At 41.1% G+C, this 60,948-nt stretch overlaps 1 protein-coding gene across 2 annotated transcripts; it reads right to left on the reverse strand.

Annotated features, from left to right (window-relative positions):
* Window positions 1-8,512: 8,512 nt before the first annotated feature.
* Window positions 8,513-52,169, reverse strand: LOC135941785 (homeobox protein araucan-like). Of its 2 annotated transcripts, none has more exons than XM_065487514.1 (7): window positions 51,704-52,169; window positions 38,630-38,899; window positions 28,318-28,430; window positions 16,329-16,663; window positions 12,726-13,509; window positions 11,548-11,640; window positions 8,513-9,979 (listed from the first exon to the last, which is right to left on the reverse strand). In XM_065487514.1, the coding sequence occupies exons 1-6, from the start codon at window positions 51,890-51,892 to the stop codon at window positions 11,604-11,606; spliced, it is 1,728 nt and encodes a 575-aa protein (XP_065343586.1). In that variant the 5' UTR covers window positions 51,893-52,169; the 3' UTR covers window positions 8,513-9,979; window positions 11,548-11,603. The 2 variants fall into 2 exon arrangements, with proteins under 2 accessions (XP_065343586.1, XP_065343587.1); XM_065487515.1 differs by lacking the exon at window positions 51,704-52,169 and adding an exon at window positions 41,437-41,794.
* Between the last annotated feature and the right edge of the window lie 8,779 nt (window positions 52,170-60,948).

The following is a 60,948-nucleotide window of genomic DNA, read 5'->3' on the forward strand; positions in this document are numbered from 1 at the left end:
TTGGGTCATCGTCGTCTTTTTTCTCTCGTTTTATTTCTCGCAAGCCGGAATAAAAATAAATACACACACACAGAGCGAGAGGACTTTATTGCCTGGCGCGTAGGCCTTGAGCACCATTCATCAAGCACACAGCGTTCTTTCTCCTCTTTTATTATTGTCAAATTATTATAATGTACATATTTATGCTGCGAGACAGACAATGGACCGCGACGGCGATTTATATTTTCTCCTGCTACCCGACAAGAAATGTCTCCACAACGGTTCTGCCCGCAAACGTCAGCAGCATATTAAAAATGCTTCATTTGTGCAGAAATCTCGTGTATTTTTGGGTGTAAACACGATTATCAACCATTGTGCCAATTCCTGAGTACCTCCGAATTCTTCTTTTGTTACAGATGGCCATCACAGAGCCTATAAGCAGCAGGGGGCTACGTACCCCTCGAAAGCGCGCGGGTGGGGGGTCTGCTCGAAAAATTCCTGCGAGATGAGAGATGATATAGTGACATCGAGATATTTTTACGGCGCCTCTAATTGTAATCAGGACGGTCTAATGATCAAGACAGCTCGATTATTTATTTCCTCCGCGCGTCCATTCATAGGAATTCTTGGGCTGGGGGGCCAGCGAATGTTTGTTTTGATTCTGTTTGCTGCCAAGTCACACTGTGAAGAGGAAAACTCGCACCTCCTGTGATGAATCATTCTTGGTTTTTATATTGAGAGTTTCTACAAAAATATTTGCGGAAAAAACATCACAGGTAGTTTATTAATTGCTTGAATAGTTTACAAATTTTTCTGCACTAAAATATTTTAAGAAATAATATTTTCTACTAGCCTATTGGTTTGCATTGTTAAGGAATTCTCAGGAGTGTCTAAGCAGTTGGGGGATGTAATACCGGAAGCCCATTATCGGAGATGGCAAAAGGTGACTCGCATTTCTCAAATAAGCTCTTTGCCCAAGAGATGTGCTAAGCAAAGGCTTAACAAAAATATTAAACCAAAAACCTTATTTTTAACTATTTTCAACCAAACTTTAATTTAAAAAATTTCGAATTATTTTTTATTTAATTAAATTAAATTTATAGAAACATAAAAATGTAAATTTTAAAACAAATTAACGGAAATATTTTTCTATCATTTTTTTTAATTTTTTAAACATAAAAATAAATATTAAATCTTTAAATACAGCTGTTTTAAATGCTCACCTAATGATTATTGATGTAATTCTTCTCAATCGTGTATGTTATCTCCTTGTTGATCAATAAACTGATTCAATTAATATAATCGTGACCCAGTTTCTGTTCACAAATCTTCTGTCAACCACTTTCTATTTGACTCTTCAAAAATGAATCAAAAACTTTGGGACAGTGAGGATTACAACACTTTGCCCGTTTTACTGCACTCATCATGAAGCCTTAATTGAAAAGTGAAAACACATTTAATTTAGTATATTCTTTGCTATTTTTAAAACGTAAATCTTAGTCCTAAATAATTGAGAAAGGCCTAGCTTTTATAAAATTCTTGCAAAAATATCTCTTGAAGTGAGCAATGAAGCATAACTCACCTGGGAAAGGTGCAGTGAAGAAGTCAGCACTGGCGACGAATTGGCTTCGCAATGACTCATATTATAATTATTGCAGCGAGGAGCACCGCAGGGTGCTTTTCTGCCGTTGCTCTCGCGCATAAAATTCCTAACAGCAGCAGCAGGAAAGATAGAGATGCTGCGAGAGATGTGCGTGCATGATGCATTAAAAGCAGGCCCTTGCCTGGACTGAAATGCGAAATAAATGTCAACCACGATTGCGCCATCATTTGTCAGCAGATCATCTTGAATCAGAGATGGAGTGGAACTGGAGCCAAAGAATGCAAGTTGAGTCACAGCCCCCGCTGAGTCATTTTATTCTATAGAACCACATTTAGCAACATTTTGTTGCTGGAGGTTTTGGTATACCACAGTGTAATACCTCAGATTACCGGTTTGATCAGAACAAGTGGGGATTTGTCCAGTTCAGCACCATGAATTTTGCGTAAAAGCCTTAAAGTAAAAATGAAATCCTTGTTTCAACTTCTTAACATTTAAGCCTGCTCATAGTCAAGATTGCACTTATTCACCTTCAATGAATTTACCACGGGAATGTGCGGTCTATCAAAATAATTCTCCTTGTGTCAAACATGTACCGGGGAGAATCTACTCGGCCGCGGAATAAATCCTGTTCCCACAAAGATGAATAAAAACGCGCATCGGTAGGCGCCGGGACGAAAGGAGTTGCCTTTTTAACTGCGCCGCCGGTAGCTGCTGGTAAATTTTACTTGCATCTCTTCTCACAGATAAGAGAGGGAATAACTGCCGTGGCTCTTTAGCTCGCCGAGAGAGTTGTGGATACTCGCGTTGACCCCACGACCTGCGCATTTTATTATCTGCTCAGCCATCTCCCTGAGCTGCATTTGCGGCCCAAGAGAAGGAGAAACGAGGAATGAGCTGAAAAAAAATACAAAATCTGGCGCCACCATTTTTTTCCACGTTGCATGAGAGTCAGCGTGAAAGTCACAAACTTCGTTATTTTTGTTCTGAAAGCACAATATTTGCTTGACTTACATCTGGAAACAGTCTGCCTCCGACCTGTCGCCACGTGTTGAGCTCTAAGCAAATATGTCGACGATTAACTTGCGTCGTGCATGGCCGTATATCCTTCCTAATTAAGATCACAAACCACAACTGAAACGAGACTCTCGCACTAATTTGCGTCAAACTTGTCAGAATATATGTTCCCTTTTCTCTGTTTCGACTCGACATATTTTGTTGGGTTTCTAAATTCTATGTGGCCTCTGTGAAGCGAGTTAGCAGACACCCTTTTAGAAAATTATTTTCCTTTCTTGGTTCATCACTCAAATCAGTGAATACAGCTCCTACTCGTGCAGAGTCAACTATAGATTTCAATGAAATTTTTAACTTTAAAATCTCGCATTAAATGTTCGCATTGTTAATGCATTCTCATGAGAGTCATTGGAGGCAATGGGGGATTTGAGCATTTCGGAGATCTATACTGTCTGCCAAATGCCAGAGATGGCAAAAGATGGTTAAAAAAGACGACGAACTTTTTTAATTGAATTGGATGCACATTTTTGTGGACAGTGCCTTTTACACTTGACTTGGTTTGGCAATTTAAAAAAAATCAATAACCATGGAAAAAGAGAATTCTCGACCAATCGCCATCTCGTATAAATTAAAAATAATCAACGAAACGAAACCTCCATCGCGGCCATTGACGAGCCGCGTGCAGGGATTAATTCGGGGGAAAAGTGAGTTTTTAATGCTCGGCGAGAGCATGCAGCGCTGGCGCACGGGGTGTCATAAATTAAAGTGGCTATTTTAATAACGAAGCAACGCCAAAATATTCATAAATCAGTGAGAGCTGGTCGGTCGGTCTCGGTGCGTCGCGCGGGTCATTATGCGCACCAGGGGATGACGTATGGCAGCGTCGCGGCTGGCATGGCATGGCATGGCTGGCTGGGATGGCTGGGCGCGCGACAGCCTGCTGCATCTCATTAAAGGTCTGCGGCTGGCTCCATTAGGTCGACCGCACCGCTGACCGCCGATGGCCCCAGATGTCGGTAATGTACTTCGCACGCGGCCCGCACCGAAATCATTAGCACTGCAATAACAATAAAAGATAATAACGCGCGCGGCCTGCGCTTGCGAGACGCAAAGAAAGACGTGAGCCTTTTTAATGACCTTCTTTGAGCAATCACGCCCCCGGATGCGCTCAAACGTGCTAATTTTGCACCAACCTGCAAATTTCTATTCGAGGGAACGCCTTCGCATGAGCCATTGTGTTCTGGAATAATGTCGATTCGTTGTTAAACTAAAATGTTAAAATTTTCTGGCTAAGCTTGAAAGGTTTGAGAAAGTTGCAGCAATCATAACAAATTTTAAGTTGAATTAATCAAAATTGATTAAATTTTACTTTGGTGCATTTTAGAAACACTAGTAAATTAGTCTGTAAATTATTTTTTTGTAATCATTCCAGCTTACGTCAATTTGTCTGCTAGTTTTATCGAGCTAACAAACTACAGGGACCTTGTGTTTCTAACTACCATTTCATCATACTAATTTCTTAATTCTATAACTTTAAAACAATTTACAAGATTCATCTCTTTAAGGCATTTGATAATTAACTTAATTTTTTTCTAAATGATTGACATAGCTGTCTCGCCGATGTTAATAAAATAAAATAAAATAAATATCTGAAATATGCTTTTTAAGGAAGAATATTCTCCTAAAAACATGCGGTTAATGACATATAGTTTAAATAGCACAATTAATTCGTATTGAATGTTTGCTTTAACGTTTTATATTAACTATAAATGAATAAATAGCTAATATTTGTTAACTTATAGCTATATCCAAGTTCTAAAACCATTTCATAACGAAAATTGATACATTATGTGATGTGCAACAACTATAAAAGGTGACAACAATATCCCGGGGTCAGTGTTCGACTTCCTCCTATGAAATATCAATTTCAATTGAAAACTTAAGTGCTCTTTCAGAAAAAAGATCGGTATTTTTTCCTGATCACGCAATTTTCACTTAGCCTATTGTTTAATGGATTATCCTCTTTAATGAACCGTTTAATTAAAATTCTCGTGAAACCTGTGAAGGATTGCAGGACTTAGGTTTTCTTGGTCAAGAGAGTGAATAGGTTCTTTACTAAATTTATATTATTATTAAGGTTTTGAAATAAATCTTTGTCACCAATATTTGGGTTTAGTTATAAATTGTTGCAATTTGTGACGAGAGTTCCTTATTAGGAAATCATTAATTTTTTTTAAATTTTAATTAAAATTTTATTAATTTAATCAATTCATGCAAGCTATTGACACTGCTGGACTACTCGCATTGAAATACGAATAATACTATTTCAAAATAAAATTCGCGGGCCAATCTCTGTCAGGGCTGTACAGCGCTGCAAGCGGCAGAAGGCAATTTCAATGAAGCAGACACAAATAACTGCAAGAGTGGAATATAAATTGAGCAACAAATAGAAGGCTATGGCCTCTTCAAAAATTTCTGTTGGATTTGTATTGCTTCGTTAGGCTGTTTTTTTTAAGAAAAAAAAAAGATTTCAAAATCATTTACTGTAAATCAAATTATTTGGTGTTTTTTGTTATGAGACCCTCAAAGAGACTTTCAATTTTGACACTCGATCATTTACTTTGTAGGCAATAGCCCCTGCGTTTGAGCTTAAAGATTACAATTTAAACTTCCTCTGTTTTATTTGTCCAGTTCAAGGCCACGAGTATCTAATTTTTGCAGGTTAAGCAATGAAAAATCCCTAGTTAAAAAAAATATATATTTCAAAACCCGGGAAAGGAATAGGCTTGATAGAATTGTGTTGTAATAACAACACATAATAAAAAAATCAAACCTTTTCCTTTCCCGGGTTGAAATGTATTTTTGTTAAAACCATTCTGCGATCAACATCACAAAGTCAATAACATTTTCCATTACAAAACTTTCAACAAAGCTTTGATGGCAACACCTGAGTTCAGTATTAGTAAATCGGATACCGAACCGTAATCAACTGTATATAAACTTCAGTGCCGACGCACTCAACTAAACCGCGGGGTCATGGATTCCCATCCCAAAACTTATAAAAACATTTCAACACATATGGCATGAGATAAAACACAGCCTGTCCTATTCAGGGTGCTGGCAAGAAGAATGCACTAATTTTTCAGGAATTTTCAGCTTAATTCAAAATGTCAAAATCTTAAATTTTTCAAATTTTCTCAAAATGTTTTATGATTACAATGAGTTGTGGGTATGAACTAGCGGCTAAAGCCGACTCTCATTTATTTGCGAATGATTAATAAGAAATTAAATTCAACCTTCTAGAGACTGATTTTTTTTTAAAATATTTTGCACTGAAATAAACTTATCACTCATTTTTTCATAATCTGTGCCGAAGTTAATGATGCTGAATAAGATGCCAAATGCGAACAAGTTTTGTAGGTCAACAGTATGATTTAATTTGTGTATTTATAAGATATCAATACAAGTCAAACGGTAAATTGTATGTGAGTGTTGTGAGATTTCCTACTATTAAAAATTTGTGGCGAGAAAAACGACTCTGAAAAGAAGGATATAAATTTGTAATTTAGTTTCAGTGTTGGGCACTTTAAGTGTCAATTTTCAGTCCTTTTCTCTTTTTAATTTCAACCAGATATTTCATATTTCTATGAGTTTTTTTTCAGATATAGGAAAGCAGAATCTTCAAGCACGCAAACTGCAATAGTGAAGATAATCATTCGAAAGAAATATGGGACACGCGAAAGAAATTGTATTACTTGAGCTTTCGCCGCGCACGGAGTGCTGAGATCGTTGGGCAGGCAGATCTCAATCGCCAAATTTGAATAATGAATTGCCGAGCCCAAGGGCGGGCTGATGTTTTGTTTGTGCCGCGCGCGGGTCCAGCTGCAACACGAATATAAATGCAAAGAGGACGAACGCGCGCGCGCCAATTAAATTTCGATTGTTTCGCGTATTATCTTTATTGGTGGCCGCTTATCAATTAGGCTTATCGCTGGAAAACAATTAAAGCTCCGTGTGTGGTCCGTCGATGCGCGCGCGGCTTTGAAGCCAAGGGTCAGCGCAGGGTGACCCGCAATAGCTCTGGGTGCTGTTTACGACCCTCCGCGTGCAATATAACTTGGCTGCTCCGCCGAAGAAGCGTTTGCCCAAGCGCCTTCGCACCGCTTCACCATAAAGTCGATTGCCGCACCACCAAATTCTGAGGTGCACAACGAACCGAGTTTCTGCAAAGCAAATAAACTTAAGTTCTGATTTTTTATTTTATAATTCACAATGTTGCGAATATTTTTCATTCAATCAAGGTGGAAGGCTAGTTATTTTAATGTGCTTTTAATTGTAATTTTTATCTGACAAGGTGAATTATTTTTAATTTCAATGATACAGATAAAATTTGCTTCTCAAATGCATTTTTAATTAATTTGAAGTTAGTATAATATATTTTGAATATTGATAATGTGTAAAATCTCCTTGTAGGCTTCTAATTGCATTCAGATGTTGTTATACCCTTTAAAGAGCGTTTTTGGTACGTAAGCTGCTATTTATTGGACTTTTATTGCCTCCTTCCAGCATCATTATATTCAAATAAAACACGGCTCGGAATTTCGGCCTGTTGTTTCCCGAGTTGTGGCCGAGCGAACTGGGCTGCTCACGCGCGCGCAGGCACATTAGAAAATAAAAAATCGAGCTCCTCAAATGTGGAGAGGATTTATGGGCGGAATAATACAAATGCGGAGGCCGCGCTGCCAATGAATGGCGTGGTGTGAGGCGCGCAATATTTAGATTCTATCTGACGACGGGGCCCAGTAAAGCAGGATTTTTATTTGACCGGCGTTTGTGTGTGAGTGCGAGAGCAGGCGTTAGCCTTCTATTTGTTGCTCAATTTATATTCCACTCGCAGTTATTTGTGTCTGCTTCATTGAAATTGCCTTCTGCCGCTTGCAGCGCTACAGCCCTGACAGGGATTGGCCCGCGAATTTTATTTTGAAATAATATTATTCGTATTTCAATGCGAGTAGTCCAGCAGTGTCAATAACTTGCATGAATTAATTGGGCATTGGAAAATCGGAAACAAGATGGCTTTGTAGATGTAGATGCAGCAGGCTAGTCAAGATTGTCACGTCAAAGAATATGTCAGTTCTTATTAGTAATTCAGTTTGTGTATAAATAACTTAATAAAAAAATGATCTATAAACCATTCGTCAATTTTACTTGAAAATTAAATATAATTTCAAATAATTTTTTTTCGAATAATTTAGGTTTTACATGTTCAGTGAATTTCCTCTTGAAATGTGAATATTTATTTAATCATAAATAATTTAAGACCATCGATATTATTAATATTGTGACGAGTATTTGGACTGAAACAATATTTAATGCAGACTCTTGATCATCGAAACGCAAGAGACATGTTGATTGTGATTAAATTTAACCTGAGCAAAAAATTAAAATTCGAACCAGTTTCACTTAAACGCTTGCTGGTAAAAATCCTATGGCGATTAAAACTTTTTCCGATTTTTTGCGAAGTTTTAGCTCGGGGCAGAACAATGGGCAACGCGAGGAGTTGGAGCGAGAGCGCCAGGGCGAATGAGCGTGCGTTTCGCCTATGGTTATTTGATTTGCATACGAGGGGCATAGAGGCACCACGCACGACAGACACGTTTAAAATATAGCTCTCCACACGGCGCGCGGCCAATATTATAAATTTCAAATGTCAACCGCGTAAAACAAAGCTGGAAATAATAAATGTTTCCCAAAACCTAACGTAATATATTCCGCAGCAGGTACGCGGCGCATAAGTCGTCTTATTTTTGGGTTAATTTATTCTGCCAGAGGGCGGCGCGGGGACTCTTTTTATTTTCCGTCGAGTGAGTATGTGTATATGTGCGCGCAGGCAGAGAAAATAAATAAAACCAGGCTGTGTGTCGCTTTTTGCTCGTTTATGTCTTTTTATTCTCGTACTATATATAGATTTCACTTATTTATTTTGCAGCGATGAATGAAGATAATAATAATAATAATACAGAGCATCTCAGTGTTTTCTGTTCGTGTGTGTAGTGTAGGAGTAGCAATGGATGAATGAATCGAGAGATAAAATTATTACTGCTGATGCACTTACATACTACATTTACATCTTGCCTCGTTAGTTTTAGTCCTTACATAATTTCTCCTCGTCATTCACACATTTTACCCATATATACAATCAGAGTAGGCGTTCGTTTCGTTCTTTTTCGGCGTCAATTCAGATTTTAAAAACACAAATAAATTGCGGAGAATGCACCAGTGAAACATTGAGTTGTACATTAAAAAAGAGCTCCAATTTTTTTCCCCGCACACGCATATTATTTAATCAGTAACTTCACATGTATGTATATTGACAATGGAAAACAATAAATAGTTTTTTTTATCATATAATTAACCTTAATTTGCACTGTCACTTACTTCCTGTTTAAGTATTACACTTTCTCATCTCAGGGCGTAAATTGCGGATTGCGTTTTCGGAAAAAGAAAATCTGTCTCCATCGCAGAAGTTGGATTTTCAGCTGTTGTAGGATTTTCGTCTGTACAGTTTTACCGTTTATCACAGTTAAATAAATGCAAACTCCGATGATCAATCAACAAACACAACACATACACTTGATAAAATAATAAAATTTCAAATAATAACTTTTGCAAGCCGAAAGGAAACGCTTATCGTAGCTTGCCTTGCTGGCGGAGAACAACTCTCGAAAAAGTCGGCAGGACTAAAATTTGAAATCGTGCTCTCAATTCCTGTAAATTAAATGTGTTAAAAAATTAAAAAAATGGGCAGACGAAAAAAAATATTTTTGATATGTTTATCGTTTATAAAAGATTTTATTCAAATAAAATTGTAAATCAAATGAGCTTTACATTGTTTAGGAGTTTTCATCACAAAATTAAGTCTTGAAAAATTACCGAGCACATTTTGACCTGTACCGACGTGAGGTCAGACGATTTTTACACCAGCAGGCGATTGGCCCTTTAAAATCTCTGTGTACAAAACGCAATTTTACAGATGTATGTAATGTTTCAAAACATTTCTTTTACTAAAGTGTCACGGAAAAGGATGACATTAATTACAGCAATTAGTAAGTTTTCCACCGATGAAGTCGAGAGAATTAGCTTTGATGATGGGACGAGGGAGTTATACATAACAATTCATCATTTTTTCAGCTCATATACAACTTAAAAGTTTACAACACGCGCGATCATTCGAGAACGAATCAATAAAATTCACGTTTCAGTCTTGGACTATACACCACCAGAAAACAAGATAAACTCACGTCCATTATGCAAAGATTTGTAGCAAAAATGAGTTCACTGTTCACTCCGTGTAACAAAAACAATCCTCCTCAGCGGCTGCGGCATCTGCAACAAAACGGAGGCAAAAATTAATACCCAAGGCAAACTATTTCGTCATTATCGGCTCTCTCCAAATTCGACACAATTATTTGCTTACTAGCCCGAAAACAAAACACGGGCAATTATAATAAACAACTGTTTTATCACTTAAGTACGGCATAATTTTGTTTGCTCGAGCATCGATTTGATGAGCGGGCTCGCAGGCTATAATTTGAGGCTTGTTGAGCTCTCCGAGAGGGTTCTTTGATTACGCCAGCCAGCCCAGCCAGCGTTTAATAAGTAGCGGACGCAAAGCACACATAAAATACTAATAGCAGGCCTGTGTAATTGTCCAGATAGCCGCGCCGAGTGTACACTCTCGCTCGTAATTTGACGTAAAAGCACCCAAAACGCGGACGCACAAAAATTACGGTTATTAAAGCAAGCTTCGGCAGCAGGTTTTCGCCACGAAATTTGTACATACACACACAATGAGAGCGGCCAACGGGCCGGGATAAACGCACACTTTTATCTCGTTAAAAGCGTTTAGGCCGAAAACTCAATTTTCAATAAATATTTCGAGTGTATCAGGACGAAACGCTCTCGGGTCGATCGGTGAACAACTTTATATCAGCCGAATTAGAATTTCAAATCGCGACACCGGCCGTTAGATAAGTCCTCGCTTTATTTATTTAAATGATTTTTACGTTCGGCCGTGTTTCTTTCACTACGACGGAGATTTGGTCGGTGTGGCAGCAGCAGCAGCAGCTTTCTTTCAGTGTGCACGTCAGAAAAACCGGTTCCCGCCCAATAACAAATGAAGTGCTAGAACTTTGACGTGCCTTTGTTTATAAATACGAATCTGTCATTAAAATTTATTATCAAACACCTCGCCAGTGACAAATCCTCATATTGTCAATTATCATTACACGCCATAATTTTTTCCTCGGCCAGCCAACACCGGCCTCCATGCGCATTTATATTTTCGTCCGTTCTTTCTTTCTCTCTTTCTTCTCGACTGGAAATTTATTTTTTAACAGGTTCTCTGATGGGTATCTGCGGTGATTTGTCACTGTCAGCCCGGTGGATATGTATAAGAAACAGTCTCACGTGGTATGATATAAAATATTATGGAAGTTTCACTCGCACTAGAGGTCTTTTTGCCTGAGCCGAGATAGCAGCGCATGAATGAAAACGCGAAAAACTATACACACACACTCATGCAGATAATAAGCGCCGAGAGGCGACGAGTTTTGTTTTTGCCCTGTTCTCGCGCCGCTAGACGTTTCTATCAGCACTTTGCTTTAATTTATGGCCGCACGCTATCTGCGCGTCCATCTTTGCGAAATGAAAAAAGGAAAAATTAAAAATTCAAGCCAGCCGGAATTCAGGAATCAATTAATAACTGTTATTTCCCTTATCGGCGGCCGCGGCGGGGCCGGAGGGCGCGGGAATCCGAAATGAGGCTGGAACGAGCTCTTTTCGGCTGTCAACACCCAATTTCCATGAAATCGCGCCGCCGGGCAGCTCGGTCTAATATCGGGTAATTTGTATGTGTAATATAATGCATGCGGCTGGAATTTGTTTTTTCTTACCTCTGGCCGGAGACGGAGACGCCGGGCTGATGGGACGAGTCGCTTGCTCGCACCAGCTACACAGGAGACACATAGCCGCTCAGCGGATGCGCACTGTGAACATAATGAGAGCACCGATTACAATTATTGTCATTAAACCTGTCGGCCCAGAATTCGTTAGGCCCCCACCCTGGCAGCACGGTCAGATAAACAAAGTGTTTACCAGCCGCTGAAATCTAAAACCGAAGCGTACACGGTTAAAATATTAAAATTCGTAGAGCGCAGGGCAAATTGGCCGCCGCCCCGGGAGCTGTGCCGCCGCTTATCAGGCCTCGTTAATTTGCTATTGAGCGCCGCTTATCTTTTTTTGCGGGCCAACTCGTGTTTTGCATAAGGGCCCGCGGCGCAAATTACGGCCGCCGAGCCAAAAGTTCCCCCAAAGTTTGCCTGCTCTTGCGGCGTGTGATGTTTTGCTCAAAGTTTGCAAGCAAAACGGGCCGCCGGCTGCGATCATACTCGAGCGGAAAACTTGTCGCGCAGTTGACCAATTAAATTTGCTCCCGATTCATCCGCAGCCTGGTAAACTTTACAATCTTGAAAATAAATTGTTCCGTGTCAGGATGCTAGTTGACAAATTACTTATGCCAACAAAAAAACTTAAAAGCTAGGTTAGAATAATTGTTTTTAAAATATGAAGAAGGTTATTTAGTTTCAGTTAACGCTTGAGTGAAAGGATGATGAGCATAATTTTTGAAGATGAGTTAAAAATGCAGTTTTATGATCAGTTTTTTATGCACTTGAGATGATCTGCATAAGCAAACTTGTTTTACGGTTCGCTTTAAATTGTTTGACTTAAAAATATGCATATATGAGGAGAGCAGAATAGTTTCTACATCCCGATTTTTACCTATTTATAATTTTTTTCTCATAATTTGAATATTTATTTTATGTTTTTTGTGACTTCTATTTCTAAATTTGTAAAATTGCTTTTGATTTGGCTAAATCCTTGGTCCTAAAATCTTTTTCCTCGTTTAAACATTTTCTCTGAATTTTTTCCAAAAAACAAGGACTTCCAAATTAGTTTAGTATTTTTAAAGTTCATTAAACTTCTATAAAAAATAGACTGCGCCAATAAATATTCAAGTTTGACTCAAGTTTAATTGCGGGTTTCGCAGAATATTCTTTAAATGTAAACTGACCTTTTGTAAAAGGGTTTGAAGGCCGTGGACCCCTCGGTGGCGGCGCCCTGCACGTTGGCGGGAGCGGCACCGTTCATTATCATGTGGTGCTGCGAGTGGTAGCCCATCGCGTCCTTCGTCCTGTCCTTAGCGTGGGACGAGGTCATGTGGCCAATGTAGGACCCATAGCTCGTCTGGATGAACTGCTGGGCCGACGGGGGCTGCTGCGGCTGCTGCTGCTGGGGGTGAGGGTGGGTGCCGGGGGGCTGAGGGGGTGGCTGCTGCTGCATGTGGTGGTGCTGGTGTTGCGACGGGTGCTGGGGCTGGCCCCCGAAGCCACTGCTGTTGCCGCCGCCCGGGGGCAGCTTCATGTTGGGCGGCGTCTGCGGCGGCGTGTCTGTCTGCACCTCGGGAAACCCCGATGCGCCGACCGAGCACGCCGAGTGGCCCCCGGCCGCCGCCCCCGAGTAGCCCCCCGAGAGGAGGTTGTAGCGCGAGTAGGGTGCCGTCGCCGCCGACGGACTGATCGAGGCAGGCAGCGCGAAGCTGTTGTTGCTCGGTGGCAACCATGGCTGTGACGACAGCTGCATCGTCGGAGGTGGCGTCTTGCACGCGGCCGTGTCCGCCAACGACCAAATTTTGGGCTTGGTCGCCGGGATCGGAACGCCGCAGTCGCTCTTCACCTCGTCCTTTAGCATCAGCGGCTTCTGCGGGTCGTCCTCGTCCTCGTCGCCCAGCATCATCGACCCCATCTCTGGCTTAATGTGCAGGTGATGCAGGTGGTGCTGCGCCATCATAAGGGCACCTGAAACACACACACCCATGCGATTCCTGTTAGCACACAAGGATTTCTGGCAAAAATTGGCGACTACTTAGAAAATATGTAAAACTATAATCGTTCTCCTATATTATGGATTAATTTATGGAGATGAGATGATAATAAGTAACATCTAGATTTATTATTATAGAGATATTTAAAAATAAATTTCCACTTGATAGCTTCCCCGATGAGTATAGCAAGCAGTTTTTATTACCTCATGAGCTTTATGACAAAATTCCTGCACTGAAGTTATACGAAAAAAAACAGCTCGAAAATTCACACCAAAAAAGGTTGCTGCATTTAAATTCAGCTGAAAAATTGACATTTTCGTATATACTTTCTGCCTTCATTGGCATCCTCCAACAACTGGTAAAATAAATTAATTACGCCTGAAAATTGTGAGGCACGACAATTTTTGTATGGCAAAATGCATATTATTCTTGTTATTTATTATTTTTACTAGCTCAATTAAAGTTAACCTAACACATTGGCGCCTCTGCTTAAATTAGGGAGCCTTTTCCTTATGCTGCTCATGGTCCACGCTAATAATTTATTATTGAAAATTACCTATAACTCCTAATCGTCTAAATTTCACAGCACTAGCAAGGACTAAGAACAGTCAAACATGTAAATTATAATTACTATTCCAGATTCTAAACTCTGATGCCAAATAATGAACTTTTTCTCGAACTTTAAATAAATAATGACCGCGAGAAATGCAAATAATAGCTTAAATGAAATATATAAATCAACTAAAGAAATGTTTATAGCTATGAGCTAGCCCTGCCCTTCAGTTGGAATCGTTAAAAGCTGCGGATGTATCATTCCACTACACAGTAACAATTTAAAAACATATATTATTTAAGTGAATAAAGCAGAAATATTGGTCAATCGGAATGCAACGACAAAAATAAATCCCGAGTATGTTTCTTCTGCGCGCAGAAGTGTTTTTTTCGGTAAAGCATCGCACGACATTGTTTTTGGCAGAGGATGGAGTTTAATCGCAGTTTAGCATATGCTGCTGAGCGTGCAACCGCAACGTGTAACGGATATCAGTGACCACTAGAAAGAGAGGCCCGTTCACAGACCGCTCATTAACCTTGAGACACCCTCTCTGAACTGCATCGGTTTACACACGCGGCGTGGCGATTTGCCGAAAGAACTCTGCGTGCTCCTTACTGTCGGCGTTCGCAAAGCTGGACAATAAAATCCGAGTTATTGCCTCAGATCGCTCCTACGTGAATTTCAGCGCCGGCCGCGCGCTTCGTTTGTGTCTGATTTGTGTCTGTTTTGTTTAAATTGAAAACACCCACTTTTGACTTTGACCTTGCAAGATTGGCGCGGTGGTGGCGGCGTTTGCTTGATTGAACCCCTGCGAGCATTTCCTGCGCGCCACTTCCAGGCGATAGAGTTACAACCCCGACGGAGCAATCGCACAAACAACACATATAGGAAACCAAGAGGCTAACCTTGAACAACCCTCTGCCAAAATTCGGAACAGGAAACTCCCTACAAATGTAGCGGACGCTCGAATTCGGAGAGTGGCCGTGAACCCGGTCGAGAGCGCGAGAGAGCGCAGACACAGTAGCTCATCTCGCCACCTCATCTCGGATTCTGCTGAAAAATGTAGCGCGCATGCTACCGCGCGCTCGGCACCGCATTAATGCGCCCAGTAATTGTCATTATCAGCAAACGCAGCAGCAGCAGCAGCACAAGAAGAGCGCACGGTTTTCACCGCGTTTATCAGATCACCGCGCCAGGGTTCTAATTTAGATATTCCTTTTACAACCAACGTGTGTGGTTACAGGCCCAAGGGCCCGGCCTGGAATAAATCATTCGCCGAGAGAAAGAGCGCGCCACGCAAATCTTGATGCAGATGCTCACTATGCTAATAAAAATTGGCATTAATTCGCTGTTCGAATACTTCGAGCGCGCAGATGATTTTTAATCTACACGTAAAAGAAGCCAAGTTTTTTCCTCCACTTGCGTCGCGTGTAGGGGAAATGCACACGAATCCGTTTCAAAGATACTATCCGGGTTCGATTTTCTGTCAAAAAGGCAAAGAGCAAAGCGAGAACGTCACTCTGGCGCTTAATCTGCGAGTGTTTCCGAGTTAAACTCTTGTTCCGCCGCGCGGCGTCTCTGAAATTTAATTTCACGCAGATCACCGGGATTTGTTTTCCGCAAAGTTTTACAGCCCTAAGGGTTGCCGCTGTGTAATCTAGCCGGTGCGGACGACTCTGAATAGAATTCCGAATTAAGTGGCACTTGAATGAGAGGGAGCGAGAGAAAGAGCGAGCCGGCGTTAGAGTGTGGTAAATGGAAATTAGAGAGGGCGATGAATATTGAAGAGAAAGCTTCCCGCTGGCTGCTGCGCCGTTGAGGGTTGCGAGCGCCAGCAGAAAAAGCTGCACGACTGCTCGGCGTGCCATGCAGCCGACTGAAATTTATTTCTCAGAAAAGGGTAAAGCTCCACAGAGGGTTGGAAAACACCCTCTTCAAACATTTACAGTATATATTCCTCGACTGCAAATGGTCCTGAAAGTGCCCAGGTTTACCAGAAAGTAGATTTTACGACGCGGAAAATGTAACTATTTGTTTACGATTCTTTTGTGACAGTTTTCAGTTTTAATTTTTGCGCAATATCAGGTTGTCGCCCGTCTCGAAAGAGATAAGCGCAGAACAATAAATAAACAAAAGAAAATACTGAACGGCTGCAGAAAATTTTCTTGGCCACGGCAGAGACGTATCCCGAACAATATTTTTAAAATAAATAATGCAAGAAAACGAAAATATTCTCCAACCTTTTTCTTCCATTTTATGGTCCATGCCTCGCATCGGCTGTCTGTTGTCCTTGATGTCCTCGTCGCCGTCGGACGCGAGAGCGTCGTCATCGTCGTCCGTCTTGTTCTTTGGCTCCCAAGTCATCTTGTTCTCCTTCTTAAGTCGCCGCCGCGCGTTCGCGAACCACGTGGATACCTGCGTCAGGGTCATCTTCGTGATGATGGCTAGCATGATTTTCTCGCCCTTGGTCGGGTACGGGTTCTTCTTGTGCTCATTAAGCCATGACTTGAGGGTGGCCGTGCTCTCGCGGGTCGCATTTTTGCGCCGCGCCGCCAAGTCATATCCGCCAGGATACCTGCAATCAATGACAAAGTTTTGTTCGTAATTGTTGTCATGCTCCAGTCTGTTTACTTTGAGTTAATAATAATAATAATAATAATAATTTGCTTGGTGACCAAACCCAAGGCAGAGAGGCGTTGGAAACAAAGAGAGAGCAAGGTAATTCGATTTGGCATTCGTCTTTTATCCTCGCCAGACGCTTTTTCGCGCGTAAGTGCAATAAAAAGCGGCCGGCGGATCTTTTCATTTACGCCGGCGAGAGGGATGATGTCAAAGGGTGTGTCTGTCTGTCTAATAATAAAGTGCGTTTGTCTTCTTTCGGATTTTATTAGCGCCGAGCGGCTGAAGCTTTATTTGTCCCGCCTCTCTCTTGTAACTTGTGAATGCAGACGTGGCAAGATCCAGCATAAAATAAACGACGAGCGTGTGTGTGTGTGTGTGTGTAGAGAGAGAGAGAGAGAGAGAGAGAGAGAGAGAGAGAGAGAGAGAGAGAGAGAGAGAGAGAGAGAGAGGCCTAGCTACAGTCGGACGCTCACTACTTCGCTTTTTCACTTTATTTGTACACGACAACGACTACGAACTACGAAGAGCGTTAGCTCCACCCATTCGAACCACCTCGGTCTTATTTCCCTTTGATTAGCCATAAATCACTACACGTGCAGGACGGAATCGTATATTTTTATCCGCTCCCTCCGCTGGCAATGAGAGGACATCGATTTATCAGTATTTTTTATCCGCGCTTGGTGACAAATTGCATTACCTTTGATGCGTTTGTTTTTCAAAATATTAATGGAAACCACTAAAGGCTGTCTAACGGATCGTTGTAAAATTCAAATGCGCTCTCTCGATTAAATTAATTCGCAGTTATCTGTCCTAGAAACCCCCAGCGAGCTGACGATATTCTAATTCAGAGCCCATTGTTGCCTGCACTGGAAATTCAACTTGGCACTGGTGTGTTTGCATATTTGAAAGGCTCGGTGAAAGCAGGCGGGCGTCGCATCATCTGTATTTTATCTGCAGCAGCGCGGTTGGCCGCATCGCGTGCGGCTCTACGCACTGCCCACATCAACCCCTAGCCGCCGGTCTGTGCTGGCTGCTGAAAGTGCGCACCATTGTGCGTGCGTCGGGGAATGAAATTCGCTGGCACCCCTGCTTGATCAGCGGGCAGGTGTGACGTCACTGCGGCTCCCAAATCCATCCATCATTGGCCTGGCGTGCGTGCCATTTCGCGAAACACCCGCCGCGCGCGCGAATCAATCAACCCCCGTGCACCCACCGCCGACCGTGCCGACCCAGCAGCGCCCGCAATCGACGTTTTGGACAGGTGAACGCGCTCAAAAATTTATTCGCCTTTATTTTTGTTCCGCAGGCAGACACTGCGATGGCGCCGAATGGCAAAGCTATATACATTTTCCGGGATTGAATCGGTTTGGTAATCCAAGGGGTGGGTTTCGATTTTATAGTATTTATATATTATTATTTTTCAACCAATTCCGATGAATCATCAACTTGTACATTTTGGCTGCACAGCAGAGCATATTATATATATAAAAAAATTGGATCAGCTTCTTGTCATTATAGCCATATTCCAGTTTGACGTTAAAATTCGAGCGAAAATTTGAGCAGATTTTGGTGTTTGGAAGGTTCAGTACTGGTCGGTCGGCCGCTTTTACGCTGGGGTTGCGCGCTGTGCAGGCCGCTGGCAGGGGTGATGCATGGCTCCATTTATCACGGCCGACTCTCTCTTACTTAATATATTTCAGCCCTTGCGCTCACAGCAGCAGCAGCACATACTGTCACACACACAGATTTCAACGACTTTCCCTACTTTCCCGTCCGCGCGCACATGCACTTTGTGTGTGGGAGAGAGGTACTGGCTGGCTGTTGTGCCCGTTTTTAATAGAAAGATGAATGAATTGTGCGGTGGAAAAGGCCGCAGCCTTGCCTCTAATTGACTTATGGCGTCATAAAAGTGTAAGCAGCCATGCCAAAATTTCCACAACCGGCCGACCAAGCAAAAAATAGAGTACATCAGCAATTATACCCATGCGTTAGCCAACAATCCGCCGAAATTATGGCCAGAACTATACAATATTTATGAACAGCTGCCCACTATTTCAAAAATGAAGTAAAACGAGCAAGTGAGAAAATTTTTACAAACGGCCAGAATGAACAATTAAAGAGGAAATATTCTTGCATGTCTGCAGTAATTAACCTCTGAAAAAAATCTAACCGCAGAGCTGACTGCAGATCACAGACCATAGAATACGGTTTACAGTAGTTTACACACTAATAATGTATTGCTGGAACGCAATAGAACATACTCCCTCCTACAATAAATCAAAAGAATAAAATTTCATCTGCCTATTTTAAAAAGTTTCAATGTCGCATATAATTCTGCTTATGGTTTTGCGCAAAGTTTGGGGAAAAATTTTCCGTTTACTCCATTGCAGGCTGCCAAATAGATTTTTGCAGTATAGTATCGGCTTTAAAATAATATCGCAAATAATTATTTAATTTTTACGACACAAATGAGAAGAATAGCACACTCAAAGGGAGGTTCAATTTTCTAGTAATTTTAAATTCATGTAGGAAATTCAATGATTCTTAATTTATTTCAAGCGAAAGATGCAGAATACGCAATAAAAATGGACCAATGTGAATATCAAGCAGTCGGTTATTTTTCATCCAAACATTAAGCACTTAAGGGCGGATGTGTATATGCCTTGCTCGCATATTGGCTCGATTCCCGGGAGTCTGCCACTCAGCGCCGGAATGAGAGAAAGAAAGGCCCGCGGGAATAAATATCAATCGTGCACACACGCGATTTCAGCACATTATTTATTTGGTAAAAATACTTTTGACGCGGCGCGCCGTGCGAGATGGATAAAAAGAAACAATATTTGCATCTCGGAAAATGTGGAGCAACAGGCGGCACAAGGACAAACTTCTCTCCGGCATTGGCGAAAATATCTTTTGAATGAGAAAAGAGAGAAGGCTCGGATTTCTTCTCTTTTTCACTCGCCTGCGCACCCTCGTGAAAACTGCCGCCACTATATACGCGCGGGGTGCACTCAAGTAGTGTGTGTATTTTCGCAAAGCGGCCCGCCGGAGAAACGGAGAGAACCCGATTCATGGGCACTTTGCTCTTCTCTCTCTCTCTCTCTCTCTCTCTCACACACACACACACACTCCCTGGTTCGGCACAATTCTGATGTAGCAGCTGTTCCCAATCCCATTTTAACAGCTTTTATATCAAAAAGACGGCGGTACGGCGGGCTCTCGCTCTCCTCTCTTTCTCTCGCTCGATGATTTGTGTTCGCGAGCAAGCAAATTCGCCGGCGCGCGTCTCGAGCGAACGCCTTTACATACATTATTGCCCTGGCTGCAGCCTTTTATTCTAGCATATTTCATTTTGATTGAGTCTAACATGCTCCGTTGAAGGTTTATTGAAATGAAAAAGAAATTTACTGCCGCCGCCGCTGCTGCCGTGCACGCGTATAAATATCCAATTTTCTGCGCGCACCCCTGTAACTCCGCCGACGAGTATTAAAGGTGCTGCTTTACTTTTAAACATACCCTCTCAACTGCCGGGATTGCAATTCTTGTTTCTTTGTTAATTAATTCGTCGCTTGAGATTTACTTCCTCCAGATAAAAGTAACTAATTTCAAGCTGGCTCCGGGAGCGGTACACAAACGTCTAAATTGCCAACTCAACAGCCCTCGCTGAGAGAGAGAGAAAGAGAGAGAGAGAGAGAGAGAGAGAGAGAGAGAGAACGAGAGAAATAAGTGAGGCCACTCTAATCTATTTGCTCGGCACATCCCTCTGCTGCTGCTGTGTGAAGGGCTGCTTCCTTATACTATAATATTGAGCGGCGGCTGCGAGAGGACTTAATGATGAACTCGCCCGAGTTAATCTTTCCACGAGAGAGCGAGAGGGGAGCCAAACAGAGAAAGGCCACTTTTCCCACCATTTCACCCACGCTCGCCGATTTTCATTGAATTAATTCGCTCGCTGTGTATAAATGTTTCTTCCATTCACCGCGCTGCTCGTCCGCGAGATGACTCGCTGTGATTTCATTGAGCGCCGCGCGCGGCGCGTTGAAAGGGCCAATTTTTTTGCGCTGCGATATTATTTGCGTACAAAAACGGCCGTATCAATGGCCGCGCTGGGTGTGATGGATAAACTTTATTTGTGTAAATAGCGCGGCTGCTCTGGGTGTTATCTGCAGTGTGATCTCCTTTCATTGAGTGCGGGCAAAAAGGAGTCGCACCTGTGAAAAGAAATGCTGTTGCCTTCTCGAGAGACGCTATCGCGCGCGCCAACTCCACACACTCGCGCACAAAACACAACAAACGCTTACTGGTGTCGATCTTTTCAGTCTGCAATTTTCGCCTGCGCCGCGCACAAAATACCGATGCGTGCCGACAGATAAAAGCCGGGGAGACAGCTATAGGTCAGGATCGCGGGCAAAAAATCAACGTTGGGTCACACCTTCAGAAATTCTGCATTCTAAGTGACGTCGTGAGTCATTTCCAAACTTCGGTTTCCCAAGGGAGATCGATTAGAGCCCTTTCTTAAAAATTTCCCAATACTCGAGGAATTTTCAAGACTACATCATCTATACTGTCTAACAGATTTGAAATTTTTACTTTTAAGGTGTAGGACCAACTGCTTGTTGGAAGAATTTAATTCTCTCATCTTGTTCAAAATGAGCTGCGGAGAAAAATTCTCGGAGTAAGGAGCGATGTTTGATTGATTCCAACGATACAATAAATTTCTAACTAAATTGCTAAACTTTTCAAACACCAGTGGTAACAACCCCTGCCAATAATGACTCAAATCTGTAAATTGTTTGTGCGGTGTCGGTCAGAATGTGAAATATTTTATCTAATTAATCTAAGGAAATATGGAAATTTGCAAAAAATTATTTTAACTTTGTCAAGAATAAAAGAAAGCTAAACATTTATTTATATTTGAAACAGCTACAAATTTTCTTGGCTCAAAATTTATTTCGTGACAGCCTCTTTTGCTTCATCTCTTCAACTTTAAATAAAATGATAGCCTTAAACAATCTGTATCTTAAAAACTGTCATTTATTTAAATTCAGCTTTGAAAAGGAATTACGGCATGTCAGAGCTAGGATTAATATAAATCTGCGTGTCAGTATATATTTATAAGAATCTTTCGCAATTTGTCAATTAACTGCGCACTATAAAATAAAATACAGGAATCAGTTTTATCGTGTTGTTCTCGTTTCGCAGTCTCTCGTCGTGTGTGTATTTATATTTACTTATTTATTTCAATTGGTTTGCAGTGCCCGTCGCCGGAGTGACATAACTCGAGTCCGAGCATGAAGCCGCTTGTCTCGAGTGTACCATCAAAAAAGCAGAGACTCGCTTGTTCTCACCTCCACGTTTGCAGCGTCCTTATCTATCTCTCGACTCTTTTCTCGTTTTCCTTCATTCTCGCCAGCAAATCACGCGGCCCAGCTGCAGCCAGCCTTATTTAAATCCCATCCGAGAAGGAGATAACAATGAGGCGATGAAACCTGCTTTTTTAAATGAGAATTTAAGCAGAATTTATGGGTGTTTGAGGCGCGGTCGAGAATCGGGAATGAGAAGAAGCAGCATTATAGTGGTGTTTATTTTGGAATTAAACGCTGCTTATAACAGATTATAAGCCGCAAAGGAGGATCATCGAGACTGTGCAAAGAGGTGTGAGTTTCACTCCCCAAGGATCGGTTTCACGCAAATGGACAACTTGTTTCCTTGCAAATATAACCTAGATTTTGTGGAAAATGTAGTCGCAGGGGAGTGTTGATTGGCTTAGAAATTTCCAGCTTTACCGTATATAAATTTTTATTTGATTCTGGCGTGGTGCCACCTGCGCTGACCATATAGCGATGAGCATCAACAGGAGGCGCGGCGGTGCACAATTTTCCCGATTTTTTCACACTGTGCCGGTCGCGGCAGCCGTCGCGCACGACACGCAATCTGCGAATCGCAGCAGCATGAAATAATAATAGTCTCATCACGTTTGTATGCGGCATTGTAAATGTTTATAGGATGAGTGTGAGTGTGTGCTGTGCGCGCGGACAATATTCAGCAGTGAAATTCGCACTGCACACGCGCGCGCACGGTGCCTCGGCGCTTTTCCTCTTTTATTCGCAGCCCCTGCCTTACAACAAAGTTATATTGCAACACGTTTTATGGGAAAATAAACTCGCTCTAAATCCACGTGCTCTTTATTTTCCTCTCTCTTTTCCAAACGGTTGCCATGGCGACTCGGCGGCTCGCGGTGCAGCCTCGGAATTTTAAGTGCGCGGCGCCGGCCAGAAACACCGCCAGCCAGACACACTGCGCGAATTTTCCTCCGTGCTTGAAAATTCTATGGCTGCTGAATAAGAAAGTAGTGGAAAAGAGGCGAGAGATAAATTTTCACGACGCGCGCGGTAATTTCAGCCGGCGGCCATGTGATTGCATGTGTTTTCCACTCAGGCTGAGTGCCCAGTAAAAAAGCCCAGACCTTTTCATTACTCCGCGCACAAACTCGAAAACAGGAAACAGATGCTGTAATCAAGCTCGATTGGGCCGCTCTTTATAGCTAATTTTGAATGAATTGATAAAGGTCGGGACGAGAAGTCAGCGTCACGCTTTGCCGAAGGATAAACCAGGAACAATCCGTGCTATGTTTTTACTTTGAAACTTTTTTTGCTTCTCTTTTGAATTTAGAATCTGCATATTTATTGTTATCCATCAGGAATTTTCCATCTTAAATTATACCAAAGTAGCATACCTAATCCTTGATTAAGATACTTATAAATAATCTTATTCTAGGATTCTAGGTGATTTTTAAGCAAACTAATGCGCCCAAAAATTTATAATCAGTTGCATTATTTTTTTCTTTGGGTTTATTGCTATTTTTTATCCATAATTTTATGACGATTTATTTTGCCTGCTTTTTGTAACTTTAATTTATCTTAGGAAATGAAAAAATAAATGATAGCAAAATTTTAAATTTAATTGTTCAAAAACCATATTGAAAAACACTTAGATTTCAATATTAAATTGAAATCTCAATATGGCACAAAACAAACCTCTTGAGATACTTCCGTCTTTAACATCCCCTGAGAGCAGGGGGTGTTGTGTTGGCTGAGTGATGCATATGTTCGATATTTCCCTCTCTCTCTCTCTATACTCCACACGGACCGACCGACGCACAGTACGAGGAAAATGCGACGGTTGCTTGGCAACACTTGCCGGCCGCACTGCCAACGACACACACACTATGCACTTGATTGGCGCCTACTGCGCATATACGCCGCTAACATTCACAACATGCATGCGTTGCCAACTAACAAATGCAGCAGCGTGTAACCTATTTGCCAATTGCCGGTCTTATCGCGCAATTTGAATGAGGGGATTTGTCGAACAAGAAGTAGTGTAATTATTTTGCACCGTGTCGCATTTGTTCAACATGGATGAAATCACGACGGCAATTTTCCACTGCGAATGAGGAAAATTAAAAGTCGTAAATCCGCTCCAGCAATCCGCAATCGACAGAGTTGACGTCTTTAATCATATGATTGCTCAGAGTGACTGCTTGACACGAGAGTGCCAAAATAAATTATCGGTCCGATCTAGGAGCCAATTTATTGTTACGAAAGCAGTTGTTACAAAAGCGACGGAGCGGATTGTTGTGCGGGACTGCCTAACGTGCAGGCAGCTTGGAGGTGCAGCGATCGAGCGGCGTCGCAGCAGGCACAAACTAGTAAACCGGTTCTAAAGGTGCTGGCTGGCTGGCTGTTGAGCGAGCGAGCGAGATAACAAAATTCAGCCTTCAGAAACGGCTCTCGGCGCAGACAACTGCCTAACGAAGACACTTTCCAATCCAGCTTTATGAAAAAGGGAATGGCCGAGCTGCCAGCCAGCGAGCCAGCCTGCCCAGCCAGCCAGTGAGAAAATTAAAACACCTGCATTATCATGAGAGCGACGAGAGAGCGAAAAGCCGGGCAAAATAGAAGAAGAAGAAGCAAGTGTGAAACCTTTAACTTTTTACAGCCCGCGTGCGGTAATTAATGAGAGCGGCACGCAAGGCGTTCTTTATTAGTTTTATCATCTCCGCGTGAGCCGCCACCAACACTCGCGCTAACTTTCGCTGCGGATTATTAATTAACAACTCGATAAAAAGCGAACGCAAAAAAGACAAAGGTGCAGCAGATAATAAATCCTCCCTCTCCGCGCACGGCGCGAGGGGTGCGCGGACGCGGATAGTTTTTTGTGAGCATCCCGCCGGAAAAGTTTCAGGCAAATTTCGCGTCCCATAAAAGGGTTGCAAGTTTGTTTGCTGCAGGTTCGGCCAGCGCGTCTAATAAAGAAAGGCCATTAAACTGTAAACATTACATGCGCCCTGCGTGGTGGTGCGGATGCGAGCGGGTGTCGGGTGACCGGCATGTGCTGCGCCGATCCGCGAGAAAGTCACGCGAGAGACCGTGCGCTGCTCCTGGCCGCAGCAGGTGAAATGGCCGAAAATGTGTGTGTAAAAATCGTAAAATGAAACAAAAAAACGGCTGGATTCTCTCCGGCCGGAAGTCGGTGCGCGAAAAAGCGGCAAAAACACGGAGAGACGCATGCACAGCACATGCAGAGATGTGTTGTGTAGAACAAGAATTGCTCTTTCGGGGACAATTAACGAGCGGAGCGATGCGTTTAGCTCTGTTCGTCTGTAATTAAATAATTAAACGGCAAACAAGCAATTTTGCTCGGCATTTAAGAGGATACTTTTATCTGCTTACATCGGAGACACCTAACATACAGAATGATGGAGTTTGTCGCGGCTTGAGAGAACTTTTCATTGTGTTTATCTTTGAATTTATGTTCATGGAAACAAGCATTCGCGAAAATCTGCTAAAACTTAATTAGCACCCTTGTAGGAAATTCTCACAGAAACGCGTTAAAAACAAGAAATCTGTTTCTTGCTGCGTGTTTCTAAAGATGATATATCGTGTCAAACTACCGGTGACCCCAAGGAAAAAAGCAAACGCTTCCAATTTGCGGAAATCCGGCTGTTTTTCTTGGAAATCGCTCAGCAAGTTTAATGTCTGATAAAACAAAGGATAATAACTAGAAGGAAATAAAGCCTCTATCGGCCAGTCTCGTCCTTTTGGGATGATCCCTGCTTCGGTGCGCGCCAGGGATGTGTGTTCGTGTTCCTCCCCCTGCCTACATCCATAAAGCCGGGTGCTCTAGCTGCTGCTTTCGCAATCAATATGTACACAGGCCATTTTGTCTTGCAACGTGTGTGTGTGTGTGTGCGTTGTAGGCGGAAGGAAGGGAAACGGCATATTTTACGAGATGTTCTAGTCGACGCCGCTTTTAAATAAAACTACCCGCTGCTCTTTCCCTGGCAATGCTCTTAAGTGTCAGCCGGCGAAACTTTTTCCTTTGCCTCCGCGCGCATAAACCGCAAACTTTTCCTCCCGCGCGCACATCTTTTTCGCTCTCCGGCGGCAGTGGCGGCGGCCTTTTGTTTTGAGTGTCGCTCTTCAGTAGATTATTCCGGAAAATTTTCTCGCTCGCTCCCTCCCGAATGGCACGAGCGGCCGACGAGCCACCGGCGTGTTTAATCAGGGGCGGAGAGATTCTTTTTTATACAGAAAGTGCTCAAACAAGATTAATCGAGAGTGAACGAGCGCTGTGGTTTTGTAAATGCCGTCGAGAGGGTTGTTCTGCGCGTCGATAAAAATTATCTGGCGTGTTCTTTTATCACGTTTCGAGTGTATTTTACACTCAAAACGCATTCCACAGCCTTATCGGCGTGCATTAGCGTTCATTTTTAATGAGGATTTACATGATACGTGATTGCAAATTGCTTCTTAATTGCTCAAGTGAATTTTCCCTAAAATATGCAGAGCTGATAACGAGAGGAAGGCGTGTCCAAGTAGTTTGCCTTCAAATTCCTGGCTTAATTAGATTAAAATCGATTAGGAATCTTGATGAACTATTTTTTAAAACTGCGTTCTGAAATTTGGATGGTTTGTTTTTACGTAACATATATAATTGGCTCACAATTATTTCCAAATCAATGACTGAATTTCGTCGGAGTGTCATCCCTTTAAACTATTCATCAAATAAACTTTACATTTTATTATGGGGCAAAAACAAATTTATTTAGTGGGGATTGATATTTTTCAATTTCCTTTTCTTAATCGTTTGGATGATGGTAATGCAACGCATCAGCTATCAAATCGGGAGTAAAATTTGAAATATGGTTACACTTGTAAACCAATAAATATGTAAATTTTATTAATTTAATTTTGAAGGAACTCGAGATATTTACAGCACAGTTAACGAGCACCGCACGGTGTCAAGTAGCAGAAAGGTATAATTTTTAAATCCAGCATCCACAATCTGCCGATTCGCTTCTCATTTTGAAATCCAATTAGCATTCCGTCCGCACTTTGCGATTGCGCGACATAAATCAAGCGCTGGTTGTCGCGGCGCGTGCATATTAATCGCGCCATTTCAATGTCACAGCCCGCATATTACCCAGTCACTGGCGCACATGAAAATCGAGCCCCTGATCGCAGCAGATCAGCCTTCGAGGGCTTCTCTGCATCAAGGATTAAACCATTTGCGCGTCAGCAGCAAATGAGCCCGCTCATTTCATTATTTATACGCGCGCGTCTAAAATTTCACCCGAAGAGCCATTAAAACCGATGCCAATGCGCGCAGCCCGGCTCGCACGAAAGGGTGAAATCGTATAAATTCGATCGTGTAATTCCTCCGAATTTCGCGTCCCATTGATTTTCCGGCCGGCAATCGGCATATACGTACGGGCATGCAGGGCGCGGTGGCAGCGGCGGGGCTGGAGCACCTGCTGGCGGAATAGCGTCGCAGCCCCTCCCCCCGAAATGCAGATTAAAGTGACGTCACGCCGAGGGTTAATCCCACGGCAGATTTCAGTCGCGCGCTAAAAGCGCGTGGGATACATTTCAGGGCGTCATTATCATCAGCAATGTGTGTGTGTGTGTGTGTGTGTGTGCATCCCCCGCGCGACGAACGTGCACCCTCGCGATAGGGGTGAAAATAGCAGCGGCAGTTTGACTTTGGCAAACACTTTGCGCTCCCAGCGGACTCGGGCGATGCATTCCACCCCCTTATTAAAACACTTGACAATTCCATTCAGGCTGACTGATAGTGTATAGTGCGCGCGCGGAGAGTGAGTTAGCAAAGCCGGGGGAGGCCTCCAAGGGCGGCGAGCCGAGGATTTGTTTTGCCAAATTAAGTGATCGAGGCCTGGCTGTTTGTGCAGCGGCCTCATTTGATTTCAATTTGAAACTCCCCGTCGTAAATTCCGCAAGCCTTATTAGCATCGGCGTCTCGGTTTATTTATTTCGCCTCATATTTATTGCGTATATGTTCCTTCGGTCGCATTAGGCGAGAGAGACACACACACACCATTCATTCAAGTCAGCATAAATTCGGCGCGCGCGAAACACGACTCCTCGTCTGACGGTGGATTTATTTATTTATTACGAAGCTGCCAGAAATTGCAGCGGGGGCGCAGATTTCTTTTCTATGTGATAAATATATTAAGAGGCGAGAGCGAAATGCGCGGATAAAACAAAACAGGGCAGAGAATAAGAGAGAGATCTGGTTACTCACGCGTAGGCGAGGGAAGTGTCGTATGGATGGTAATAGCTGGTCGTAGGCTGCAGCCCGCTCGACCAGGCCACATCGGCCACCGCCGTTGAATCTTTTAGGCCATAGTGGTTACCCTGAAAACAAAAACAAAATCAAGTCAAAAATGCTGATTTCAAAAGGTTTGATTATTTTTAGGGTATGAGGATAGTCGGTTCCTTTTATGTCTCTTATTTCTTTAAGTAATATCCTATCACATTCCTTAACCTTGGGAAATATTTCAAACCATACCGTCCAATCCATAGAACAAAGAGAAACCCATTATAGAACAGCAGTCACCCCTTTGAAAAATAGCTCGCTTAATTCTTATACGCTTGTCAAAGACGTACTGTGTGAAATAAACAAACCATTTAATATATTTGTGTTCTTTTGTAAATAATGAAAGGGTGAAGCCATTTCAATCAATCAAAGGCCAAGGGGGTTAAAATCTTTTAACCCGGGTTGAATAGAGTACAATACCAATACCAAGGTTATTACCTTTGTTTTGGTTCAATAAAAGGGAAATAGCAGCTTTTTGTCTCTCTTCTCTAGAGTTATTTTAAGGACGAATTATATAACACGCTGACTAACAGCGGAGCGCAATTCCAGTGGTTGTAAAGCGTGCGTGTACCAATCAATGGATTGTCCCAAATTGAACATGTGACACGCTTTGGTCTTGTTGTGAGCACGCCAGATTACACGAATGGTTTCCCAGATTGGGCCTGAGCCTTGGTAATCCTATCCGAAAAAAATACACAATATAAAATCGCTCGACGCGTCACATAATATGCGAAACCGGGAAGCCGTATAGTCAGTCGCATCGCACGCGCATTAATGTACGCGGAAAGTGGCACATACCCTGCTTGCAAAGCTGGAAAATTCTTTGCGCGTGCTGTGTGTAATTATCGCACAATATCAATTTATATGCGACAATCGGCTCATCCCCGCCGCCAAGGCTTGTGTAATCTGCGGCAAGCCGTACAAAGTTCTCAAACGGCAAAATGGTGGGTTGGTTTTTAATTAGCAATAATTGCAGGTTGGCTGCGGCGGCCGGAATTATACAGTCTCGCCGAATGGAAACACGTACGACGAAAAAGTCACACACGGACGGAAAATAATGCGATTAGATGGCTATCGTCTCATTTCCCTTGTTAACAAAACACAATACAACTCGCATACAGTGTGTTTTGTATGTGTGTGTACAAAGTTATGATGTCAAATCGGCCGAATGCGCTGCCAACAAAACAACTTTTTTTAATATACACATGTAACGGCCGGCTATCACGCCACACGAATATTATCATTTGGGGCTTTTCGGCCAGGCCATTTTCATCCGTCGCGGCGCAAGTCGAATTTGGCGATGCAGGCTCGATAGGCGGCGCAATCACCATGTCGTATTTCATGTTTTTGATTACACCGAGAACACGCCCGGCTCTTTGTTTCCTAATGAGCCGCGCGCAATGACAAGTTAATATACACCCAATGCGCGCTGTTTGTTTCCATGTTCGCTCTAATTTTTATGGGGGAAATCATGCAAGAGCCGCGCGTAATTTCGTGTGTGTTGAACATGCTGCCGCGCTGCATTTTATTACGCTGCCGCACGTATCGCCAATAAAACCTAATTAAATGCACTTATTCTCGCGCTGCAACTTCATTCTCCGAGTATGTAATGACCGAGATTATTGGCGTACAATAATATTATTAATAATATAATATGCCGTGTGTTTCACCCGCGGTAATTGCGTGTCCCGTGCATATTAATGAGCAGACGGAGGCGTCAAGGCGGTGCAACGCGAGCTGGGAGAATTGCTATTTTCACTCCAATCGGCACGCTCTGATAGATCCAATCCAACAATACACACAGCAGGGAACCCTTAGATTTTTATCTATAACTTTTCTCTTTCCGTTTTGAAATCTATTTTAAATATATACATCCACAAGGTTTATCAGATATATTTTTTTCAAATAATCGTTAATTGTGTGGTAAGCCATAAAGGAGTATAACTATAATAAACCGTAGCTAACTCCTCTATTAATTTCAGATTCAACTGAATCATAAAATAGGCTCGGAAAACAAACAGTGGATAATTTAATTTTAAATGCAGGTTTTTTCTTGCAAACAAATTTGACCGGCGCTGCAACCAAAAATGGGATTACACAATTTATTTGTTCACAAAGCAGTTGCGACAAAACGCTGAAGCAGATCATAAAGCGAAATCGGTGCAAGAGTTTCCATTTTACAATCCAAATTACAAGTTGGCAAATTATCTGCTCCTCCGTTTTACGTGGCGCGGATTATTGTTATTATACGGCTGCAGCAAAATGAGAAAGAGCAGAAAAATTAACTGTTTAATAATAATAGCTATAACGCGGCAATAAAACGTTTAGACTGGAGCTGAACAAAACGATTTGCATGCGAAGGTAAATACAGGCTCTGCGCGCGTGCAATAAAAACAGCGCCGAGCGCAGTTTTTCGGCGGTGCTTCTTTTTCAACTCTTTCTTTCTTGGGCTAGTCGAAAACTGCCTGTGTGTGGAGGGAGGTTATTCACTAATTTACGACACACACATTGCTGCCCGGTTATATTGCTGCCAATAAAGGGAAAGCAAACGGGCCACACAAGCAGTTTTGTGCATGAAAAAGAGCTTTATTGCGCGCCCCACACACACTCACGTGAACCTTCTCGTGAATTTAAACGAAAAATATTGCTCCCGAACATGTGGCGCCGCGGTGTCAATGCGAGAGCGAGTGCAATAATTAGGGTGTGTTTTAATTAAACGCGCCGGCAGCCGCGGGCAGGGGTCGCGCAGACATGTAAATGAAGTGCGCGCCGAACCAAAGGGGCTGCTATCTCTATTTATACACACTCACGCGCGTCCAGAGAGACACAAGAGAGCGGCTGTGAGATCGCGTTCGTTTCTCTGCCCTTGTTGCGCGCATCAGCTGGCCAGAGGGACGCAACCAGGCTCTCCTCCGGACTTGTCACTCGTCAGAGAGCGGAGAAAAGGGAAAGTCAAAATCGGCATTTGATAGTCACCTAAGCCGGAATACCGTGGGGGGTGGGTTATTTCACCATAGGCACTTGTGAGCGACAGCTGAGCTGTGCAGGCGGGAATTAATGAGTAGATAGTTGAAATCGAAAGCCGACAATGTGTGACTTAAACTCTCTCTTACCATGATTAAAATTTTATAGAAATATTTAATAAATTTAAAGTCTCAATTAGTACTTTGAAGGTTAAATTAATGGTCTTCAACAGCAAAAATTGATTATTTTCAATAGAATTACATGAAAAAATAGGCATACCTATACATCTTGACCCTTTTTGTGTATAATTGGTATTTAGCGCTTATAAGTCTAGGTGTAACGATTCGTCTCCCAATTAAAATAAGAATAAAAACAGATATAAATCCAATTTAAATAATATAATTTTTTCATTGTTAAACTCTTTACAATCCCTTCTCAAAATTCCAAAAGAGCATTAACTTTTTATTTCAAGGAAAGTGAAATCAAAATAAAGTTTCAGATATTTTAAAAATTTTATTTTGATTTTCCAGATTAAATTTAATGCCGTTATTTCTTCAACAAAAATTTGAAACTACTTTATGATGACGAAATAATCCTTCAAGGTCTTTCTGGCAAGTTGAAAAAAGCATTCAACTATTTCTTCACCTATACAACGAAACATTCCAAAGAATAATAGCATAACAATACGTTATTTCATTTCAAAACACATGTCACCAGAAAATTATATCTTTGGTGGTATTCCTATGACAAAATTGATAATGCTGATTAGCCCATATGCAGCAACAAACTGCACCCCAGCGAGGATCAAATCGACGACGTGAAGCGGCAAAGGAAGCGCGAAATTGCGCGGTGAGTGGTGCGCAATTAATTACTCCATTAAACCTGATTACGATCTGTATCCTGATTCTATTTATTACGGCATCGCAGACAGACGTGCCTTTGCCTTCAGCGCGCGCAATAAATAATTTCCAAGGCAAAAAGAGCAGCAAAGCCACCCCCGCTGGCGCTCTTAGGGGGGCGCAAAGTGGTGGAAACGACTCCCCATCCATCTTTTTCCTCGCCCCAGCTTTTAGCCCCCCTCGGTGGCAGCAGCGGCGGCGGCGGCTGCGAGATATATGGACCGACGCAGATTTATATTTAATGCCCCGGATTACTTTTATTATTATTGAGTCAGACGGCCAGACGTACTGCAAAGAAATAACGAGTGTGCATCGTGCTGTCGTCGCACTTTTTATTCAAATCGCATCCTCCACACTCATGAATATCTCTCAAGGTATTTTTGTGATTAATTAATGTCAGTTTCACGTCATTCGGTCATTTTAAAAGGAAAAAAAGTCTCAGAGAGCAATATAATTCGTCGCGAATTGCTCGATCGACATTATCAACGCGCGCAGGGGCTTAATATAATTAGGAGAGATTAAAAATTGATAGGCGCGCGGCGGCGTTTCTTCTCTCTGCACCGCTCATTGATGCCGCTCTCTGATAAAAAGCCAATAATTTGCGATGAGAGCAATAATTATCGAGTGCGGTGTGTCCCTCGAGTGTGTGATAGCGATGCGCGCCCGAGTAGAGAGCAAGATCATTTTGCTACTTCATAATTCGCACTCCTTATCAGGCCGACTCGTCTCTTTTTTATGGCGGCCGCTCCTTTCAAATTGCAAACACACACATACACACTCACCATCCTTCCTTGCGTCCATTGGCGCAGAGAAACAGAAAGAAAGAAAATAGTCGATTTGCCTATCCGCCGAGCGGCTTTAAAGCAGTGTGTTTGAGAGAGTGGAGTTTGCACTCCAATCGAGATTAGGAAAAGCACCTGTCCGTCGAGATTGCTTTGACACTAATGTGAACAGCCTATCGAGTGACGCTCTCAAAGTTTTCGTAGGAAAGCGTGTCTCCAACACCTAATGATTTGACACTTATTTTTAGCATATAGAATACCAGGAATTAATTAATGACTCGTATTTTTGTATTTTTATCTATTCGGCTACCTTTCTTTCACCGAGATTTGTTTGGCTACGCATCTGTGAATGCAATCTCATCGATTTTATTTAAACAATGCATGCATGTGTGTGTTGATGCATGAAATTGACAAACTGTGAGCGCACTTTGGCCTTATTATTCAAATTGCGTGGATCAAAACTGACTCATTGGGTGGACGGAGCTCATTATTTCACCGAGTACACTTCATTCTGCCGATTTTCGTGCCACACGAGCTTTAAAGCATAAAATAATACACACGTATGTGTGCGGTACGTTGTATCTAAACGGTGGCGGCGGTATGCCTAATACGAGGCTCATTAACTTTTTATTGTAACCCGTGTAATACGGCTCTGATAAGAGCAATTAAACACCACGCAACACACATAATATACAAGCTGGGAAAATGATGCTGCCTTCGCCCAATGATACGCACTACTGAAAAAATAGTATGCGTAAGTACATATGACTAAATGAAAAACTGAATCCGCAAAGCTAAATAATTTATTGAAATGAGAAGCTATAGCTGCGTCTCGGAATAATGAACGACCCGCGCTCGACATAATGTATAAAATATTTCGCCTTTTCCATCAGGGTCACGCGATCTCATTAGCATAAAAAGTCGAGGAGAAAAGGGCACGTTGGAGCTGCAAGTGTGTTGAAGAGTGTACATCACCCTACTTCTGTGTTATGCTCTGCCTAAAAGTCGCTGCTCTTTATCACTCCAAATATCACCTGTGTATTTACATAATAGATAAAAAAACGCGGCCGAAAATACATACACACACGATGTTGAGCAGATGTTTCCGTATTATGTAAAACTGCCCCAATAAAAGTTACGTGCCAGCGATCTCATGCTCGAAAAATTCTCCTAATATGCGCGTCAGCTTAATTTTCAATTTAACACACCAACTTATTAGCACCAAGCTTTTGAGACAATTAAATTTTATATTCGAACCTAGAGCCTCTGGATGCCTAATTTGCCAATTTTACCTGCAACCCGACTAAAATCACGAAGTAGAACGCGACGACTCTTCCACGAAGGGCAATTATAAAGCCATTTTTTGTTCATAAGACTCGCGAGCGCGCATTTAATTTCCATTTTTCTGCCCTTGAGGGAAAGCCAGGAGAAATGCGGTGGAAAAAAAATAAAAAATTAGAGACACGATCCAGCACGTTGTAGAGATTGTGTCCGTGATAAGAGGGTTGTGTCTATTGCACCAGCTGCTGCTGCAATAACGTTTCCAATTTTCGTACCTAAACTCCAGCATTTCCGCCGCTAAACTATAACTCCTTATCGAGCAACAGCCTTCCGTAGAGCGCGCGGCGGTTTCGAAATTGCCGTGAAATTGTCGCCGAAGGACGCTCCACGGCCAATCTGAGCGCGGCATCATTTTGCCGAGGCAATTTTTCTGCATATTATGAGCCGGAGATAAGCGCGCGCGTCTCTCTTTCTCATACAGGGAAAGCTTTTGGCCCCCTACAGCGCTCGGCCGCAGATAAACCGCGCAAAAAATGCTACTGTGTGCGCTGCAAAAAGATCTCGTTCGGCGAAAAAGCGACAAAATCTTTGCCTGGCGAAAAATTACGGCCCGCGAGGCGGAAACTTTTATTAAGCTGCGCGCATATTTCTCCAAAAGCCAATAAATATGTAACGTGATATCGTGTAATCTGCTGTGCTTTTAAAATAAAGTATACACACGTATAAAGATGTAACCGTAGACCGTTTAAGGGTCTGCTAAGCAATGTTTATTGTTTGCCGTGCGCACCGCAATATTTCAGCCGTCTGATAAAATAGCCGAGATTGTCAAAAGTCCAAGAAATTAAATGTAAGTCCGCGCTGCCTCAACCTCGCCTGAATTAAGATGACACGCACGGCCTCTTAGCGGGTGCTGCGGTGACGACATCGGTTTACACAACAGAGGAAAGAATCAAACAAAAATTTTTATAATCTTCACTATATACAAAATTGATACCTGTTTTGAAGTCTCCGTTTTTTGTATCACGGATTATATTGTAAAATCAGTATGCTACGCCAATTTAAAAATAAAGCCATAAAACTCACGAATTACATGTACCTCTCTACTCATTTTAAAACAAATAAAATAAATAAATAGAAAAAATTCTCTAAAATTTACTGCTGTTGTATATTAGCGAAATTTACAATTATTTCTTTGGACGTTGAACCCGATTGCCTTTTAAGTCAACAAATCCGGGCTCAATTCTTGAAGTGAATGCATGCTTAAATTTGCGTCCTGGCCAGCGCGGTCGTAATTGAAAGTTAATTACAAGCGAACGTTTTTCTTCCTTTCACAGAGCAGAGTGCGTGCGTATTGTTGTGTGCGGCGAAAAAGTGCGGCGGCCAACGCAGACAATGACATTGCTCTCGGTCAGGCAGCAAAACAATCGGTCGCAGCAAGTAAAAAATTAGCCGAGGCAGATAAGACAAAATAAACGCGCCGCCGCCGCCGCGCGATCGACGTTTTTGTCCTTTCCGGGATCAAAAAGAAAATGCCGCTCGCTCGCGCGCGCGTGCATTAATTAAATCACTCTTTATTAGATTTATCGCGGTGTTATTGTGCAGCGGCCGAGTTAGAGCCGACGAGAGAGAGAAAAGCAAAGTGCCCTGGGAGACACAATTTTTTTTCGCCGAAGAGAGAAGGCTAATGAAATTCCCTGTGCCGGGCGAGAAATGCCCACTTTTATATTACGATTATTAGCAGCCGTAATACGAAAGTGGCGCCATAACCAACACCGCACCAACATGGGCTTGTAATAATGCAGTGAGTGGTGCGCGAGTGCGAGAGAGATGATAATTATTTTCAATGCCCGGCAATAAAAATAACACCCTGTTAGTGCATACGACGCTGCCCTGCTCTCCCTTATTGCCTCGCGCACAAAACGATTATTACGTTTTCCAGCTAATTTACATATACGCCCAATTGGCCCGACAAGCGCGAGCAGGTCGAGAGAGAATCTATAACGCACACACTCTCGTCTGCGTATAGGCGCCGAGCATTGCGAAATTAGTTCGCACGAAAAGCAGTTAATACCTCCAGGACACATTATTCGTGTTCGGGAAATTGCTGATTCAAGCTGTATTTGCCCGTATGTGGAAATTATACAGGGCATTTGCAGGACCCTGGCGTAAAATTCAACCAAACAGGCTTTTTGGGACTGAGATTGATCCGATATTTTGGACTCGTCAGCATTCTGATTTACCAGAATCTATCAGACCCCATCTTAAAAAATTCGGCTAGCTCCGATGTCCTTAATCACTGAATTTTATTTGTTTTGTGCCATATCAAACAGAGGCCAATTCTATATATTTTACCAACGACAAGCCTTTTTTCCAGCACATTTTTCCATTTATTTCATTTTTTCACTATAGAGATTTAAAGTTAAACACTTGTGTATAGCATAGTTTTGTCATCAGAGCGTGAATTTGGCAATCAATAATTGAAGCAAAAATTATTTATACTAAAACTAGCTTATAGAAGACAATTGACAAAAATTGTCTCAATTAAAATGTCTAGGTTTCCAACTCTCGAGTCAGACAATATTTTAAGTTTATGGAGAAAATTAGTTGATGGAGCGTTAATATTGATAGCGCTTAAAGACGAAATATTGGTTTTATGAGCAGTTTTGTCAGAGGAAATTGAAACAAAATAGAATTTTATTCAATTCGCCTGCATTCTGGCAATTCAGTCGGTGTTTAGTCCTATATATATTCGATTTAGTTGTATTTACCCAAAATTTATATTTTCTTTAGGAGACGAAACTCTTTTTGAAATTGAAATTTCAATTTGCAGTAAGATATTTCAACATTAAATTGCTACACAGAGTTTACTGTTAGAGAAAAATCAAATGGATAAATTTTTGAGTCTATATTGAGCTTCTGTGCCCTTTGTTAAGGAAAAACATTTAGCTTCTATGTTCCTTTTATTAGACAAAAGGGTTGAAATATATATATTGACACATTAAGTGTATGTTCAGTGTATGTTTGCCTAAGCGATAGAACCAGATGAAAATCGTGAGCACTGCAATTTCTTGGTTTGTTGCTGCGATTAAGCAGCATGTTTGTCTGTCAGTCACTAATTAAAGCTCCGAAAATATTCATGAGGCAATATTTGAGCGCATTAATTGCGATCGGTTGTTGGCTTGTCGGGCGGGCGGGCGGGCTTGCAGCTGCGGTGCGGGTTGCTCAATTCCCAGGCACACTCACTCACCAACTCGTATAAACCAACAACTTGCCACATCATGCCTTTGATCAGCCTTGTAACAAGACTTAATACAAAAGTAACGACAAGACGAATCGCGTAATAATTTGCGCGCGATGCCACGTTTCGATGTTGCAGGCCGAACGAAACAGGATTGCACGTGAATTTATTTATTCGCGGCTGAAAAATCGAGTGCATCTCGCTGCTTTTATGCGACCGGATTGTGTTTGCAAATTGATGTTGCGGCTCTGCGGTTATTGAATATGCGGTCTCGAATGCGGCCCTTTCTGTCTGTCACGCGTGCGAGAGTGCCAATCGCAGATATAAGGCTTCACAATAAACGAGCGGCATTTTGTTGGAATTGAGCTCGAGATTAATTGCGAAAACCGTGACGAAATAATAATGCGCAGTTTATAAATTAAAAACTATTACCATCTTCATTTTTTTTCAAGTTTAAAAATCAAATTACTCTCTATTAATTTTCTGATTAAAAGGATTTGCTTAAAAATTTCTCATAAAAATAACATTGTAATCAAACTTGTTCAACTCTGCAGCTTTTAATATCCTTCGAAATGGGCTTTATTGTGTAAGTTATTTTATTTTTAGTTAAACCCTGCGCTTTGGATGAAATTGAAAAGTAGTATTTCCCAGTCTCTAATTATAAATACTTCTGTGTTAAATAGGCTGCACTTGAAACATTTCAAAATAATTTATATCTTTGAACCTGATCACATTCAATTAATTTTTTCAGTTTCACGATTCAAAGTACAATTTAGAGAGTTCCACCAGACTGACTCGTGTGCAATCTTTAATCTAAACATTATTTTGTATCGTTTGTCGATCTCCTGATCCTTGTCATGCAATATATATATCCTTATCTCTGAATATGAAATGCGCATAAAGGTTGTGCCTACAATTAAACCAAAACACGAGAGTAGAGAGCCCGAAAGGGATAAAAGCACAATGACTAATGACACAGCGTAAGCTTGTAAATATCGAGCTGTGCACTTTGGGAATCAATCGGTGGAGAGCGGATGATAAATGAAGCGCGTTGAAACAAAAGGGATGCTCACCAGGGGTGAATAGAAGGCCGAGCTGTCGATGCCTGAGTAGGGGCTTTGGTCGGCGGATGGGTATGTGGCGCCGTAGGTCGACAGTCTAGGGTAGGAGGAAAACAAGCGGGCGTCGTACTGGCATGAACACACGCTCTGTCCCGACACAGGGTCCACCACAATGGGCCGGCCACTCTCGCAGCACGCCGAGCCCCCGCCGTTGCCGCCGTGCGACGCCGACCCTGGGGTCCCGGGGGTCACGCCCGCCGTCGGCTGCCCGCCGACCAAAAGCTGAAACAAAAAATCAAAAATTTAAATACAGACAGGACTGGCACAAAAAGTTAACGATATTAACAGACGTAAAATACGGTTCATTTCAGTGTAAAGTCAATTTATCCAAACGATTTCAATAAGGTCATTTTAGCATCTCTTTGAAAAATATTTTTTTAAATCATTTGCAACCAGAACCTGAAAGCTAGTATTCAACATTTTAAGTACCACAATACAAGGCATTTTTATGCATATTTGAAATATGAAGAAATAGATAACAAATGTATTAGATCTTATAAAATTCAATATAAAATTGTACAGCTCTGTCAGGGGACTGGAGTAATGCATGAAAATTGGGTTTGCGCATACAAAATATACATAAGAATAAATTAAACTTTTAGAAATATTATTAAAACTTGAAAGAATAAGAATAAATTACAAAAAGAGTACTATTAATCAAACAAACTACAAGATATCAAATAAAGGCTTGACTTTTTTTGTCATTTTCACATACACATTTTGAAGAGAAAATAATAATTGCACGAACTATAGGTCACACAATATAGAAGCAAACAAACTTGAAGTCGACAATCAACTAACTTATTAATTTTGTAATTATTTTCTCTGAGGAATTTTTAAACAATTTCATTGCGTGCCGGGAATTATTGATAAAAATATAATCGTTTTATCTAAATATATTTTTCCTTGTTTTCCAGAAATTTTCAATGTAGTAGAGTTCCGTTTGAATGTAGTTTAAGTAAAATATATAATATTAATAAGCTTTATTTTCATGATAAAAGATTTTTGGTGCAAAATGTGCTACACCTGAGAAAACTGCGATGAAATAAAAATTTTCGTCTAGTGCGCGTTTTATAGAGATTTTCTATCTCTATGAGATTTTTTTGGAAATGGTTTGGTGCAAATTAGAAATTTAGAGTCAACATCTCTACAACTATAATGTTTGCTGAAAACCATGACACATGATCAACCTTTCTGATTGAATCGAATCTATAATAAATATACAGTGGTGTTTTATAAGCCCCATATATCTTCCAATACTCAAACCAGAGATATATACATTCAAATTAAAAGCCATCTCATTTATCTTCCTACCGGATTTATTGATTTATTATATCTTTTCTCTGAATTAAAATTGAATTTTGAGCATGATACTAAATTTTAATAAATAATATATGATTTTGCTTGTGGATGTCTTATTTTAATTTTTTTTAGAAAGAATTGTTTCTTACTTTTTATGTGAAACTCATGCGAGCTTGAAACATATTCAATGGAATGTTAATTTTCATATATTTCAAACATTATGTATTACAACATTTAAACTTGACACATTTTCAGCAATTATTGTCACAATATATAGGATCAACAAAAATTGAGCAATCAGACCCAATGGGAGCTTTGTCAACAAGGGCTATATACGGTATTTTTCGACTAAAAGAATTTTTTCATTGCCTCACACAAGAAATCCGGCACCAAGTTATTTCCTGACGACTGTGTGGAAAAACATTACCACAAAAGAACCTCCTGAATCGAAATATGATTGCGAGAAATGAGGCGAATGTGCCCCGTCGGGAGCCAGGGGATGCGGTCACCTGACCGCCCGCCAGCAGCCACCCGATCTCGCGGGTTGCCATGGAAACGGCGCGCTCTTTTCAGTGTGCGAGGCACGCGTTTCGAGAAAAGAAAAGATTTCGACCCTCAGCGTGCACGCTGTAATTGGCCGCTCGCGGCCGCCCTCAGGCGCCTTATTTTGTGTTGTTCCGCTAATTTTATAACAATCAATCGACCCTAAAAGAACCGAAACACCAGCAGCACATGATTTATTGATTCACAGCCGCACCTGCCCCGAGATGAACTAATTATTTTCGGAAACTGCTGCCGGCGGCTTCATAGAATCGCACACGAGACGAGCGACTTTCGTGTCTTCAGCGTGAGTTTGTTGACATCACGAGAATAGCGAAACAAAGAACGTGCAGTGGTGCTAATTGTAAATGAGTGTCGTAAAGCGCTAATTATCGCGTCGCGCGCGGTAAAAAATAACACGCTCGACTAATGAGTTGTGTCAATATTTTCTTAGCGCGCCGCAGCGGGGGTTAAGAGCAGCAAACGTATCAAGAGGCAGCTCTTTCATCTGTCTCTCTTGGCGCATTCCTACAATAATATTTATGGAGGAGCGGAGAAAATTACGAGCAGCGTGAAGAATACATTCCAATTTTATGCTACCACTTGCGACTTTTGACAGAAAATTTTGCATCTCATCAGTGGTTATCATTTCATCACGGTAAAAAAACAAGATTAACGTGATTTTAGCTAGCGGGGCAGCCATCTCCTGTTCCAATGAGTAAACAGGAAATTCCTGCATGCACCAGGAAGTACAGCGTGGACATTGAAAATTTCCTGTCGCGCGGCCGGCAAATTAATTATTACTACCTGACGGACATAATTGATAACAGCGTTTTTAGCAGCGGCACGCGATCTGCCCATTACTAATTTTAACAGCGAAAATTTTGGTGTAAAATACATTTTTGTCGAGTCTGTACCTGCGAGGTGGAGGACGGGTAGGAAGGGTAGCCAAACTGCGTGTACGGCGACATGAAGTTGGAACCCGAGTGCTCGTCGACGGAAGGAGTGGCGCCGCTGGCGGGCCCGGGCCCGGTGCCACTGCCACTGGCGGCGCCGTTACTGCAGTCCGAGTCAGACTCTGCCGAGTTGAGGGCTGACGGCCCCTCGGGCTTGGCGTCGCACTCGTGGGGATCAATTTTGAGGCCGTTCTCGCTGCTGTGTGTGCGTGGAAACTGAATGAAGGGTCGCTGCTACTTGCACATGGTCCCGCACTCGGCACTCACGGACACCTTCGCCCCAGACCGCTCGCTGAACGACTGAACGGCCGCAGCCTCTTGCACCCTCGCATCTCGGCACCCCTCCCCGTGGAGGGCGGAGCACCGGCCGGCAGCCAATCGGAGGCCGCGACCACGCCCGCCGCAATGCCCTCGAGAAACTCCGGCCAATCGGCGCCGACTAACCACCTGTCCGCGCGCTTTTTCGGCCCTGGCGCGTGTTCAGCGTGCAGCGCCACAGCTGCATCGGCCCTGACGCCGACGGCTGGCTCCTTGTACTTGATAAGCCTTGTGTGTTCGTGATAAACCGCCAAACGAGCGACGACACTGATATACACAGATACTCAAACAAGTGCTATACACTCATCTCACTCATTTACTTCTTTTCCTACCGCCAAATCTCAGCTCAAGTACCAAACATACTGTCCTTAACACTGATTTATAAATCAACACGGTGTTTAACCTGGAATCTGTCTGAAAAATCTTCCTCGTAATAGATCAAGAGAACGAAAACCTGTTAAATTAGCCTTTAACACGAATTTAATGTCTCTATTATTATATGGAGCACTTTCAATTCACGGAATAAAACATTGTACTAAAAAGTTCAAAGTTGAGGATGGTGTGTATGTTTGTAATGAATTACCGTGGCAAGGGAAACGATTTAAGAACTAATAAGAAACAGAAAGGAACCGACGAGCTTAAATAATTTTAGAAATTAGTCATAAAATAAACATTTAAGATACTGCAGACGTAGCAACTTAAGAAACTGATATAACCACCGTGTTGTTAAATAATCAATATCAAATGAAAATGCCGCACAATTCTAAAGATGTACTTATAGATTGATGCAATTAACAAAAGCTTCCAATCGGTGTAATCATTTTTAATGTAGAATAACCAAGAGCAAGCGTTCAAAATTACATTTTTAATGCTATATGTTTTTTTTATCAATGTTCAGGTTTATTCGTTCTATTTATGAAAATAGCATGCAATGTGCACGCTGTGCTTTTGAAAAGGCTGCATAAAGTTTTTCCTGGTAACTAATACATAATAGGGCGTCTTGCCCTTGCCTGAGGGGCAGAACAGCAAATTAATATAGTCGAACATTGAGCAGAGACACTGCGCGGGTAAATTTAGTTTAGTTTTGTGTATAATGCTTATATAAGGAGATTCTACGAAAACCACCTTTTTATACTCAACATCATTTTTCACCTTGTCCTCTTTTGTTAAAAGGTCTTTGCAACAAAAAATGTTTTTGCCTCCTATTTTTAATCTAAAGCTGCTTTCTGTGTCAATTTTGGTTGCCGCACAAGAGAATTTTTCTTATTTAGGAGAGCGCACACAGTACCTAAAATTTTCCATTCTTAAGCATTTGATTTGGTTTGTGAACTTGTATAGCACCATGTGTTCACAGTGTACTTCAGAGTTCTTTTGTAAACTTTGTATATAGGCTCCCGCAAGCTGTTTCGATTTTTCTTTAAATTACAGTAAATAAAGCCTAGTTGGCACAAAAGACACGAGGGTGTTTCATAAGAAATCAGAGAGAATGGATCCAACAAACAAAAACAAATCAGAAATCACCTAAAGGAGTTTGCTGTCACAACAAAGTATCCCTTTTTCATGAGTTTTCGTGATATATGGCAACTGAATGGTTTCTATCTCATATATGAGTTTTATAAAAGGATTCTCATTTCATATTGTAGCGGCTGGATTCGAGTTGGAGGAGCCTCAAATCAAACGAAGGGCAGTTTAACGTCCTCAATCTTTCATCTTATTTATTTGGACTTGTCGTGACAGTAATCGTAGGATTGTAGTACTTGAATAGAACCAATTTTGGGTTCAGTCAATCTGTACAAAATCCATTTGGATCAATCTCGGACAGTCTCTCCAATCCAGGTTGGAGAGACAACATATCAGATGTGACTGCTTCCGTGCGAGTCTAATTATGGAGTGGGGGTTAAGGTGCAATGAAGGTGAGCTTCACCTTTGCACTGCCACCTATATGACAGTCAAGGTAATCATCCCCAATATTCATGTTTAACATGTAGTGGTGGGAAGACGCCACAATACATAAAATATACTTAAACAGTGGTGTTAAATGCATCTTAAAAATACTATTAGATGGTTTTTTCGATATAAAAATTACATGGATTTTAATCTTTTTTCTCGTTTTTTTAGATGGTTAATAAATTTTGGAGTTATTTCTAGTAAAATTCTTACAAAGTTGCAAGTGAATCATAAAATTAAAATAAAGCCAGCATACGCAGCATAAACGATATGGACGTTGCGTGCTATTAAGATTGATTGGTGTTTGTTAGTATAATCTAGGGAGCAGCGACCTTTGGCTGAAAAATTCGCAGAGCAAGGAGAGCCGTTGTGTGTTTGCATTTTGCAATAAATATTTATGTGCTCATGTGTGTGCTGCCGAGATACAAAACAATAATTTTATATGGCACCAATTTGAATAACGCTATTTACACACACAATGTTGCGAGAGAGCGGGGAGAGTAAATGTATGAAAATGCTATTATTATAATAACCAGCGCAAGAGCGGCCAGAACTCTCGGCCGCACTGCTGCTGCTGAACAAAATATAATAAATATACACGGCGCGGCGGCGGCTTGGTTGTTATTCGGATAATGGCTCTCTTTTCTAATTCCAGCCAGCGTGCAATGCATGCGGTGAGAGCATTCGGATCTGAAAAACACGCGGTGGCAAGGTGCTCCATTTTCCGCAGCAATAAATTCCCGCTTGTACGAAAAGGTATTATTACGCGGATTTTAATGCGGCGGCGGTGGAGAGAGGCGTGGTGCATACGGGAGAGGTGCGCTGATGTATCAACTTCCTGCCACTGATTCCGGATTGCATTAATAAACATGTCTTCAAAAGCCACCAACTTCGCGTGAAACCACGAGACCAACGCAATTTGGAGCAAAAAGTTGGTTGTTCTGCTTGTTCTTGGCAAGTGAAAACCTTCAAAGTGAGCAGAGGTGCGATTATTTTATTTGCACTATACTATACGCAGGAAACCGCCTCTGAGACATTTTCCCTTACTCTTCGTTGAAGGCTAAAAGGAAGCCACGGGGCATGAAACGCTATTCCAATTTTTACTGAATATTCAAGATCTCTGACTTTTTTTCTGCGTGCGTGATAACCACAGGAGAGCTTAATGTTAATGCTGGGAGCGTTTAAAAAAATCAATAAAACTAGGCTTAGAATTGGGAATAGTGGCTAGGATCCAAAGTAAAATTATTAGGTTTCAGTGCTTTCTTGAAAAAAAAAAATGGAAATTTCTCAAAAATTAAATTGAATTGTAGGTCAATTTGTTCTTGCGATGAACATTTCAGAAAAGTAGGAAATTTTCACAGCTATATTTCATCAATCAATCTAACTTCACTTTTAAAATCGAACAGAATTCTTTAAAATTACATATTTGTGGCACAAATTAATAAAACCTTTTGGAGAAACCGATAGATAATTATTTAAAGAAAATACGATGGCACGAAATTCATAATAGCGCCATGTCTTTTATTCTAAAAGAAAATACTATCTAAAATGGAGATTTAAGTTCCTTAATTTCTTAAAAAATTGAGAATATTTGGGAGTAAAAGGGAAAAAGAAAATTTGCAACAACGATATGCAATCAACAAAAGACAAAAAAGAAGCAAGTTCATGGTGGAGTCAACTGTCAGATCACAACTACACATATTTAAAACTGGAGACGACTATTCAGCCCTTTTGAAACACATTTATGAAAGGATTATCCGGTACTCAAATTTTTGTCTTCTTATTCGACTCCCATCCAAAGTGAGAAAGTTTCATCTCTCATCCCTTATGTATTTCCTTTGATTTTTCCTTCTATTTTTTAATTTAAATCAGACAAATACTTAAAAAATATAATTTTAAATCATTATTAAGAGCGAAAATTGAAGCTCCCAGAATAATGTAATTTATCAATTTTTATTGCAAACCAGTATAATAATGATCCGTGGAACTGTGTGGGTTTGACTGCTGTGTGTATAATGACCCTTGTCCAACGATTATAGCAAGCAAGGAAATATATTATATAGTCCAATGGAGATGGAAAATCTAATTTCCGAGCACGTTACGTTAGCCTGCATGCAGTTGCGTGTGTGTATATACTTTTGTGAGTCAAATGATGGTCTTGACGACGAGATGAAGGGAAAGATGAGAAAGTAGAGCTCATTATAAAGTTGCCCCTTTGCTCTGTGCGCGCGAGTGGGTCCAAGGGTCGAGCCCGGGGCTCCTTGGCAGTGCGCACACACACACGTACTGTACGCAAACCCATTTTCTGCGCTGCGGTTGTGATATGTGCTGCACACACAAAGTAACAAGCGCCGGTCCATGTCTCGCTTCGGGCTCGGCTCTTGTCAGACATACGTTCGCAAAAGCAGAGGAAGCATCAACCGCGCGGCAACGTGTGCGCATTGTTCCATCGCAAGCAAATAAGGAAAATTATTTCCCTTTGTTCTCTGCATGGCGGAAATTTATAAGCGTACATGCGGCGTTGCTGCTGCATGCGGCCTCTCTTTCGTCCATTTTCAAAAGTTGGATTTTTAAAGCTTGTAAGCTTTTTCAATTAGGAATTTTCGTCCCGAGCCCTACTGATCCAGCCGCATGAATCGGCAAAAATATTGTATGTACGCTCAAAATACACAACAATCACCTCTTAGAGATGCGAATAATGGTGTTGAAAATATTTTTTGTTATTCCCCTGTAATAACATATTCCTGATCTCCAATAGTCAGTTCTATTTAACAAATAAATATAATTTAACATCGTAATTTTTATTCTTCAGATTTCGTGCCAATAATATTCTGATTTAACACTAAACTTGCGATTCTGTTTTTTCCATGAATATTGAAGTTCAAGGAAAATAATTATAAAAACGCCTTCTGTTGAATCAAGAAACAGTGAACACGTCACTGCCGCTTGTTTGATTGATGAGGCAGTCCGGAAGATCTTAGATTCTGGAGAGGAAAATAATCGAAATATCACACCCATACGCCTGAGAAATAAAAACAGCGGAAAGCCACTCCGCCGTCATGCTAGAAACCTGCGCTTCTCGGTCGACTTTTTGTCTTTTGCCGCGAGGACGAATATTAATTAGGAGCAGCAAGGGTCAGGAAAGGTGCATCAAAAGGCGACCGCGCGCCGCGCCGGCGGATGTTGTTTGTTTTTGGTGTCAGGGCGCACGTAAAAATACGTCGGGCTGAAGAGGCTGCGGCGTTGATTTTCGGTTTCATTATTTGTTTGTTGGACAAACGGCGGCCGTAAAGAGAAAATAATAAAAAAGCAAGCGTGACCGCGGCGACACGTTATCGGGCTGGAATCTTGGGTCGCTCTTGGTGCCTCTCGAATTTATATACACACACACACACTTCGAGAGCTGCAGCCCTTGATCGCGCGGCGCCACTTTTCCCAGGCACTGATCGCTCATGGTGGTCCCTGCGCGTCCTCTCTTTCTTTCTCACTCTCGCTCAGGTCGCGCCACAATCAGCGCTATCAAGATAGGCAAATCGTATAATAAAGGACCCACACTTTGGATGTTTTATTTGCCTTCTGATGCCCGACTCAATGGGCTCCGTTCATTCAGGCCGAGAATTTTTATTCCTCGAGGAAACTGTCTTGCTTAAGGAACACTAAACAGAGGCATAAATCGTAATGCCAAGCAGAAAAAGGCCTTTTGTGCAACTTTCAGGAGAGGGAATTGCGTTTATGGATGAAAATGTTTGATTTTGTCTGTTTATATTACATCAACACCTCTCTAGTGTTCATTGTTATATTTTTTATCTGAGAATAATTATCAGCCGAATAATTATTACCGTCTACGCAAGGACTGAGAGACAATAAAGATACACACTATAGTATTATAGCCTTTTTGCCTTGCGCATTCCCAATATAATAGAAGAAGGCGTGAAAGCAGAACATTTAAATTAATACGGCTCGTTGACCCAAAGCCCTTTTCTGCGGCGTGGAGCGGCGAGAGATATAATAATAATAACAAACAATATATTAAGATAATGAAAGGTGCGAGTGATGTATTGCTTTCATGCTTCTTCGCGATATGATTTATCGTTTCATTAACCAGCAACACTCAGCAGGCGTACCGACCATTTAACTGTTTTGCTAACAGAAAATTTGAAATTGGCACAGAATCTAATTCAACTCTCTTTCAACGTTAAATTAGGGTTGTATCTCTTTTCACAGCAGAATAAAATTCAGAGTAAATAGATCAGAGAGAGGAGAGGAACCAAAAAAGTAACGGGTTGTAGGATATTGTTTAGGCTCTCAGGTTGGGGAATAATTTTTTAAAAATATTTGCAGGTTTCACAAGACGTTGCCAAGAAATATTTGAGAGCGTAAAATATTAGGGACGAGTTTTGGATTCCTCTCGTGCGGATCCCAACATGAATGAATCAACGTACACAAATTGAAGCCTATTTAAAGTTTATTTTGGGTATATAGTTATCTTAAAATGTTGTTGATTTCTAACCCGGCGATTGATTTTGTTTTATTGAAAGTACCTTATATATAGTCCTAAGAGACGTTTAAATTGTGTGAAAATAATTCTAGAGTGTTATTTTTGCTTTCATTTATCTACGTCTTCAAGAAATTCAAATTTGGAATATTTTTTGCATAATGCAAACGGGTTCTTGGGTTCTCCTTCAGAATTGCACAAACTGTACACCGCTTAACTCGTCTTTTGCATCATTGAGACAATGAAATTGATTTTAGGGGTGTTCACCCCATCCCCTGCAGATTTTGGTTTTTTAGCAAAAACGTCCCCATATGAATATAGCAGCACTGCTGTATCAAAAGCTAAACACTCGTATACTGAACTGCCTCATCCCAAAGTCTTTCCGCAAGAATGAAACGGGGTTTCTTTCAAATAAGTATAAATGCAACCAGAACCAAAAATTTAAGAGCCCTATTTTCTATTTATGAACCTCTGCTCAGCACTTCCTGCGGGCTATGAGCTCACTGGGTCGCAGGTCCCAATAACACCGCTGAGCAGATAACATGGAGCAAGTGGCCCGAGTGGCCGCAGAGGAGCTTAGGCCCAATGTGGCCATCTTTTCGCCTCCCCACAGCAAGGTTCTTTTATTGAAACGCCGTAAACATTTGTCCCTAAAGTTGCTGCAAAGGTGCGAAAACCAGCAAGTGGCTATAATATATATAGTCGGCACCGATGCGCCTCCCAGTGAATTTAGCTATTTGAGAATTTCGAGTTACCAAATTAACCACCTTTTTGCCATCTCTGACATAGGGCAGCCAGTATTAAATCCCTGAACAGCTCAAATATCTCCCACGGCTTTGACACTCCTGAGAATACCTTTTAACTTTGCGAGCCAACGGGCTGCTGGTTCTATTTAACTTTTAAGTAAATTTGAGATCAAGATTTACATATAATTCCAACCATGCAGCCCGCATACAGTCGCTTTTAATTTGAATACTGGTGGCCGTTCTTCAACGATTTGTCACCTTGCGAATAACCGAAAAGATTCCGATTCCCATACGCTTAAGCAATAAAGGGTCCAAATCCGGCAGCGGGCACCATGGGGGCACTTCCTTCCTGCTCTAAGGTGATTCCTTGAGAAGGTTGCAGGTGTCAGGTGCGAGTATAATTGTGAGAAAAGTGGACGACACGCTGCTGCGACAAAAGTGCTCACCCTCGCGGTCAAGTGGAATTAATTAAGAGGAACGAGAAAAGTGCAAAAGCAGAGAGCAAAAAGCACGTTTAATTGCCGGCCAGCAATGAATATTCGCGGCAAGCGCATGCAGAGATAAATAAACACACAGGTCGGAGAGCGGCCGACATGCACCGCCTGATAAAGTCAATAAAAATAAAGCAGGCCCCTCGCTGAGATTAAAACGTACACGAGAGCGAGAGAATAAGCAATAGGACGGAGTCGCGCGCGGCGCAGAGACAATAATGATCCGGGCCTCTATCAATCACGCGGCTCCTCCCTCGGTTCTTGGCCGAGATTTTATTTTTTCTCCATTCGGCGGAGAGGGAGGCGGGGGCGAACATCGCCTGCTGGACCCGTGCCATATCAAAATACCCGGCACTGATGATGAGATGAGCCGGCGAAATAAGGTCCGAGAGGTGTGGCCGGCGCGCGAGTCAGCAAAGAAACCCCCGGCACCGCAGACCACGCACGCCGCACGCAATGAATAATGCATTATATTGTACTTGTTCAATTAAATTATATGCCATCTGCCGCCGTGATAAACTTATATATCCCTCCAGCACTGCGCGCGATTGGTGTTTGCCTTTCGGGTTCCACTACTCGCGGGGGAGATCGAGCAATCTCGATCATGGCAGCTTTTAATTTAATTTAGTAAAGAACTGTTGCGCTGTATACTTATTGACATGGAGTTGGCGGTGTCGCAAAAAATGTCGCTGCAGCAGAAAAATTGTCCGTTTCGTGCTGACAGGCGAATTTTGCTATTGGAATTTCGCGCGGCACGCAGACAGTTAATTTGCTCGACGAGGGAAATCGTGGTTTTTTATAACTTTTTGTTCCGAAAGGCAGTTCGTAATCATAAAAAAATGTCATAAAATTTCGCTCTGGCCAACAAGCGAAAAAGAGAGGAATAAAATATTCTCTCCCTCTGCTCTCTCAACGCGTGCTGTTTTTTGTAAACGATGTAACTCTCGCGACCGACTGTTGCCGCGTTTCAGCATTTTTTTTTTCTGGTTGGAGCATCGCATTAAAAATGACTGCTCGTAAATAAAAATCAGTTCTCATCTGCCGCGTCAGAAGCACGTGAAACCTATAATACAAAAATGCTTTAGCAGCGACGTTGAAAACTAGATGTTGAGAATTTAATAAAAATTTGGCAATTATTTTTTTGTAATTTTAATACTAACCAGAAAATGATATATGTATATAATGTAATTTTTTAATCTGCAGTGTATACAATGTGTGTAAACCTTGAGAGACTTTGTATAAATTTCCTAAAATGCGCAACATCGATTTAAAAAAAGTGCTTCACATACGCAGCGTAAAATTCCCTCAGAGTTTGCAAATTAGGATTCTTAATAACATGATGATTTGTATTTTAATTACTAACACAATGATGCAAAATTCCAACCAACTTAATACATCATTTTGCAATATATTCGATTGATTGAATGTCGAGATTTCAACATGCAGTACAGTCGTCAAGGGCTGAAATTAATCACTGGCATCAGCATTGGCTAATCCCGGACACGCAGCATAAATTCACAGCGAGCGAGAGAGACAAACCGCGCGCGCGATAAGCAACGAGAGCAGCGAATAAAATAAATTAATTCGGCCGGCGCGCATGCATCAACACCGCCTCTATTACCATACATTAATAAATAAGCCTCGGCGACGACGGCGTCAAATTTGCATGTGCCTTAATTAATTAACAAGTGCATGGTAGAGTGGTGAGCCAGAGACTCCATATATATGTACAAGCTGTGTGTCGTGTGTTTACCAACTCTGCGTTGCGATGAAAAGCTGATTTTTGAACACCAATTCACGTGGACAAAAATACCACTCAGCATTTATTTAATTCAATGCTTTTGAATAATTAATATCTTGGCTAGAAAATTTGCGGAAAGTGTTCGTTGGGTCTGTGGGAGGGGCCGAAATTATTGGTGGATCAAATAAGTCGTCGAACGCGGATAGCATCGCTGCTATAAGCCTAAAGAGGAGCCAAGCCTATTACCAAAAGTAAAAGCTTTTGCCTCTGATTTATGATTAATTTAATCTTCAAAATATTTCAAATTATAGAGTACTTTCTGCAGAATATACTAACTAATATTCAATCAAATAATTTATCAGCTTAAATGATTGACTGTTTTTGAAAAAAAAAATCAATTTTCCTAATCGAATTAGCACCGAATCTGAGGCAGTATTATATCAAAATCCAATTACTATAAAAAGTGTAAAAATGCAAAAATCAGACTTACTTGCTCGTCAGCACCCTTGAACTCCGGGTCTTGGTGGTGGTGCAGAGTGTCTTCTTGCTGCTGCTGCTGGTCCAGATGTGGATGGCAGCTCAGGGAGTCGGTGCCCTGCGGCAGGTACTGCTGCTCGTCAGGCTGCTCGGAGGAGCTGGCGTCGGCCCAGCAGAGATTCGAATCCACCTCGGGGTCCATGTCCCCCGAAATTGCAGAACCGCGTCCGCAGACAACAAGAGAGCGTCAAGCAGTGTGTGTATGTATGCGAGGCGCAGAGACCGAACGACCGACCGACGAGGGAGAGGCGGGCAACCGGCCACCAAACTGCCGCCGCCGCCGCTGCTGCTGCTGGAGAGCACTTCTGCGTGTGAGTGTGTGTGCTGTGCGCTGCTGCGTGCTCTCTGCCTATTGTACGGTGCACCAACCACTCTGACAAGCCGACTCACCCGCCGCTCCCACTAAATTAGCCTATGTACTCCACACTGCACGACGTGCTGGGCCCAATTGCTGCAATGGAGCCGGGCTTTTCGAAAAAAAGAAAGCAAAAATCTGGGAAAGGGTGGGGAGAGCACAGTTCCCACGTCTCCATTGAACTTCCATCCTCAAAGCTAATCACAATGAAAAGGATAATAACTTTTCAGTAGCATAATTTATTAATAATGAAAATATTTCCCAAATTTGCATGAAAAATGACTTATAAATATCACTTTGAATCTAAATAAATAAATAAATAAGTCACAGTACAATAAGATTGGGAAAATGCTAAAAACATTTTGAACAATGAAAACCAGGTCATCCTTTGAAACAATTTCTGGAAAATCAAGAATTGAAAATCATCATGAAGTGCTGGCCTGCCATGAAAAATCATTTATTTTTGCTAATAAATATTCATGGCTCAGGAATGACGTGCCATTTGCAAAGGTCCCGTGATATGTTTTGAAATCAAATGAAAAATGCCAATATTTTATAGTTGTATGCTGTAGTCCATTTTTATAAATCACCCGGGAAAGATATTTAAAAAATTGCAAGAGCTAGAATTGCGTAAGAAACTTATGACGCTATATATCCGATAAGAAAATATTCCTTAAAAGTTTTCTGACAGCTGCATTTTTCCTAATGCATAAATATACCGTTGTTGATTTTTCATTCCATTTATTTAACTGTGTGTTTAATTCCCGCTTACAAGTGTTGAGAGGAGTTCATATTCACAAAAAAAAAAAAAAAAAAAAAAAAAACAAGGCGCGCTGAGACCCGAATTGTGCTGTCATCGTGCAGAATAATCGCAATTAAAAAGAAGTTATTTCCACCGCTCTTAATCGAAGTTTCGTGTTCAAGAAAACTGTTGTTTTGCTCGCGCCTTGATTATATTTTTCCTGGCGCGCGCAGCAGCGGAGCACTATGCACCCCACCTGCGCACCTTGCCTAATTTCCTCTCTTTCTCTCGCGGAATAATATATGCGTGCATTCGCCCTGCTGGACTCTTTATTTCGTATCGTGAGAGCCGCATTCTCTGAAATTAAGTTGCATTCGCGCGCGTCCGGCGAGTGTGTTTTCGCCGAAGCCGCCTGTTTTTATTGCACAGAACATGGAAAATCGTTTTAATACGCAGTGACCCGTGTAAATGGATGTCTTCCTGACGCAGGCATTATCACCCGCCGGCGAGCCAGCCAGAGAAGACCTAAATTGTATAAACAAACGCGCTGGCCGCACTTGATTCTAAAATCCCTGCAATGCAATTAGACGCTTCCTCTCACAATCAAAAGACGCTCTTCGTAAAGTGCACCCACATGCTGCGCGAATGAAGTAATGGAGTAACAGTGATTTGTTGAGTCCACTCTAACAGGAGAAGAAGAGGAATTAAGTATATATGCACGGTTGTAACGCCAAATAATGCAAATGTTGAAAAAGCTTTTTTTATGATTATATATCATATCTGAAGTTAATTTTATTTATTTTTTGTGATAAAATCATATCTGCAGTTAATTTTAAATCAGGTAATCTATTTTTGCAGAAAATCTTTATCATAATAATTGTTTTTGCGAACATCAGATTAATTTAGGTTTAATTATTTTATTAATTAATCATTAGACTCTTTAAAAGTCAACAAAAACCGTCAAAATCTGCAAAAAAGCTGCCTGTTGCATATGTGTTTGCTTAATCAAGAATTGTTTTTCTAAATTTCAAAAGACAATTGATAAAGTTGATTTTCAATAGCTCTAAATATATGCTTTTTTAAACAAAATCCAAAAGGTAGGCAACAATTAAAAAAGACTTGATAATTAGGTTTCCCATCTGCGACTTTTCACCGGCGCATTTCATCATCGTACCAAAAAGGCGATTGTTTATTCCTCAAAATTCCTCCACACTTTTAGGGTATGGGTCCCTACCCTGACACTTACCTAAGCAGTCAATCTTTTTATATCCCAAGAGAGCTGTGTGCTCATCTTAATAGGCTGGTGCGGTATAACAAAAGCTTTCAGAAAAGCGCTCAATTTGGCGACAGGACCACTCTATACAACTAACATGACAATGTAGCTTTGAAAAAATCGGCCCGCTCACCCAAGTGACTCAAATAGAGTCACTTGCGGCCCAAGCGACTCAATTTGAGTCGCTTGCTTTCGCGACTCACAATCAGCTAGAGACACTTCGGAAGTGTCTCTAAGTGAGAGAGACGCATCTCCAAGCTTAATCTTCAATACCCAAATATATGGGAAGCCGAAATCGAGCATTAGTTTAATAAATTCGTTGTCGACACTGACAGTATCAATTATATTATTATATTGTTTGCTAGAACAGGTTTGTAATTGTATTTATTTTCCGCGACACCCGCAAGTCAGGGGGACGTATTTCACACGGGACCGAGGAGACCGACCACTGCACTCAGCTGATAATATTCACACGCGCGTAATTATTCCAATTTATTGATTTCCTGAACATGCCAGTCTCTGGTCTGCATTTTATTGAGGCGCTTTCCAGCAGCCGCAGCAGGATATGGATATAATAAACGTTCAGCGCACACATTATAGAGGATAGTCTAATTGATGGCATGCATAATTAATGCAATTAGCCTTGTGTGTGGCTCATACAAGAATTCCCTGCACCACACTGTGTATCTAACGCGCAATTTTGAGTGTGTGGGAAACAAATATAGTCACTTTTTTGTTTTTAAAATTTTAAGTGACTCAAAAATTCTTTATCCCTTCTGTAGCCAAATCGGTCAGGCCACTTTGGGCCGTCGCTTATCTTGGGCACTTAAAGTTATTCTCTAACCCGTTCACCCCTAGACGCTGCGTTCAATTTTTAATCTGAACCTAAAAAATCAAAGGGGGGCGAACACTCTGAAAAATAAAATCGAAATTTCTGATATAGGTTAACAAATTGAAGTTTAAGTTGGGTATAGAGAAAATTTCAAAACGATATATCTCAGCTCATTCAAGAATAACACACATCTTTAATTCTTAGTCTTTCTTTTTTGGGATTTTTGAGATTGTCAAAAATTGGGAAAACCACCTTAATTTTGTTCATGCTCATCCGAGTCTCGAGTACATTATTGGTACATAAATACCAATAATACATTTAAATTAAGATGCGAAAGGCTACAAGGCTTGCGGAATACCGATACTTACTCAAACTATAAGTCTCAGACAAGCAAAAAATGAAAGCACATGGGATTGGTTTGTGTAATAGGGGTTGAATGGGATGAAACATCCCGAAAGGGGTGTAAGGACAAATTGAGCGGTGTGCTCAGTTAATTTCATAATTGCGACGAGATTTTTAGTGTAGAGTTCGAGATTTGATGCTCACCGAGCATTTTATTGCATCGCGTCTCAATAAAAAAAACTTGGTGCACCCAAATCTCGGGTTGTAGTGGTCCTATTTACAAAAAATAAGTGCCGTGTTTGACTCGTCTTGAAGTGAAAAAAGTACATAACTGAATTGTTTTGAAGAAGACAATTGTTGCTCGTCAACGTCGTGCTAAGGTGTTGAAAAGTACGCAAAATGCTGAATTTCGGGTTATTGAGGGGGTTAAAAGGGGGTTGGGGGTTGGTGGGTCTCATACCAATTTATTGCACTTGGAGACGTCGAGACTAGTCTAACGGTATGTGGTTTTTTTAAATCAGATGATTTGAAGTCAAGATTTGGTCGTTCATCGTTTTTTACCGGCGTCAAAAAACGATGGTTTTCAATTTTTATTAATAAAATGAGGCAAAACGCCATTCCAAATTTTAACGTTACTAACTTAGTTTTTTTGTGCTCTACAAAATGGATACGAAAAAAATAAAAAAAATCGATATATTTATTCACTTTCAAATTTGAGTTAAAATGAAAAAAAATCAATTTTTATGAAATTGACCTGGGACCTACTACTCTGAGATCAACTTAAAAGTTGTTTGCCTTGCTGAGACGTGTTACACGGTTTTTTAATTTTTGTTCTAGGACCACCTGAGCAAAGTTAATTATAAAGTACTAAAAATTCCTAGATTTTGTCATTTGAACGCCTGCAAAACCCGCGAAAATTGGAAAGTCGGAGCTTTCTAAACTGTTTTGACGGTCAATTAGTGCAAAGTGTACGTGAAAATATTTTCTTCAAAATCCATCGACCCCTGAACAACAATTTGCTACTTTCACAGATTCTGGCTCATTTACAATTTCCTAACTCTAGATTCATGAAGACATTAACACCTTCAATATGAAACAACCACAACCAATATTTATTAATTAGTCAGTCAATCACCGAAAATGTAATTTTCCTCAGGCACAGTTTGCCATTACAATAAATTTATGATTTGCTTTGACATCAGTCGTATATTTTATAAAAAATCTTTTGAACCATTAATGATTTTTTGTTTTGTTTTATAGACAATTGTTACTGCACGAGTTCATTGGTGTAAAAACTTTTGATTAAACAAAGATTTATCTATGAATCAAGTATGTAGTGAATAAAAACGAGCCAAAGTTGAAAATAAAATATAACCTGAAAGAGAAACCAACGGCCAATGTTAATCATTTCCAGCAGAGCATTCGAGATTAAAAAAATGTTCTTTAAAAAATTATTAAATTTTTAATTTTATAATATATTATTATTCTTTAACTTTCTTTTAATAAAAAAACATTTTTTAAAGCCCGTTGGCTCGCATTGTTAAGGCACTCTCAGGAGTGTCAAAGCAATGTGAGGTATTTGAGCAGTTCGGAGATCTAATACTGGCTACCCAATGTCAGAAATGGCAAAAAGTGGTTAGTTTAGTGACTTGAATTGCTCAAATTGCTCAACGGGCTGGGAGGCGCACCGGCGCCGACTCGCTACTTGCTGGTTTTGCACCTTTCCAGCATGCGTGATTTGGCTTCACGGGACAAATGTATAGCGTTTCAATGCAGTCCTCGGTGCGGAAGGCAAGTGGCCCCGTGAGTGGGCTGGGTCCCTGTGCGGCCTAGTACGCCCATGTTATCCGTTCGCGGTGTTATTGGGACCCGGGTTTCAGCATTCGTGCTAGTGCAGTGCGCGCCCTTCCCGGTCCTCGGACAGGGATAAAAAAAAGCAAAAAAAAGTTAATAAATATTAGCAGTATTTATATTTTAATTCAAATTAAAAAGTTTATTTGACTTTTAAATTAATTTCTTAAACTTATTGGTTTGTTTTGAAAGAACAATAAAATCTGTCTTTATTTGGACATTATGTATCTTTTTGCGATCTTCATTTCCCGCCTTTGGCTAAAATTAAATTTGGGTGCACTCGGCAGCACTCGTGATTGGTCAAAAAAATTGAAATCGGCCAATCAGTCCCTTTGTTTTCACTTGAAAGTCTAAATTCACAGCTTGCTAATGCGTTTAGTTTCCCGCGTATGGTTCTATAATGGTTGTGTTCATCGTGTTTTCTCCGTTGTTTCAGTCTTTTCAGCAGTGTAATTGTGCGTGAAATTAGTGCTACAGTGGTGAATTTATGTGCATAAGGGCTCCGGGGGTCGAACCATCAACATTTCGGCGACAGAAACCCGGTTTCGGCTTCGAAAACACATCATGAAATTCGACCCGGTCAGTGCAATTAACATGAATGTCATGAATGTAGCAGCTTAGAAAAACTTGGCCCGCTCACCCAAGTGTCTCAAATTGAGGCGCTTTCTTTCGTGTCTCAGCTAGTGACACTTCGGAAGTGTCTCTAATTGAGTACTTTTTCTCTGAGTGACTCGGAATTAACCCATCTCTAAGCAAGATCTTAAAGCAAAACTCGGGTTAACCAGGGTTGCATAAAACCCGCATCTTTGAAATTAAAAACAATGCAGTGCATTGGTAAAAAACGTTTTTTTAAATTTTTACCAGTTTCTTGCATAGGCAATGTTTTCACCTTATTTTTCAATAATTTTCAAATTATTAGCATAATACCCTCGACTTGAAAAATTGTCAGGGATAAATTTTTGGAGAAATGGCAATAGGGCAATTTAGAGAGATAGAGGCAATTTAAAAGAAAATATCTGCACAGTGAAGGAAATTTTGAGCACTCCGACCGAAATTTTAGATTTTCAATGAAGAAAAATGGAATAAATTCATTTCTTGCAATAATTGCGCAAGTAATTGGTAAAAATTGAGAGGTAAAAACCAGTGGTAAAAAACCGGGTGGTAAGCAAATGCAACCCTGAGCTTCACATAAAAATTTGAAATTTTAAGGCCTGGAATTTAATTAGAAAGGGGACACTGATTCAAAACGATTGTGGGATGAATTCAAGTTTTTCTGTAATCCATCAATCCATATTCGTAGTCGTTTTCAAACTTGTTGCACTCTTTTTATCGATTTTTAAACGTAAGTCTAACTCCATATTTGAGTTGACTAGTTTTACCTTAATGAAGATTTAAAACCTACTCTATAGAATTAACAGGAAAAAAAATTTTAAGAGTAGCTGTTACGTACAAACTAAAATTTATTTAGAATACATGCTTACATAATAGAGAAAAAATAGAGAAAAAAAAGAATAGGGTGATTGTTTTAAATTGGAGATCATGCCTATTTATTTTATGATCATGTACACACCATCCATTTAGCATTTTTCATCCAAACTTCTTTTGATTTAATTTCTTTCGCAGCAGCTACAAAGCCGGCTAGCTGAGTGGCTATTAAATCAATATCAAGTATAATTATATCTAATTCGATATGTTTGGTGTAATGACGAGGTGCTCACTTATTTGATAATGGATCAAGCGCTCATTCAGATCCTCTCTTGGCCTAAACGTGTTTGCAGCTACTTTCGTCTTGAGTGCGTTTGCGGCGCCCGGCCATTATCAAAATTATGGCAATCATCTGAAATTGGGAAATTTCTCTCTGCCGCGCGGCTCCGAAAGTCACGTTTCGATGCACACACAGATCTGCTTGAAGCTGCGAGAGCTTAAAAATTATTTAGGCTATGGCCCGTGAATCTTAAGCAGCTAATTATTGAATAATTTAAAATGGAAATTCGTCAAGGCACGAGAAATTCCAATTATCATTCACAACTGCCGATTAGGCGCCTGTTGATTTAGTTTAATTAAATTCATGCGGATGTTCAGCGTGAGACGTGACCAAAATTGAACCATTTCGCAATTTGCAACGACGCAAAAGCACACTGCTTTTAATATTTAAATCAAATTGATCGGCAAATACATACAGAGCGAAGGGCACTGGCACAAGGTATAAAAATGAAAATCAAAGAGTGAACACAGTAGCGCAGCAACTGCACCTGCCATTATAATATATTGTTCGCCCACCCAGCCCAGCCGTCAGAGGCGAGAGCAGTGTGTTATTGGCATTAATACGCAAATAACATATAATTAAAGTCGTAGGTCGCCTCTTTGCTCATGCACAGCAGCAATGAGCGAGAACGCTCGCAGGTGGTCTCTTTTCTCGCCTGCCGCACTTAAGTGAATAACACCTTTCATAATAAAACGCAAAACGCAGCACAAGAGACGCGAGTATGTGATTATTATGCCTTACATGATTGTGTACTTGCAGAGGCATTTAGGAGATGGCAAAAGAATAGCATTTCTGTGCTGTGCAACACTGTGTCACTGTGGTCGAAATTGAATTTTTATTTAAAATATAAAAATTGTCGTTAAAATTTTAATTATTTCCAAAATAATCAATTATTTCTTAAAGTTCTTTCCAAAGTTTTTTTTTGAAATGCCAGCTTTAGAAGATATCGTTGTCTGCTTAATAATATTATTTATGGATCAGGGAAAATTTTATATTTCTTAGAAGCTATGTGAGACGGTATAATTCACTTCGACCTATTTTACTCGGGAGGTTTTAGGGCTTATCCAGGGGATGGAATGCATGACTCATACCTGACACAGGTAAAGTTCATTGCTGAATAGAGAACCTCTTGTGAAAAGAGCGAGCGGCTTTTAGCTGTGGTGCATCTTTTGTTGGCGCAGGTATGTGAATTCGGAACAAAAAAGGTATCTGTGCCTATTTTTTTACAGCATGCACTCAATAATATATAACGCCGGCATATCGATTTTTTTTAACTTTACAGACGATCACGTACCTCCAAAACATTTTGTGCTCTTTGGCCTAAATTTCACACATATTGTATTTTTTTTCAATGCCAAACCTGAACCTATTGCATGTTGTGCTGTTACTGCTGTATAGTTTCAAAATTAACTTTATTATGGGCTGACAGGGCAACTCTGCCCCAAATCAACACACATCCATAAAGTAATGATACAATTATGTAGGAACAACATTTGGAAGGAAGTAATGATTAATGGTAGCTTGAGAATATTGCTTCTTCAATTTTCTTCTTAAACGCACTTGAATTCTCGTTCATACACAAATTTGGTGAAAGACTATCCACTGACGATAGCACTGCACTTGGAAGCACTGTTCAGGCACAGTAACATTTACACGCGGAGCCAGAAGCCTCAATCGATGAGCTCTGGACCTGCCTATCAAGTCAACATCGCACATGGGGGTAACATAACATTTTAAATATTCAGGGCAATTGTTGTACAAAATCTTAAGTGTTTGTGTTAATTCATGCAATTTACGTCTGTATGTAATCTTTACAGCTGTATACTACGACGACAAGGAAAAACGAATAAATGAAAAATAATATTATTTTTAGTAAAATATACCATTTATACTTAATGAATTATAAAAAACCTTTTTTAAACATACGATATTGGAGCAGAGCCTTCTGCATTGCAAAAGGTCACCAGCCGACAAACCTTTGCCTTTGGTCCGACCAAAAAGAAAAACAAGATTTTAGTTATCAACTGAATTAATGAAG

The sequence above is a fragment of the Cloeon dipterum genome, chromosome 4, assembly GCF_949628265.1.
Source record: "Cloeon dipterum chromosome 4, ieCloDipt1.1, whole genome shotgun sequence".
In the NCBI taxonomy this organism is placed as follows: Eukaryota; Metazoa; Arthropoda; class Insecta; order Ephemeroptera; family Baetidae; genus Cloeon; species Cloeon dipterum.

Coding starts and splice junctions, on each gene's coding strand:
- LOC135941785 (XM_065487514.1), bottom strand. CDS start 51,892: ATGGACCCCGAGGTGGATTCGAATCTCTGCTGGGCCGACGCCAGCTCC. Junction 38,900..51,703: donor TCAAGGGTGCTGACGAGCAA/GTAAGTCTGATT, acceptor TTTTTGTTTCAG/CTTTTGGTCGGCGGGCAGCC. Junction 11,641..12,725: donor TTCAAACCCTTTTACAAAAG/GTCAGTTTACAT, acceptor TTATGTTCACAG/TGCGCATCCGCTGAGCGGCT.